The sequence below is a fragment of the Sus scrofa genome, chromosome 8 (assembly GCF_054392235.1).
Source record: "Sus scrofa isolate SSC_HxYL_T2T_F1_AM1 chromosome 8, Sscrofa_HxYL_maternal_Yorkshire_Landrace_v2.0, whole genome shotgun sequence".
Taxonomy (NCBI): Eukaryota; Metazoa; Chordata; class Mammalia; order Artiodactyla; family Suidae; genus Sus; species Sus scrofa.
Genome location: NC_139390.1, coordinates 73,625,231 through 73,697,319, shown reverse-complemented (window position 1 = coordinate 73,697,319; position 72,089 = coordinate 73,625,231). Strand labels below are relative to the sequence as shown.

General features: G+C 39.3%; 2 protein-coding genes and 2 pseudogenes across 2 annotated transcripts; all 4 read right to left on the bottom strand.

Annotated features, from left to right (window-relative positions):
• Positions 1-25,917: 25,917 nt before the first annotated feature.
• MUC7 (mucin 7, secreted) lies at positions 25,918-35,749 on the bottom strand. Its single transcript, XM_084972445.1, has 3 exons — positions 35,696-35,749; positions 29,189-29,651; positions 25,918-26,548 (listed from the first exon to the last, which is right to left on the bottom strand). Exons 1-3 carry the CDS (start codon positions 35,747-35,749, stop codon positions 26,289-26,291), a joined length of 777 nt encoding a protein of 258 aa, XP_084828571.1. The 3' UTR covers positions 25,918-26,288.
• Positions 35,750-44,464: 8,715 nt separating this feature from the next.
• OPRPN (opiorphin prepropeptide) lies at positions 44,465-45,074 on the bottom strand. The gene is given in 3 exon segments (XM_084973776.1): positions 44,465-44,739; positions 44,742-44,786; positions 44,789-45,074. Coding segments are annotated over 3 exon segments (606 nt in total).
• A 451-nt stretch (positions 45,075-45,525) lies between these two features.
• On the bottom strand, positions 45,526-47,726 carry LOC146400853 (uncharacterized; annotated as a pseudogene).
• A 2-nt stretch (positions 47,727-47,728) lies between these two features.
• LOC146400852 (uncharacterized) lies at positions 47,729-57,899 on the bottom strand (annotated as a pseudogene).
• Between the last annotated feature and the right edge of the window lie 14,190 nt (positions 57,900-72,089).

The window sequence follows — 72,089 nt, the reverse complement described above, 5'->3', positions numbered from 1 at the left end:
TTTTTTTTTATTGCTATTTCCCCAAAACAATTTTTTTCTACTGCACAGCATGGTGACCCAGTTACACATACATGTATACATTCTTTTTTCTCATATTGCATGCTCCATCATAAGTGACTAGACAGAGTTCCCAGTGCTACACAGCAGGATCTCATTGCTAATCCATTCCAAAGGCAGTAGTTTGCATCTATTAACCCCAAGCTCCCAATCCCTCTCCCTCCCTCCCCCTCCCCCTGGCAACCACAAGTCTATTCTCCAAGTCCATGATTTTCTTTCTGTGGAAAAGTTCATTTGTGCTGTATATTAGATTCCTTATAAGTGATATCATATGGTATTTGTCTTTCTCTTTCTTACTTACTTCACTCAGTATATTCTTTTTCTCACATTATCCTCCATCATGTTCCATCACAAGTGACTAGATATAGTTCCCTGTGCTATATGGAAGGATCTCATTGCTAATCCATTCCAAACGAACAACAGGATATTCTTTTAAAGGATTTATTATGTAGAGAATAATTAAAACAAAGATTTGTACAGCTGTCAGAGGTGTTTACGGAAAAGAATGACTAAACATTTCACAATAACATTGTCTTTGCCTTAGCAGTGGAAGAGTACATTTATTCTTCAAAGATATATAATTTAAGGTTGGCTTTTTGGAGGATTAATGACAAACTGAAATTTTAAAAGAGCAATTTTTAGATTAATGAGGATTTGCGAGAAAGAGTGTATAAAAGCATTTTGTTACTAAAGCCACATGCTTCTGAGAATAGAAATTTCTATTACTTGACATTTAAATTTTGTAGGTAGAATCTGTTATTAATTGAAACATTGCTTCATGGCATCATGTAAACACTCCATTGAAATTTACATGCTAATATTTTTTAGCATAACCAATATCAACAATTTTTGTAAAAAATACATGATTAAAATCTGATTTGTGATTAATGAAGCTTGGTCTGTGAACATATGTCTCTTAGTTTTTTTCTAGCTTCTTCTATAATTAAGATGTCATGAAGCTACTTATTGGAAGATTTCCATTTCTTTCTATAGGCATGTTCCATTTTTTAATCATAATGGAACATTCCAAACTTACTAACAGATTGATAAATGTTTTTGTTATTATCATTGAATTTATAGAAAAATAAAAAATGAAAATACTGAAGAGAGAATTCAATAATTTTTTTTTTGTCTTTTTAGGGCAGCACCCACAGCATATGGAGGTTCCCAGGCTAGGTGTTAAATTGGAGCTACAGCTGCCAGCCTATACCACAGCCACAGCAATACAGGATCCAAGCTGTGTCTGCAACCTACATTGCCAGCAACACTGGATCCTTAACCCATTGAGCAAGGCCAGGGATTGAACCTGCGTCCTCATGGATACTAGTCAGATTTGTTTCCGCTGAGCCACGTCGGGAACTCCTTCAATAATATGTTTAATGGTCTTCAAGCTGTATGGATTGTTCTGGAAATTAGAAAGGCAGAGGAGTTTCTTTCAGAATGGCTCCTTGGGTTTGGTGTCACCCATATTCATAAGTAGTGACTCATAACTGTAGATTTTATTTTTGAAATTCAACTCAATAGCTTTCCACCATGGGACTTGTTTGGCTTTCTGGAAAGAAGTTTTTCAACTGTGGTTATAGATAATATAGTTTGGCTGTATAGTAACTGTAGCAGGTAAATAAGAGAAATATTCTAAGTTGCATGTAATTTTTGTTTTAGTAATCATGATAGATGGACAGTTAACCTTCGTAATTGGTTATAATAGAAACAGTAGAAATTATAGTTTGCTGTTGTACTTGTATATCATTTCTATTAAAAGCTCAAAACACTTTACAGCTACCTATTTAATATGGAGGGTGTAACAGTAATGTTTCAAATTGGGAAAAAGAATAGATTTTGAAAGATGAAGTTCCTCAGTTAAAGTGTGTTCTTGTCTGTAGGACTGACTGAAGAAGTGATAGACATGGTGGAAGCAGTCGTAACTGGAGATGTATTTGTGGAAGTGGAAGGAAATGTCATGAGAAAAGTGAAATAGAGAAATAGAGGGTTAGCTCTATTGCGGTTGAGGAGATTATAATTTGGGGAGTAGATTTTTCAGATCCAGTGCCGGTCATTTCCAGTTTAACAGTAGGGGCTGGAACTCTTGTGTGCTCCAGACTGTTGATAGGGTGATTTCAGGTACATTGGTATGCTCTGGGGTGATTAAAGTACAACAGTGATCATTGGGGTGCTTTCAAGTTCAGTGATTATAAATGGCATTTGTTAAAGGTTTGGGGTTCAGTGGTGGTATCAAGGGTGTTTTAATACTCAGTAGAGATTTCTTAAGAGGAAAGAACAAAAGGAGAAGTTGGAAGAAATTCAGAAGAAAAGAACCTGTTGGTCAAATTCCAGAGGGGCAAAACTGGTGCATCTCTTGCTGATGTAATGGCCAAGAGGAATCAGAAAGCTGAAGTTTGGAAGGCTCAATGAGAACAAGCTATTGGGGTGCCAAGGAAGGAAAAAAAGGCTAAGCAAGAATCTAAAAAGATAGCTATGGCTGCTGCAAAATGCCCCACAGTGGCACTAATGGAAGAAAAGATTGTGAAGCTTGTGAAATTTCTGCTTCATGAGTTCATAGACAATACTAAGTTGGAAGATCATATTTTTAATAAAGATGTTTATATTGAAAAAAACTAACTGGATTCATCAGAGTTTTCTAGGGAGGTTTGGAGTTTGGTGGTAGTTTTAGGGATGGTTTCAGGTATAGCAATGGTTTCTGGGGTGGTTTGTCAATTTGCTAGGGGAAAGTGGGCTGATTCCATATTAAGATGAGTTTTCTGCTGAGGTTTCACGTCGAGCATGATTTTCTGGAACAGTTCTGGATGTAGCAGTAATTCTGGGGTATTTTCAAATTTAGAAGTGGTCTTTGGGAAGATTACTAATTGAATGGTGATCTGAGGGTAGTTTCAGGGTCACTGATAACTTCTTTAGTGAATTCAACTTGATAAGTAATTTCTGGAATGGTTACTACTTTAGCAATAGTTACTGAAACAGGTGTGATATCAGATTCAGCAAAGTTTTGAAGAAGATTCAAGTATAGTACAGGTCATTGGGGTAGTAATAGGTCAGTGTGTCAAGTGAAATATTTATATCAACTGCATGTTACTAGAGTGGTTTCAAACATAGAAATAATCTCATGGATAAGGACAAAATATAGGGAGGTGAAGGGAAAATTGGGATAGGCATTGATTTCTGATATATTTGCCGTAATGAGTGGTAATAAGAGTGGTAAAAGATCATCGGTGATGTCAGGACAGCGTCTGGGGTCGGGCAGTGGCCTTTTGACTGGTTCCAGGTCTCGCTGGTGTCTCTAGGGTAGCTCCCAGGCTCTCCCAGAGTGCTTGGGGCTCAGCAATGGCTTGTGACATGGCCTCGGTTTCAGATGTGGCTCCCTGGGTGGCTGTGAGCCAGGAGGGCGTCCCATAGGCTAGGCTGTGTTCCTTGGAGATGCCTAGAATGGTCATCCACCTTGGGATATTCCTTTGAGTGGTGTCAGGCTCCATGGTGGTCTGTGAGGGCGTCTCAGGTGGGGCCAGGGTGTGTGGTATGGTTTGTGTCTGGGATGGCCACTAGGGTGGCCAGGGGGACCATGGAACTACCTGGGATGGTCTCCCTTTCAACAGGGCTCTGAGGAGCACCTGTGGGCAGAACAGTGGTTCTGCAGGTGGATACCACCTCCAGGATGGTCACTGCAGTGCCTCTATGTGGAAGGTTGCCATGCCCAGGTGACATCTGGGTTTTAGCAGTGACTTCTTGAGTGGTTCCAGGACTGGTGGGCATCTCTGGGGTGGCTCCTGGTTTTGCTGGAGTACTTGGGTCACTTGAGGCCCAGTAGTGGCTTGTCATGGGGGTGGCTCCTGGAATGCTATGGGCCTGGAGGGGGTCCCTGAGGCTGTGCTACAGTCTATGGAGAGGTCTTGGTTTGTCATCCGACTCAGGTCTTTCCTTTGAGTGGCCTGCAGCTCCCAGGTGGTCTGTGAGGGCATCTGGGTTTGGGCTGGGGTGTGTGGTGTGGATTCCGTGCCTGGGATGGTTGATGGGGTGGCCGCAGGAGTGGTGGCACCTCCCAGCATTGTCTCTCCTTCAGCAGGGCTGCCAGGAGTGCCTGTGGGCAGAGTGGTGCTTCTTGAGGTGGTCACCTCCAGGATGGTCACTCCAGTGGCTCCAGGTGGCAGGGTGCTGGGCTTGGGTGGCTTCTGGGTTTGGGCAGTGGCCCTTTGAGTGGTTCCAGGACCAGTGGGTATCTCTGGTGTGGCTTCAGTCTCCACCAGAATTTCTGAGGCCCAGTAGTGGGCTTGTCATGGGGGTGGCTCCTGGAATGGCTATGGGCCTGGAGGGGGTCCCTGGGGCAGTGCCGTGTTCTGTAGTGATGTTTAGTATTGTTGTCCACTTTGAGACAATGCTTTGAGTGGCCTCCATCTCCTCAGTGGTCTGGGAGTAGGTCTGGGTTTGGCATGGGGAGTGTGGTGTGGTTTCTGTGCCTGGTATGGCTGCTGGTGTGGCCATGGGCACCGTTTTAACACCTGAGGTGGTCACTCCTTCAGCAGGGCTGCTAGGAGTGCCCCCATGCTGATTGGTCATTCTTGGGTTGGTCTACACCTCCAGGAATGTCACTGGAGTGCCTCCAGGTGGCAGGGTGCTGGACCTGGGTGGCTTCTGGGTTTGGGCAGTGGCCTCATAAACAGTTCCAGGACTAGCAGTCACCACTGGGGTGGCCCTAGGCTCTGATATAGTTCCTGGGGTGGCTCAAGGCCCAGTAGAGGCCTGTGGCATGGGCTTGGTTTCACACCTGGTTCCTGTGGCCTCTATGGGCCTGGAAGCAGTTCCTGAGGCTGGGCCATGTTCTGTGGAGATGTCTAGGTTGGTCTTTCTCCTTGTGACATTTATTTGAGTGGCTTCAGGCTCCTTGGTGGTCTCTGAGTGTGTCTGGGGTTGGGCCTGGGTGTGTCATGTGGTTCCATGTCTGGGATGGCTGCTGGGATGACCAGGGGCATGGTGGCACCCCCTGGCACTGTCTGTACTTCAGCAGGGCTGCCAGGAGTGCCTGCAGGCAGATTTGTGGTTCTTGAGATGGTTTCTACCTTTAGGACGGTCACAGGGTTGCCTCCTGGTAGCAGGGTGCCATGCCCGGGTGTCTTGGGTCAGGTGGTGGTCTCCTGAGCTGTTTCAGGTCCAGTGGGTGTCTCTGGAGTGGTCCATGCTCTGCTGGAGTTCCTGGAGTGGCTTAAAGCCTAATAGTGGCTTGTGTCTTGGGCATGGTTTCTGTTGTGGCATTTGAAATGGTTGTGAGTTTTATGGGTTTACCTCTAGTCATTTTTGGTTTAGTAGTTGGTTCTGTATTTAAAATACATTCATTTTTTTTTTGTTTTGTGGGCTTTGTGGCCTTCAGTGCTATCCTTGTTTTTATTGTGTTCATCAACAGTTTTTTTTTTTTTTTTTTGGTCTTTTTGCCTTTTCTTGGGCCGCTCCTGCGGCATATGGAGGTTCCCAGGCTAGGGGTCGAATTAGAGCTGTAGCCACCGGCCTACGCCAGAGCCACAGCAACGCAGGATCCGAGCTGCGTCTGCAACCTACACCACAGCTCACGGCAACGCCAGATTCTTAACCTACTGAGCAAGGGCAGGGATTATTGAACCCGCAACCTCATGGTTCCTAGTCGGATTCGTTAACCACTGCGCCACGACGGGAACTCTCATCAACAGTTTTTAAGGTTGATTTTATTTTGTAGGTATTTGAAATATCTATAGTAGGGTTATGTGAATTGATATTGTGGGAGATTCATTTAGAGTGCTAATAGCAATTTGCTTTGGATGAGAGGAAGAGGTATGTAATTTCAAAGGAATTTTTGAATGGAGTTTTTAAAATTGGTTTTGAGAGACAGAACCATCAAGGCATATTACATGACCTGAAGGAAGTAGTAGATATGGCCTCTTACAATTTTTTTTAGACCCTTCAATCTGTTTTGGATTATTTCCTTTTATCCTCAATGAAGGTTTTTTTCAGATAATTTAGATGTGTTTTGGGTGAGATTATATGAGAGTCAACATTAGTAATTCTACGAACAGACCCATCTGTTGAGGAAGATAAAAAATCTTCTGGGCTAGTTTTCCACTCTAGGGGTACTATGTTTTTCCCTTTACTGTCATTAGCCTGTAAACAAAGAAAAACTATATTTTCATGAATAAGTTAATGATTGAAATTTAGATGAATCAGTAATCATCTAAATTTGGAGGTATTTCATTTTTGTTTTTTGGTTTTGTACAGCATATACATAGAAAATAACATGTAGTTTCATGCATAAGAAGGCGAATAACTACGTAACCACATACAGAAATAGAAATGGAACATGGTCATCAGTAGATCTCTTTGGACTTTTCCTGGTTTCTATTATTATTTCCTACTCAACATGAACTACCATTCTAGCTCTGTCCCTTGTGAAGTTCAGTTTTTGAATTTTGTATAAATAGAATGCAGAATATAGTGATTTTTTTTCTGGCTTATTTTTCTCAACGCTGTGTTTGCCAGATCATCCTTATCATTGTATGTAAGAGTAGTCAATGTTTAAATTCATCATGGAGTAATTGATTTCTTCTATAAATCCCCCACAAATGCATGTATTCTACTATTTGGATCTTTAGGATATTTCCATTGTTAGGCTAATAGAAATGCTGATGCTATGATCTTCCTTGTGCATATATGTTGGATTAGATATGTATATATTTTACTTATTTATTTTTTGTCTTTTTGTCCTTTTTTAGGGCCACACTTGCAACATATGTAGCTTCCTAGGCTAGGGGTCAAATCAGAACTGTAGCTGCCACCCTATGCCACAGCCACAGCAACACAGGATCCAAGCTGTGTCTGTGACCAAAGCTTATGGCAATGCCAGATCCTTAGCCCATTGAGCAAGGCCAGGGTTTGAACCTGTGTCCTCATGAATACTAGTTGGGTTCATTAACCACTGAGCTATGATGGGAACTCCTAGATGTGTACATATTTTCCAGGGAAATATACTAACATCGAATATACCCATTCCTGATAACTCAGTATACATATACCTTCAGCATTATTATGTATGTCCATACAGTTTCCCAAAATGATCTCACTATCTTATAGTCCTAGTGGTAGCGTGTAAGATTCCTGTTGCTCCAGATCTTCACCAACACTGCCGTTGCCAGTCTTTTTAATTTTAATCATTCTGATTAGTGTATAGCAATATCTCATTATGGTTTATAATTACATTCCCCATTACATGTGAGGTAGAATACTTTTATATATTTTAAGAAGGTATTTTATTATCTTCTAGATTCTTTAATTTTTTTTTTAACTTTGTGATCTACAATTTACTAGTGTTTGGAGAAGAGAAAGCAAAGCAGCATGGTATGAGTTTGGGGTCAGGTCTCATTTTTTCCAATTTGGATTCTAATTGATTCAGCAGTTGTTTTGAAGAGTATCCTTTCTCCATTGATCTGCAAAATCACCTTTGTTACAAATTAGGTTTCCAGACAAATTAGGGTCTGATTAGGGGCTTTGGTTTCAGTGGTATCTTTGTTTATCCTTTGCCAAAACCATGCTTCATTATTACTGTTGCATTACATTGTCTTCATGATCAGTAGAGCAGTTCCACGAACATCTTTTTTTCTTTCAAAGGTATTTTGGTTTTGTAAGCCTTTGCATTTCCATATAAGTTTGATGATTGACTTGTCAATTTCCTCAAAAGCTGTCTTGGGCTTTTGATTGAGATTACTTCGAATCTATAAATTAGTTTGGGAAGAATGATATTTTTAGAATAACAAGTCCTCTAAGCCATGGACATTTTAAGAATCTCTACTTAGGTCTTTAACTCTTTCAATAGCATTTTGTAGTTTTTAAATTTTTTTTTATACTGTCTTCCATCATGATCTAATCCAAGAGACCTGGCATAGTTCCCTTGTCTGTACAGTAGGATCCCATTACTTACCCATTCTAAATGTAATAATTTGCATCTACCAACCCCATACTCCCCCTCTGTCCCTTCTCTCCTGGCAAACACAAGTTTAATCTCCATGTCTGTGATCTGTTTCTATTTTGTAGATAGCTCATTTGTGCCATATTTTAGATTCCACATATAAGTGATATCATGCGGTATTTGCATTTTTCTTTTCTGACTTACTTCACTTACTGTGAGAATCTGTAGTTCCATCCATGTTGATGCAAATGGCATTATTTTGTCCTTTTTAATGCTTGAATAGTATTCCATTGTATATATGTACCACTTCTTAATCCATTCATCTGTCAGCAGACATTTGGATTGTTTCCATGTCTTGGCTACTGTGAATAATGATGCAGTGAACATATGGGTGCATGTATCTTTTTGAATGAATTTTTGGTTCGGATAGATGCCCAGGAGTGGGATTGCTGGATTGTGTTAGTTCTACATTTAGTTTTCTGAGGAACTTCCGCACTGATTTCCATAGTGGTTGTACTAATTTAGATTCCCACCCCTTTTCTCCATATCCTCTCCAGCTTTTGTTATTTGTAGACTTAATAATAGTAGCCATTCTGACCTGTGTGAGGTAGTACCTCATAGTAATTTTGATTTGCATTTCTGTAATAATTAGTGATGTTGAGCATTTTTTCATGTTCCTGCTGGCCATCTGTAAGTCTTCTTTGGAGAAATGTCTATCGAGGTCTTCTGCCCATTTTTTGATTGGGTGGTTTGTTTTTTTGTTGCTGAGTTGTATGAACTGTTTGTATATTTTGGAGATTAAGCCTTTGTCAGTTGCATCATTTGCAAAAATTTCCTCCCATTTTGTTTGTTGTCTTCTCTTTTTTTAATTGTTTCCTTCGTTGTGCAAAAGCCTTTTTATTTCTTTCTTTCTTTTTTTTTTTTTTTTAAGGGTATATGGAAGTTCCCAGGCTAGGGGTTGACTTGGAGCTTCAGCTGCTCTCCTACAGCCACATCCACAGCGTCTGGGATCCAAGCAGCCATCTGTGACCTACACCACAGCTCATGGCAATGCTGGATCCCTGACCCACTGAGCAAGGCCAGGGATTGAACCTGCATCCTCATGGATACTAGTCGGATTTGTTTCTGTTGTGTCACAGTGGGAACTCCCACTAATTTTTCTCTCTAATCTTTCGTTGTTAGTATATAGAAATTCAGCCAATTTCTGTGTATTAACTTTGTATCCTACAACTTTGCCAAATTCATTGATGAGCTCTAACAGCTTTCTGGTAGTATCTTTAGGATTGTGTAGTATCACGTCATTTGCAAACAGAGAGAGTTCTTTTCCAATTTGGATTCCTCTTATTTCTTTTTCTTCTATAATTGCCATAGTTATTCAAAACTATGTTATATAACATTGGTACCAAAGCAAGATGAATTTTTTTTCTTGAACATTAAAATCCTTGTTTCTTGAGGAAAGAGAGGGGTCAGGTATATAAAAACTTTACTTAAACAGCAACACTGGACTAAAAGGTGTCAAGTGAATAGCTCAATATATGGATACAATTCAATTCTGTTCAGTGTGATGCCCCAAGTCATAGCATTTGGAAAGTTAAGAGAATACAAATAAGGTTTGGAATTATCACTGTGGATTGGCAAAGATAGTCTGAGTAAAATAAGAAAGAGAAGAATTGCAATTGATGGGACTTATTACCAAGAAGCTGGCAGTCAGAACCAAAAGTCTAAGAATCAGCAACAGTGTTTTCATCCTTTTCTGCTATGCCTTGAAGATGGTCAGATGGTCACCCTCTTAACCACATTTATAGACACATTGGTTAGGCTCAAGTTATTCAACTGGAAAAAATGCAGTTTAAATTTTTATGTATGATCTTTAAGACACATGTCATCTTCTGAATAATGATGATAAAATATTCAGGAATATTATGTAAAGAAATGGAATGTTTTTAAAAAGTGATAAAGCCATTATATAAATAGATACTGGTATCATTTCTTTGAAAAAAAGAAACAGGAATTTTGGTCAATTTATGGTGAGGACATTTTTAATTTTCTTATGTAGTGAACTTACAGTGAAGCATAGTGTTTCCTAGGAACTTATGCATGAATAAAAGAAAATCATTACCCTTTTTTTCAGGTGATGTAAGAACTTCTTTATTTTTGTATTATTATTAATATATATATATATATATTTTTGCTTTTTTTAGGGCCTTGCTCGTGGCACATGGAGGTTCCCAGGCTAGGGGTCTGATTGAATCTACAGCTTCTGGCGTATGCCACAGCCACAGCAATGCCACATCTGAGCCATGTCTGCGGCCTACACCAACAGCTCACGGCAATGCCAGATCCTTAACCCACTGAGAAAGGCCAGGGATCGAACCTGCAACCTCATGGTTCTTAGTTGGATTTGTTTCCACTGTGCCATGATGGGAACTACCCAGGACTTCTTTAAAAAAAATTGTTTAGTATCTCTTGAAAACAATTTCTTAATCCACAAGAGTCTTACAAATTAAGAATTTAAAAAATATTTTATTTTTAATGATTTTTATTTTTTTCCGTTATAGCTGGTTTACAATGTTCTGTCAATTTTCTACTCTACAGCAAGGGGACCCAGTCACATGCACACACACACACACACACACACACACACACACACACACACACACACACACACACACACATATTCCTCTTTCTCACATTTTCATGCTCCATCATTAGTAACTAGACATAGTTCCCATGCTATACAGCAGGATCTCATTGTTTATCCATCCCAAGGCAATACTCTGCATCTATTAACCCCAAATTCCCAGTCCATCCCACTCTCTCCCCCTCCCCCTTGGCAACCACAAGTCTGTTCTCCAAATCCATGAGTTTCTTTTCTGTGTAAAAGTTCATTTGTGCCATATATTAAATTCCAGATATAAGTGATATGGTATTTGTCTTTCTATTTCTGACTTATTTCACTTAGTATGAGAGTCTCTAGTTCCATCCATGTTGCTGCAAGTGGCATTATTTCATTCTTTTTTATGGCTGAGTAGTATTCTATTGTGTATGTGTACCACATCTTCTTTTTTATATATAATGATTTTTACTTTTTTACAGTATAGCTGGTTTAAAGTGTTCTGTCAATTTTCTACTGCACAGCATGGTGACTCAATTACACATACATGTATACATTCTTTTTTCTCACATTATCATGCTCCATCATAGTGACCAGACATAGTTCCCAGTGCTACACAGCAGGATCTCATTGCTAATCCATTCCAAAGGCAATAGTCTGCATCTATTAACCCCAAATTCCCAGACCATCCCACTCTCTCCCCCTCCCCCTTGGCAACCACAAGTCTGTTCTCCAAGTCTGTGATTTTCTTTCCTGTGGAAAGGTTCATTTGTGCCATATATTAGATTCCAGATTTAAGTGATATCATATGGTATTTGTCTTTGTCTTTCTGACTTCCTTCACTCAGTATGAGAGTCTCTAGTTCCATCCATGTTGCTGCAAATGGCATTATTTCATTCTTTTTTATGGCTGAGTAGTGTTCCATTGTGTATATATACCTCATCTTCCTAATCCAATCATCTGTCGATGGACATTTGGGTTGTTTCCATGTCTTGGCTATTGTGACTAGTGCTGCAATGAACATGCGGGTGCACGTGTCTTTTTAAAGGAACGTTTTGTCTGGATATATGCCCAAGAGTGGGGTTGCTGGGTCATATGGTAGTTCTATGTATAGTTTTCTAAGGTATCTCCTTACTGTTCTCCCTAGTGGTTGTGCCAGCTTACATTGCCATCAACAGTGCAGGAGGGTTCCCTTTTTTCCACACCCCCTCCAGCATTTGCTATTTGTAGCCTTATTAATGATGGCCATTTTGACTGGTTTGAGGTGGTATCTTGTGGTGGTTTTGATTTGCATTTATCTAATAATCAGTGATGTTGAGCATTTTGTCATGTGCTTGTAGGCCATCTGTACATCTTCCTTGAAGAAATGTTTATTCAGGTCTTTTGCCCATTTTTCAATTGGGGTGTTGGCTTTTTTGCTGTTGAGTTGTGTAGAGATTAAGTTGTATTAGAGATTAAGCCCTTGTCAGTTGCATCATTGAAACTATTTTCTCCCATTCTGTACGTTGTCTTTTTGTTTTCTTTCTGGTTTCCTTTGCTGTGCACAAGCTTGTCAGTTTGATGAGGTCCCACTGGTTTATTTTTGCTTTTATTTCTGTTAATTTGGGAGACTGGCCTGAGAAAACATTTGTACAGTTGATGTCAGAGAATGTTTTGCCTATGTTCTCTCCAGGAGTTTGATGGTGTCTTATCTTATATTTAAGTCTTTAAGCCATTTTGAGTTTATTTTCATGCATGGTGTGAGGGTGTGTTCCAGTTTCATTGATTCACATGTGGCTTTCCAGTTTTCCCAGCACCCCTTGCTGAAGAGATTGTCTTTTCCCCATTTTATATTCTTGCCTCCTGTATTGAAGATTAATTGACCATAAGTTTCTGGGTTTATTTCTGGATTCTCTCTTCTATTCCATTGGTCTGTGTGTCTGTTTTGGTACCAGTACCACACTGTCTTGATGACTTTGGCTTTGTAGTATTGCTTGAAGTCTGGAAGAGTTATGCCTCCTGCTTGGCTTTTGTTCTTCAGAATTGCTTTGGCAGTTCTGGGTTTTTATGGTTCCATATACATTTTTGGATTGTTTGTTCTAGTCCTGTGAAAAATGTCATGGGTAATTTGATAGGTATTGCGTTGAATCTATAGATTGCTTTGAGTAGTATGGCCATTGTTACAATATTAGTTTTTCCAACCTATGAGCATAGAATATCTTTCCATTTCTTTGAATCCTCTTTAATTTCCTTGATTAATGTTTTATAATTCTCAGCATATAAGTCTACACCTCCTTGGTCAGGTTTATTCCCAGGTATTTGATTTTTTTGGGTGCAGTTTCAAAAGGTATTATATTTTTGTATTCCTTTTCTAATATTTCATTGTTAGTATACAGAAATATGTCTGATTTCTGAATGTTATTTTTGTATCCTGCCACTTTGCTGAATTTTTTTATCAGTTCAAATAGTTTTTGCGTTGAGTCCTTAAGGTTTTCTTTCCTTTTTTTTTTTTTTTTTTTGTCTTTTTGCCATTTCTTGGGCCGCTCCCACGGCATATGGAGGTTCCCAGGCTAGGGGTCGAATCGGAGCTGTATCTGCTGGCCTACGCCAGATTCACAGCAACGCGGGATTCGAGCCACATCTGCGACCTACACTGCAGCTCATGGCAATGCCGGATCCTTAACCCACTGAGCAAGGGCAGGGATGGAACCTGCAACCTCATGGTTCCTAGTCGGATTGTTAACCACTGCACCATGATGGGAACTCCATTGTTTTCTTATATAGTCTCCTGTCATCTACATACAGTGACAATTTTTCCTCTTCTCTTCCAATTTGGATGCCTTTTATTTCTTTTGTGTGTCTGATTGCTGTGGCTAGGACTTCCAGTACTATGTTGAATAACAGTGATGGGAGCGGACATCCTTGTCTTGTTCCTGATTTTAGTGGAAAGGCTTTCAGCTTTTCTCCATTGAGTATTATATTTGCTGTGGGTTTGTCATAAATGGCTTTGATTATGTTAAGGAATATTCCCTCTATTCCTACTTTGGTAAGAGTTTTAATCATGAATGGATGTTGGACTTTGTCAAATGCTATCTCTGTATCTATTGAGATGATCTTGTGGTTTTTGACTTTTGTTAATGTGGTGTGTGACATTGATTGATTTGCCTATGTTGAACCATCCTGTGCACCTGGGATGAATCCCACCTGGTCGTGGTGTATGATCTTTTTCATATGTTTTTGGATTCGGTTGGCTAAAATTTTGTTGAGAATTTTTGTGTCTATATTCATCAAAGATATTGGCCGATAGTTCTCTTTTTTTGGTGGTATCTTTGTCTGGTTTTGGAATTAAGGTGATGGTGGCATCATAGAATGTCTTTGGGAGTGCTCCTTCTTCTTCAGCCTTTTGAAAAAGTTTAAGGAGAATGGGTATAAGTTCCTTTTTGTATGTTTGGTAGAATTCACCTGTGAAGCCATTTGGTCCTGGGCTTTTATTTGTAGGAAGTGTTTTTATGACATATTCAATTTCATTTCTAGTTATTGGTCTGTTTAGTTCATCTATTTCTTCTTGATTCAGTTTTGACAGGCTGTAAGTCTCTAGAAAGTTGTCCATTTCTCCCAAATTTGTTAGCATACAATTGTTCATAGCATTCTCTCATGGTTTTTTGTATTTCTGTAGTATCCATTGTGACTTCTTTTTCATTCCTGATTTTGTTTAATTGGGTTTTTTCTCTCCTCTTCTGGGTGAGTCTAGCCAGAAGTTTGTCAATTTTGTTTACCTTTTTGAAGAACCAGCTCTTGGTTTTATTGATTTTTTCTATTTTTTTAATCTCTATTTTATTGATTTCCTCTTTGATCTTTATGATTTCCTTCCTTCTGCTGACTTTAGGTTTTGTTTGTTCTTCTTTTTCTAATTCATTAGGTGTGGGGTTAAACTGTTGATTTGAGATTTCCTTCTTTTTTGAGGAAGGCCTGTATTGCTACGAATTTTCTTCTGAGCACTGCTTTTGTGGCATCCCATAGATTTTGTGTGGATGTGTCTTCATTATCATTTGTCTCGAGGTATTTTTTAATTTCCTTCTTGATTTCCTCATTGACCCATTGGTTTTTTAGTAGCATGTTGTTTAGTCTCCATGTAGTAAGTTTTTTCTCATTTCTTTTCCTGTGGTTGATTTCTAGGTTTCATGCCATTGTGGTCAGAGAAGTTACGTGAAATAATTTCTATATTCTTAAATTTGTGGAGGTTATCTTTGTACCCCAGTATGTGATCAATTCTTGAGAATATTCCATGTGCTCCTGAGAAGAACGTATATTCTGATTTTTTTGGATGTAACGTCTTGAAAATGTCGATTAAGTCTAACTTTTCTATTGTGTCCTTCAGGATCTCTGTTGCTTTGTTGATTTTCTAGAGGATCTGTCCATTGTTGTGAGTGGCGTATTAAAATCTCCTACTATGGTTGTATTCCCATCGATTTCTCCTTTTATGTCTGTTAGTATTTGTTGTAGGTATCTGGGTGCTCCTCGATTAGGGGCATATATATTGACGATTGTAATATCCTCTTCTTGAATGGATCCTTTAACCATTAAATAATGTCCTTCTTTGTCTTTCTTTATGGCCTTCGTTTTAAAGTCTCTTTTGTCTGATATGAGTATTGCAACTCCTGCTTTCCTGTCTTGTCCATTGGCATGAAATAGCTTTTCCCATCCCCTCACTTTCTTTTTTCTTTGCCATTTCTAGGGCTGCTCCTGCAGCATGTGGAAGTTCCCAGGCTAGGGGTCTAATTGGAGCTGTAGCCACCAGCCTATGCCAGAGCCACAGCAACTCGGGATCTGAGCCACGTCTACAACCCACACCACAGCTCACAGCAAGACCAGATCCTTAACCCACTGAGCAAGGCCAGGGATCGAACCCGCAATCTCATGGTTCCTAGTCGGATTCGTTAACCACTGAGCTATGATGGGAACTCCCCCATCCCCTCACTTTCAATCGATATGTGTCCTTTGCTCTAAGGTGAGTTTCTTGTAGGCAGCAGATTGAAGGTTTTTGCTTTCTTATCCAATCTGCCACTCTGTGTCTTTTGACTGGAGCATTTAGTCCATTGATATTTAAGGTGATTATTAATAGATATGTATTTATTGCCATTTTAAACCTTGTTTTCCAGTTGATTCTATGTTTCTCTCTTCTTCTTTTTTGGGTTGGATGGTTTCCATTTATTTTATGCTTGAGTACTTTTCAGTTTTTGTGAATGTAATGCTTGGTTTTGATTTGTGGTTGCCCTGTCTTTTAAGTATGTTAACCTCTTCCTGTATCTGCTTGCTTTTGCCTGATAGTCGTATAGGCTCAAACACATCATTAAAACAAAAAAAGAATCTATATTTTCTTACTTTCCTTCTCCACATTGAATGATTTTGATATATACATATTTTTAAATCATCTTCATGTTTAGATCTGTATGCTGGCTTATTTAAGTGATTGCTTTCCAATTGTGGTTTCCTCCATCCTAATTCTTCTTTTTCTCTCTTTTTTAATTTAGAGATGCTCTTTCAATATTTCTTTTAGAATGGGTTTATATTGCTGTACTCTTTAAGCGTTTGTTTGTTGGAGAAATTCTTTATTTCCCCTTCCAATTTAAATGATATTCTTGCTGGATAGAGTATTCTAGGTTGCAAATTTTTTCCTTTTAGGACTTTAAATATATCTTGCCACTCCCTTCTGGCCTGTAGTGTTTCTGTAGAGAAATCAGCTGATAGCCTTATGGGGGTTCCCTTATAATTAATGCTTTGCTTTTCTCTTGCTGCCTTTAGAATCCTCTCTTTATCTTTAAATTTTGCCATTTTTATTATAATGTCTTGGTGTGGGCCTGTTTGGGTTCAGCTTGTTTGGGGCCCTCTGTGCTTCCTGTATCTTGATACCAGTATGCTTTAGATTTGGAAATGTGTCAGCCATAATTTCTTCAATACCTCCCTTTTGAACTCAATGTCTGTCAGACTGCAGAGGTCTGTTTCATTGTTGTCTGCTTTAGGTGAATTCTCCTGTTCCTTTAACTGGGAATGGTTTCTGTGCTTCTTCATCTTACTTGTGTTTTTCTTTTTCTGTGAGTTTGGGGAAGCCAAACTGTAGTCTTGTAAGGCTACTTCTATGCAAGAATACCTCTTTGTATTTTTGGGAGGTTACTATTTATTTTTGGTGTGGGAGTTTGAATATTTGCTGTCTCTTTCTTCGGTGTGAGCAGGCTGTTGTTCCTAGGATGCTCAGTGTGTTTTCAGGGAGAAGGAGGCAATGGGTAGAGCCAGCAGACAGTGCCTGTTTGCTGGAATCTCAACAGCAGAAAGGACCTGTAGGAAGCTGACACAGGCTACTCCTAGTTGCAGGGCCCTGGGAAGTGGTAATAAGCTCTAGGCAGATCTTCAAGGTGACCAGAGCATTTGGCAGTAGAAACAGCAGGGCGCATGAGTTCCCAGGGGAATGAGAGCAACAACAGCTTGTGTTTGATTGCAATGCCCTCCTCTGAGGTGATTGGAACCACAGGTGGTGCCTGTTCAGGACCTGTATTGGGAGCAGGCCATGACCGTCTCTAGAGTTAGTGATAACTGTATTGGTTTGCCCCTGCCACCTGTGGACCATGCGTGAAGAATCCCATCTTACTTAGCCCACATATGAGTTGTTGTAAAGGGTGCTCCTAGTTGCAGGATCCTGGGAAGTGACAGAGATCAGGCGTGTGGGTACTTCCCTGAAAATTTGGCAGTGGCAACAACAGGGTGGGTGTGTTCCTGGGGTGCAAGAGCACCAACAGGTGGTGTTTGGTCACAACGTCCTCCTCTGTGGTGTCCTTTAAGTGAATGGGTCTGCAAATGATTTTTGTTCAGATATATCCGGTGGTAGTAGGCCATGCCTACCTCTGGAATCAGGGATAACTGCTGTGGTTTGCCTCTGCTGCCTGCAGACCATGCAAGAAGCACCCTGTCCCACTTAGCCCATGCAGGAGGTGCTGCACAAGTTGCTCCTAGTTGTAGGGTCTAGGGAAGGGACAGTGATCCAAGTGTCTGGGGGTCACCCAGAGCTTTTGGCAGTGGCAGCTGCAGGATGGGTGTGTTCCCAGGGGAGTAAGAGCAATAGCATATGGTGGTTGGTTGCAATGCCCTCTTTTTTCCTTTTCTGGCAACCCCTGAGGTTACTGAGGTTGCTGGTGGAGCCCACTCACAGGCCCCCAGTGCTGGCAAGCCACGCCTCCCTCTGGCCCCTGAGACCACCGCCGCAGTCTGTTCCTGCCACCTGTAGATCGTGCAAGAGGCACCACGTTGCACTTAGCCCCCTTATGCTCTTAGCCCACATAATAGGTGCCTGGCCACGGTAGCCTGCACAAGAAGCATTTAATCTCCCATAAAGGAGCAAGAGGCTTCTCAATGACCTTAGCTTCCACAGAGTCGCCCCACCTTCTAAGCCCATGGGTATGCGCAAGCTCCAGCTCAGGGAGTTTCCTACAGTGGTCTTCCCCTCCTCCTCCTCCCTGACCAAAAATGGCGCCCTGCTTCTCCTGTGGGTCTGGACCTTCTCCTGGGTTCCCTCTGCCAAGTGGTGCTCCCCTCCTTAGCTGGTAGCACACTGCTCCTTAGCCCCTCATGCCATCCCCAGTTCTCTCTCAGGGACTGACCTCTGGAGGCTGAGTCTCACCGCTCAGCTCCCGCCCAAGTGTCTCAGGCTGTGGTGTCCGGGCAGGTGGTTCAGATGATCTGTGCTGCTCTCACTCTGCTTTGCTGTTCTCAGTCCTGCTGGTGTGTTTTTCTCTGCTACTTTGAGGTCCCACGGCTCTCACTCTGCTTTGCTGTTCTTGGTCCTGCTGCTGCGTTTTCCTCAGTGACTTTGAGGTCCCACTGACTCAGCTGATCTTTCGTCAGTTAGGTGGCTTCCCAGGAGGTGAGTTCCTTTTCTCCTTCACTGCTCCCTCTCCAGAATGCTAGTCCCAGCCTGATTCCTTCTCTCTCGCTTTTTCTTTTATTCTGCCCAGTTATGTTGAGTTTCTTGCCCTTTTTTGAAGGTTTAAGTTCTTCTGCCAGCATTCAGTTGAAGTTCTGCGCAAGTAGTTTTACATGTAGATATGTTTTTCTTTTTTTTTTGGCTTTTTGCTATTTCTTTGGGCCGCTCCCGCGGCATATGGAGGTTCCCAGGCTAGGGGTCGAATTGGAGCTGTAGCCGCCAGCCTACGCCAGAGCCACAGCAACTCGGGATCCGAGCCGCGTCTGCAACCACACCACAGCTCACGGCAACGCCAGATCCTTAACCCACTGAGCAAGGGCAGGGACCGAACCCGCAACCTCATGGTTCCTAGTCGGATTCGTTAACCACTGTGCCAGGTCGGGAACTCCTAGATGTGTTTTTTTGATGTGTTTATGGGAGAAGGTGTGCACGACCTCTTACTCCTCTGCCATCTTGCTCCGCCTCCTATACCACATCTTAATCTATTCATCTGTTAAAACTTATTTTAAAATGGTTAATACATGTACATGGTTCAAAATGCAAAACTATTTGCAAAGGTATAAATACAGAAGCCTAGTTTCCATGATGCTCCCTCCTAAGCATCTTATCCCTCTTCTAGGTAAGTCTTTCATTAGATTTTTTTAATCCATAGAAGGTTTTAGAAAATATATAAGCAAATATTTGTATGAATATATGTATACATATATTTATTTATTTTTCCACTCTATACACAAAATATTGTGTACTATATATATTATTTTGCAACTTGCTTTTTTTCCCACTTAATTATATATCTTGAATCTTCATGTAGAACATAACAGGATTTCCTCATTCAATTTTTTAGCTATATTGAGGTATAATTGTCAAATAAAATTGTAAGATATTTGAAGTGTACAATGTGGTTACTTGGTATATATATCAAATGTATTTGATACATGTATTAAAAGGATTCTCTCCATCATGTTAGTTAACATAACAATCACCTTGTGTATTTGCTCTTTTTTTGTGTGTGAGAACATAAATTTCAGTTATACAATGCAATGTAATCAGCTATAGTTGCCACATTGTACATTATTAGATCTTCAGACCTTATTATTCCTATAACTGAAAGTTTACCCTTCTACAAATGTTTCTCTATTTCTCCCACCTCCCATTACCTGGCAGTCTTTTCTATTCTGTTGCTATGAGTTTCACTATTTTGTTGTTGTTAAGATTCCACATATAAGCGATACCATGCAGTATTTGTCTTTCTATGTTTGGCTTATTTCAGTTAACAAAATGCCCTCCAAGTTCATCCATGTTGTCGCAAATAACAGGTTTCGTTCTTTTTTTAAGGCTAATATTCCACTTACATAACACATTTTCCTTATCCATTCATCTGTTGATGAAGACTTAGGTTGTTTCCATACCTTGGCTATTGTGAATAATGCTGCAGTGAACATAAGAATACAGATAACTCTTTCTTGATGGTGGTTTTGTTTCCTTTGGGTATATACCTGGAAGTGGGATTGCTGATCTGTGGAGACCAGCTCAGCAGGTGAGGGCTGAAGAAGGGGTGCTGTGAAATGTAAGAAAAAATTGACATAAAACAAGACACAGAGACATTTATCTTAATTAAAGGTGGGAACGGAGGGTGGGTGGGGGGGCACCTCAAGGTCTCAGTTACCAGGATGTTTTTTTTTTGTTATTTTAAAAGTCACATTGGGGTAGCTGGTTAAGCTTTTACTCTGACCTTTAGGTATTTAACAGTCATTAGCATTGAGGAAGCTTGGTGTCAGCTGTCTATGCATAGCATCTAGAGAATCACCATTGTGCTTCTGCAGAAGGCATGCCTATCTGTGGCAACCCTGTGTGCCTAGGTTTGCACCTCATTCTCCTTGCTGATGCATATCCTGCTAACGACCCCTCATAAAACCCTTGGGGCCATAAGGCTCCTCTTTCTCTTATTTTAACAGGACATATCATGCACAGGTCCGGCATGCCTAGATCGATGTGTTATGTCCTAATTCAGCTGACCACATGAATAACTTATGTCTTTTGGTCTTTGTTCTTAAGCTTAAATTATTTCAGCACTGCGACTGTTTTTCAAGCATGAATATAGGGTAAAGGTAAAGCAGGACAAGATGGAGTTTTCAGCAGAGAAAATAGAAACAGAGAGGCTAAGAAAAGATTGTAGAAAAATGTCTCCTGACACTGATCATATATGGTAGTTCTCTATTTAATTTGGCCAAAAGGACGAGACCCGAGTTCAGGCATAAAAGACCTTATTAGCGGGGCATACTGCCAGGCTGACTCACAAGGGGGGGTCAGCAGTCAGCCATTTGAGGAGGGAGGTTATATGTGGGTGCCAACAAGGGGGTTTCTGTGCAGAAGCTGTTTGGCCATTTCTTATGTAAAATAGGGTGAAAAGGAACAGACCAATATGTGTACTTTCAACAAACTGTGTAAATAGGGTGAAAAAGGAACAGACCAATCAGCTTGGGAGAATTGTTAGTGGGATACGAGCAGAGGTTTAGACACTCTCCTGGGTGAGGTAGTCTTTAAGATTGGGTCACATGATTTCGGGGAAGACTTAGTCATGTCTTATTTATGTTTCTCCAGGAGTGGGTCAAGAGCCTAGAGCTAGGTCTTGTTTTTCCCTGGACGAAGCTAACACTTTCCATATTATTTTCCACGGTGTCTCTACTAATTTAAATTCCTGTTAATAGTGTGCCAGGTTCTCTTTTCTCCACATCCTAACCAGCACATTACCTCTTTTTGACTATAGCCCCCTTAACTGGGGCAAGTGTCATATCTCATTGTGGTTTTGATTTGCATTCGCCTGCTGATTAGTTATGTTGAGCATCCTTTCATGTACCTGATGGCCATTTATGTGTCTCAAAAAATGTCTATTCAGGTATTTTGCTTACTTAAAAATTAGGTTATTTATTTGCTATTGAGTTGTATGAGTTCCTTGTTTATTTTAGATATTAACCCCTTAACAAATATTTACACACACAGGAGATCTTGTCATTTATGACAGCATGGATGAAACTGGAGGGCATAATGCTCCCTGAAGTAAACCAGGCAGAGAAAGACAAATACTGCATGGAATCATTAATGTGTGGATTCTTAATGGCAACAATGACAACAAAAAGCCAAACTCATAGAAACAGAGTACAACGGTGGTTATTAGGGGTTGGTGGGGGAGATAGGGAGATATTGGTAGAAGGGTACAAACTTTTAGTTGTAAGAACAATAAGGCCTAAGGATCTAATGTAAAATGTGGATAATACTGTATTGTATAATTAAAATTTGCTATGGGAGTGGAACTTAAGTGTTCTCACCAAAAAAAAAAAAAAAATAAATAAATAAATAAAAGAGGAAGGTAAATATATGAAGTGATTTTTTTTTTTTTTCCTTTTTAAGGCTGCACTTGTGGCGTATGGAAGTTCCCGGGCTAGGGGTCGAACTGGAGCTGTACTTGCCAGCCTACACCACAGCCCACAGTGACACCAGATCCCAGTTATGTCTGCAACCCACACCACACCTCATGGCAATGCCAGATCCTTAACCCAGTGAGGGAGGCCAGGGATTGAACCGGAACCCCGTATCTTCATGGGTACTAGTCAGGTTCATTAGCACTGAGCCACAAAGGGAACTACTGTGAGGTGATAGTTTTGTTAATTAACTTGGTGAAGGGAAGTCTTTCACATTGTATCTGCTTATCAAATCATCACATTTTATAATTTAAAAATCTTACAATTCTATTTGTCTCAATAAAGCTGAAAAAATAAAAAACAGCATTGAGGCAGGAATTTTTAATTATAAGTAAATATCTTTCTAAGAATGAAAATACATATACAAGTTTAATTTATATTGACCCATTTTGTCAATTTTGTAAAAATATTTTATTTTATTTGTCTTTTGTCTCTTTTTAGGGCCGCACTCAGAGCATATGGAGGTTCCCAGGCTAGGAGTCTAATCAGAGCTGTTGCTGCTGGCCTATGCCAGAGCCACAGCAACATGGGATCTGAGCCGCATCTTCGACCTACACCACAGCTCACAGCAACTCTGGATCCTTAACCCACTGAGCAAGGCCAGGGATGGAACCTGAAACCTCATGGTTCCCAGTTGAATTCGCTTCTGCTGAGCCATGACGGGAACTCCAATTTTGTAAAAATATTTAAAATGCTCAGGTGTGAGGTAAATTTAAACAATACAACTAATCCTTCATAAAGAAGTCATCTTGTCACACGTTATATATCTGGTATACATTGAAAGAGTCATATATCTTTATCAAGTCTATCATTCGGTGCAATGGCAAAAATAGCTACTATCCTGTACCGGTACAATGAACAGTGCTTTTACATCTTCTTCTGTACAAGTGTGGTGAGCTAATGCATTGTGATTGATAAAATAATTGCCCCCTGAAGATGTCAAAGTCCAGATCTCCAGATCTGTGAATATATTACCTTAATGACAAAAAGGTCGTTGAAGATTTTAAGAACCATGAGATGGAGAGGTTATCAAAATGTAATCACAAATGTTCTTATAAGGAAGAGAGAGAAAACAGAGTGAGTCAAAAAGACAAAAGCAGAGAGAGATATTAGAAGATGCTGTGCTGCTTGCTTTGAAGATGGAGGATGGGGTCACAAGCCAAGGAACACACGTATCCTTGAGAAACTGGCAAGGAAATGATTTGTCCCTTAGAGCTTCTAGAAGGAACACAGTCCTGTAAACACTTTGACGTTAGGACTTCTGAACTTCAGAACTACGAAAACAACACATTTGTATTGCTTTAAGAAAATTTTCAAATTTAAGCAAAATTACAAATTTGTGGTAATTTGTCACAGAGCAATGGAAAACAAATAAATGTATTATTGATGCCAAAACTTGGCCTCTGCTCACCAGTGCCAAATAAAAATGCAGAGACAGAATTTTGGGTGAAGGAGAAAAAATAGCTTTTATTGCTTTGCCAGGCAAAGTAAGCTGAGGCAGGCTAATGCCTTAAAAACTGTGCCTCCTTTGGAGAAGAATTGCAGGGAGTTTTATAGTCTAAAAGGAGACAAACAGGGTTTCAGATAAGAATCAGTGTTGGGGCAGACATGCCTTCTTTCTTTAGGGAATCTTAGTCATCGAAGCTGGTGTCCCCCAGGCCCTGCTCAGTTTCATTCTCATTAAGAGTTTTTGATTAATTAGCTGATTTGTCTTTAAAAATCATAAAAATATATCCATACACACTAAAAGGAAAATTTTCTCAGTATTTTAACAATCCACTTCCCTCCCCATATTGTGCAACTAAATAAAATAATAAAGTTTTCTTATTAATAGTCATTGAAAGATGAAAAATTTTGCCTAAACTTACAGTTTTCTTTCTTTGAGATATTCAGTAGTTTTATTAAGAAGAATGTCATGCCAGGTTCCAATGTCTCTTTAAATTTACAGGTTTTAAGCTTTCATTTGTAGGACTAGCATTATGAACAATGCATTATGATCTGTCATTTTCACTGAGTTTTACACATTTTCTTTCCTCAGTGGAGCTCAAATTTTGAGGTTTAATTATGAGAGGTAAAATTTTTATCAAAGTTATCACTATTTGTACTGCTAGATCTAGCAACTGAGCTTGAACCATGCCTTGATGTTTTTATTTCTTTCTTTTGGTATTAAAATGAGCTATTGTAAGGGGAGTTTATAAAGATTCAATTAAAATATTATAATTTCCATGAACTTCTAAAATGTTGATCTGTATATTCTCCTTTACAACAAATATAGTGAAATTTCTAGACACTTTTGTCAATAGAACTCTCCATCATTTTGCTTCCTAACTAATCACAGGTTATGTTAGTATAAAGAAACTGTATAAGGTTAACCTTCTCTTTCTCTCACACTGCTCAAGGCAATTGAATATAGTGTTTGTTGTAATGCACACAGTTAATAATGTGATTAACTTTCCATCCTATTCTGTTTGGTTCCATTTCATTCTATTCCATCCTATTCCATACCATTCATCACATTCAAGGTTTTGACCTAAAATTCCAATTCATATAATGAAGTGCGTGTTGATAATGGTAAGATTTTCAACCTCAAGATGACATATCTTGGCCATTCTAAAACCGAGGAGTATTCCCTGGGAAAGGACTAGTTTTTTGTTTGTTTGTTTGTTTGTTTTTTTGGTCTACACCTGTAGCATGTTGTAAGTTCCCTAGCCATTGATTGAGCCCAAGCCACAGCAGTGACAATGCCAAATCCTTAACTGCTAAGTCCCTAGGGAACTCCTAATTGCTCCTCTTTTAAAATAGTTTAAATAGTTTAAAAAAAAAAAAAAAGGTACTGATCTGCTCCAAGATGATAGTGGAAAGAGCAGAGTTAAGTGAAAGGGATAGGGGTCTTTGTCAGTCTGAAAAGCACGGGACAAATACAGAATTTGAAATGAATGAAAACACATATTGATAAGTAAAAGTAAGTCAAGATTAAGTTAATTTAAGTAAATTAACTGCTCTGTTTGAAGGATGAAAAAACCCGACGTTCAGAGACATAGAGTGCTGTATCCAGGTCACTGGCTAATTAGTGGCAGAAATGATGAGAATACAAATCTTTATTTAGGACTCTTCACTCATCTCACAATCTAAGCAGGAACAAAGGTCTTCAAAAACACACAGCATAAATAGGTTGTCATATGAAGTATTTATTATTTGGCAGAATATCTAAATACAATCACCAGAATTCTTAGTAGCAGTGACAGAGAATAAAAATGCCTTCACATCCCCAAATTAACATCATCTCTCTATATTAAGTAGGTAGGTTTAATTCTTTTACAAGTAGAATCAGTGTTTATTTTCAGAGACAACTTTGCAAACTTGACATCAGGGCAGTAGATTAATATGGTTTACTTGGAAACACATTCAAATGTATGGATACAAGTTTTAGAAAATATTACTGTTGAATACATTTCACATTGAATTACTGTGAATTAACCAAATTAGTAGTAAATTGAATTAACTGAATTAATAGTAAAATGTTATGAGCACCATGTAAACATGAAAAAAGTCTCTTTGGTTCACAGAGGCTAGAATTAAGCACACCAGATCTTAACTGTATAATATAATGTCAGTCATGAAACTCTAAATAATTACATGCTTTCAAAAATGTAGTTCCAGAGTCCTGGTTTGTGCTTGGTTGTCAGATTTCATTTTTAATCACTTCAAATCTTCTTTTGATATCAGCTATCCCCTTCTTGGCTCTCATGTTTTGGAATGGAATTTCATTTAAAGTTTTAAGATGATTTAAAGGGTCTTTGTCACTATTCAGTAATACAATGATAAGACTATAGATATTTTGAGGTTTTTGTTCATTTGGATAAACCTAATTTTATCCCTTTATATTTGTGGAATTAGGTGGTTTTTGGACTGGTGGTATATATGAAGGCAACTTCCCCTTACAGTTACCAACATTTGGGGAAGAGTAAATGATTGCTAATCTAAACATTTTTCTCTCTTTACCTAACGGCTTCCTCTTCCCTTAGTGGGCTCTCTGTAGGTTCCACAAAGTCATCTTAAATCATGGTCAGGCACCTGCTTTGTGAGATAGAAGTGGTTTTTCTTGTTAATAGGTCTTGTGAGGTGAAAGATTAGTGATAGTGCTTTAAATTTGAGTAATATTATGCTTTCACTTTGAGATTGGTGATAAAATTAAAATGGTCGTTCTGTACTCACAAGTTGTATATAATGGCAGAACACTTCACAATGTATGATGTACTAGTGCTTTCTTACAACATCCCAGACTTCCCCCCACAGCTCACTAGCAGTTGAGAAGAATTTATAAAATGCTTTTCCAATAGAAGATAAAGCTGGTTCTTCAACAGTAGTAGTTTGTGTAGTGGCTACTGGAGTTTGGGTTGTGGGTATAGCTGTAGATTTGGAAGTTTCAGGTGTCTGAGTGGTTGAAGGATTAAGTGCTGTATTTGGGGCAGCTGTGGTCTCTGGTGGAGCTGTGGAGGGTTGTGGTTCTGGTGCACCTGGGGAAGATGTTGGTGGGGCAGCTGTGGACTCTGGTGGAGCTGTGGAGGGTTGTGGTTCTGGTGCATCTGGGGAAGGTGTCGGTGGGGCAGCTGTGGTCCCTGGAGCTGTGGAGGGTTGTGGTTCTGGTGCACCTGGGGAAGGTGTCGGTGGGGCAGCTGTGGACTCTGGTGGAGATGTGGAGGGTTGTGGTGCTGGTGCATCTGGGGAAGGTGTTGGTGGGGCAGCTGTGGTCCCTGGAGCTGTGGAGGGTTGTGGTTCTGGTGCACCTGGGGAAGATGTTGGTGGGGCAGCTGTGGACTCTGGTGGAGATGTGGAGGGCTGTGGTGCTGGTGCATCTGGGGAAGGTGTCGGTGGGGCAGCTGTGGTCCATGGAGCTGTGGAGGGTTGTGGTTCTGGTGCACCTGGGGAAAATGTTGGTGGGGCAGCTGTGGACTCTGGTGGAGATGTGGAGGGCTGTGGTGCTGGTGCATCTGGGGAAGGTGTCGGTGGGGCAGCTGTGGTCCCTGGAGCTGTGGAGGGTTGTGGTTCTGGTGCACCTGGGGAAGATGTTGGTGGGGCAGCTGTGGACTCTGGTGGAGATGTGGAGGGCTGTGGTGCTGGTGCATCTGGGGAAGGTGTCGGTGGGGCAGCTGTGGTCCCTGGAGCTGTGGAGGGTTGTGGTTCTGGTGCACCTGGGGAAGATGTTGGTGGGGCAGCTGTGGACTCTGGTGGAGATGTGGAGGGCTGTGGTGCTGGTGCATCTGGGGAAGGTGTCGGTGGGGCAGCTGTGGTCTCTGGAGCTGTGGAGGGTTGTGGTGCTGGTGCATCTGGGGAAGGTGTCGGTGGGGCAGCTGTGGTCCCTGGAGCTGTGGAGGGTTGTGGTTCTGGTGCATCTGGGGAAGATGTTGGTGGGGCAGCTGTGGACTCTGGTGGAGCTGTGGAGGGTTGTGGTTCAGGTGCATCTGGGGAAGGTGTCAGTGGGGCAGCTGTGGTCCCTGGAGCTGTGGAGGGTTGTGGTTCTGGTGCATCTGGGGAAGGTGTTGGTGGGGCAGCTGTGGTCCCTGGAGCTGTGGAGGGTTGTGGTTCTGGTGCATCTGGGGAAGATGTTGGTGGGGCAGCTGTGGACTCTGGTGGAGCTGTGGAGGGTTGTGGTTCTGGTGCATCTGGGGAAGGTGTCGGTGGGGCAGCTGTGGTCCCTGGAGCTGTGGAGGGTTGTGGTTCTGGTGCACCTGGGGAAGATGTTGGTGGGGCAGCTGTGGACTCTGGTGGAGATGTGGAGGGCTGTGGTGCTGGTGCATCTGGGGAAGGTGTCGGTGGGGCAGCTGTGGACTCTGGTGGAGCTGTGGAGGGCTGTGGTGCTGGTGCACCTGGGGAAGGTGTCGGTGGGGCAGCTGTGGACTCTGGTGGAGCTGTGGAGGGTTGTGGTTCTGGTGCATCTGGGGAAGGTGTCGGTGGGGCAGCTGTGGACTCTGGTGGAGCTGTGGAGGGCTGTGGTGCTGGTGCACCTGGGGAAGGTGTCGGTGGGGCAGCTGTGGACTCTGGTGGAGCTGTGGAGGGTTGTGGTGCTGGTGCATCTGGGGAAGATGTTGGTGGGGCAGCTGTGGACTCTGGTGGAGCTGTGGAAGGTTGTGGTTCTGGTGCATCTGGGGAAGGTGTCGGTGGGGCAGCTGTGGTCCCTGGAGCTGTGGAGGGTTGTGGTTCTGGTGCACCTGGGGAAGATGTTGGTGGGGCAGCTGTGGACTCTGGTGGAGCTGTGGAAGGTTGTGGTTCTGGTGCATCTGGGGAAGGTGTCGGTGGGGCAGCTGTGGTCCCTGGAGCTGTTCAGGGTTGTGGTTCTGGTGCACCTGGGGAAGGTGTCGGTGGGGCAGCTGTGGACTCTGGTGGAGCTGTGGAGGGCTGTGGTGCTGGTGCACCTGGGGAAGGTGTCGGTGGGGCAGCTGTGGACTCTGGTGGAGCTGTGGAGGGTTGTGGTGCTGGTGCATCTGGGGAAGATGTTGGTGGGGCAGCTGTGGACTCTGGTGGAGCTGTGGAAGGTTGTGGTTCTGGTGCATCTGGGGAAGGTGTCGGTGGGGCAGCTGTGGTCCCTGGAGCTGTGGAGGGTTGTGGTTCTGGTGCACCTGGGGAAGATGTTGGTGGGGCAGCTGTGGACTCTGGTGGAGCTGTGGAAGGTTGTGGTTCTGGTGCATCTGGGGAAGGTGTCGGTGGGGCAGCTGTGGTCCCTGGAGCTGTGGAGGGTTGTGGTTCTGGTGCACCTGGGGAAGGTGTCGGTGGGGCAGCTGTGGACTCTGGTGGAGCTGTGGAGGGCTGTGGTGCTGGTGCATCTGGGGAAGGTGTCGGTGGGGCAGCTGTGGTCCCTGGAGCTGTGGAGGGTTGTGGTTCTGGTGCACCTGGGGAAGGTGTCGGTGGGGCAGCTGTGGACTCTGGTGGAGCTGTGGAGGGCTGTGGTGCTGGTGCATCTGGGGAAGGTATCGGTGGGGCAGCTGTGGTCTCTGGAGCTGTGGAGGGTTGTGGTGCTGGTGCATCTGGGGAAGGTGTCGGTGGGGCAGCTGTGGACTCTGGTGGAGCTGTGGAGGGTTGTGGTTCTGGTGCACCTGGGGAAGATGTTGGTGGGGCAGCTGTGGTCCCTGGAGCTGTGGAGGGTTGTGGTTCTGGTGCACCTGGGGAAGATGTTGGTGGGACAGCTGTGGTCCCTGGAGCTGTGGAGGGTTGTGGTGCTGGTGTAGCTGCAGAAGAGCCTGTGGTGCCATTATTTTCTCTTGCAGATGTGGTGGTAGAATTCTGAGCAGAAGGCACACCTGGAGGGATACTTGTATTGATGGAAGTAGATGTGGGAGTCACAGGCGGGGATTGGGTGGTAGCCTCTGAGGTATTATTGTTAAACACAGCGTTATTTTTAACTGGATAATTGGGTGGCCAGGAAGGTTTTGGCCTTGGGGGGAGTCTCCTCTTTGAATTTAGAATCTTAGATCGTCTATTCTGATCAAAAGATAATGGCTTTTTAATTAATGGATTCCAGTAAGATGGTAATTTGGGATGAGGTGGTGATCCATGGTTTACTTTATATGGTTGGAGATTATTCTCTTTTTGTGTTTTCCGTTGCTTTTTTTGAGCTTCACTGAGCTGTAGAAAAGAAAAAAAGTACAAAAACTGAAAACATCCATTTATTTCTCAACTAGGAGATTGTTGCTGAATGTGGTATCAGTAGCATGTGTGTAGTTTTGGGATTGGAAACCATATTGTAGTGGGTTGAATGAATATCCATCCAATTTCACCACATCTCAATGACAGTTTACTATTAGAGAGTTTCCTTTTGTTAAGTGTTTATTTCCCAGCTAGCTAGGATGGACATAGGCTTGTGGGCTCAAGCCTGGAAAATTAGCTAGGTCTGCCCTTTTGTCCTTGCTGTTTCTCTCTTCTCCTTCTGGTAGGAAATGATCAAGTTACTGCCTGAGGCTTGAGCAAAAGGGCTACCTGTTTGGTGCACTCTGTCAGTGAAACTTAGGTCAGAGACATTCAACTGAGATCAAAGAGTCTTTCGAATCACACCTCTTGTATCCATCATCCTCAAAAAAAAAACCTGAACAAAAGCCCAAAAACAAACCCCACATAACCAGCTTAACAAGCCAATACCTCAGCTTCATATCATCTATGACATAGAAAATCTAATTTTTAGCCTTTGTAAATTGGAGAAAGGACTTTGGTTATTACCTTTTAACTCTATCGTTTAAAAAGTTAAAATTACACAAACTCAAGGGGTTCATGGATCCTATGGTATTGTAGATTTTGCATGTTTATGAATTTTATCTGGATGGAGGACCCATACCCTTCATGATTTCTGAAAGATGTTCACATCTGAAAAGAACATTGATCTAGTCCAACTGGTAATCTGATACTTGATTTTTCCCAATACACTTCATGAGTGACTTTCCAGGCTATGCTTGGCAACTTCTTCTGATTGGACACTTACTACCATATCTTCCATGAGTTCTTTATACAGAATGAAGTGTATTTCTTGAGATTTCCATTCTTAACTGAAAAGAGATTTATTTCTTCAGATATTCATTTTTTCCTTCTCTGCTTTGGCATCATGTAGAAGATCCTGGAGCCCTTCAAAATTGGAAAATACCTACCATGCCTTCTGGGCCTTATATTCTGCAATATTAACATTCTTAGTTCCTTTAGCCGTTGTTGACACTATTTAAGTTAAAGTACCAATTACTGTTTTGGTTTCTTATCTCTAAACATACTGTAATTTATTTATATTCCTCTTTTTTTCTGCATTCCATACATACTAGAATTTAAAATTATCAATAATATTAATTTAAATTAGAGAAAAGAAATATTATCGTAAGGATAAAGGGGACACAGCCTAGAGTTCCAATCAAATTATGTCATATTTTTACTCGTGATAATCTCTGCATAAACCCTCTTTAGACCATCAAATAGATAAATCATTCCAGTCCCACATTGGGAAGCTGTTTTCAGAGACAGAATTTAGTGCAGGTAAAGTGACAACTTCTGAAAGATTAGCAGAGTTGTTTAGCTAAGACAACTTCCTTAGAAGCTAATATACACAGCCTCAAAAATAACTTTGGAAAAGCATTAATCACCTTAAAAAATTACCCAGGGCATTTCAATTCTGAGACTTTTGTAAGTTAAAATAATGGCTTCTGATCCACATGACCTTGATGTTTTTGCATAGATCTTTCTCAAAGGCCACAGAATTCCAGAATCTCTAACTGTGAACCTGGGATGCACCTCCAATCAATGGAATCTCTCAGGAGATCCTCTTCATTAGAGGGCAGTGGTTTTCTAATGAAATAAGCAGGTCACATTATTGAAGCAACTCCTCCCTGCAGATTTAATACATAATCCAGATAATTATAATACTGCTCTGCTTAAAGCAGGATTAGGGGACTTATATTTCACCAGCTCATTCTCCCCCTTTCCAGATGGCTTCTGAAGATGCTTTGAAGAACTTCCAGATCTAAGAGGATCATGTTTGACACTTGTAGCATCAGAGCATCAATGGAGGTTTGTGTCTCTCTAGTGCCATTAAATAGCTAAGTGACTTTGGGGAAATCCCTTAGTTTTACTGAATCTTAGTTTATTCATTTATGAAATGATTCAGATTAAATTAAATTACAGATTCAAAGTCTAATTTTCTGAATTCTATGCTTTGAACTAATTATACTATTCATTCTTTTAATCAAATGATCAGCTTTATGAAGTATTAGGGATTTTGTTTTGTTAATTTTTATATGCCCAATACCTAGAACTATGCATGGCATATAGCAGGCAGCCATTAGATATTTATTGAATGAGCAAATGCATGAAATTGATAATAAAGAAACTAATTTATAATTGAATAAAACCTTAACATTTAAAAAGTGTCTATTAGGATGTCAAAACATTTCAGCTATTTTGATTTAGTGACCAAGATAAATATCTGACATCTTCCTATGAAGGCAAATTAATTAAATTCTATTAATTTTAACGTTGGCTTAGCATAGGACATTCAGCAAATGACCAGTTTGACTAGTTTACATAAACTATATTGACTAATTATTATGACTGGCAGTTATAGATGGCTTTAACAGAATCTGTTGATTGGTATTGGGCTTAGGGAAGCTTGAGAGGGGGGGAGTTGAAAATGCCTCTAAGGGTTTGAGCCTAGATGATTGAAGATTGGAGGTGCAAATAATAAATATAGATAAGCCAAGAAGAGCAGATTAAAGATATCCCCATTTGCCTATTCATATCCATTATTTATGTTCGAAAACATCCTTATGTAACATTTTGTGTCAGGCCTTATTGTAAGTGTTTTTTTACGAATATAATTTTATTAATTCCTTCATGACACTGTAAGGCAGGCATTGTTATTATTCTTACTATAAAAGTGAGAAAACTGAGTCCCAGAGAGGTTAAGTAACTTTTTAGGAGACTGTGTCTCCATATACAAATCACACTTCTGAGGGGAGAGGAGAAAGAGAACAGGTGAGGGGCAAGGGGGGAACGGCCTGGTGACAGAGACAAGGCCGGGGAGGGGCAGAAGGGAGTCAGGGAGGGGGTGGAGGAAAGTGTGCTTGAGGGAGGGGGCGGGGAGGCGAGTGTGGTCAAAGAGGGGGAAGCAGAGAGGGACCAGACACCTGGAACAAGAAAGGAGGGGTCAGGAGTTCCCGTCGTGGCGCAGTGGTTAACGAATCCGACTAGGAACCATGAAGTTGCGGGTTCGATCCCTGCCCTTGCTCAGTGGGTTGGCGATCCGGCGTTGCCGTGAGCTGTGGTGTAGGTTGCAGACGCGGCTCGGATCCTGCGTTGCTGTGGCTCTGGCGTAGGCCGGTGGCTCTGGCGTAGGCCGGTGGCTACAGCTCCGATTCCACCCCTAGCCTGGGAACCTCCATATGCCGTGGGAGCGGCCCAAGTAATAGCAACAATAACAACAACAACAACAAAGACAAAAGACAAAAAAAAAAAAAAAAAAAAAAAAGAAAGGAGGGGTCAGAGGAAGTAAAAGATAACTAAATAACTAGAGGAATGCCAAACAGGCTGTGAATGAAACAGAAAGGCGGAGAACTAGAAGACCGCAAAGTCAAATGGCTCTTTCTTGAAATTAGGAAGCACACTGAAGGTCTTCAATTTTGCCTACTTAGCCTATTTTTATGACTGTTTAAAAACCTGTAATCTTTTTCCAAAGGGAAAATAATGTATTTAAGTAATGTTATATTTAACAGAGTTAAATATAACTCATCCGGCTCCAAAATACATTCTCTCACTCTTTTGGGGGAACGTCTGAATGAGAGCAGCCAGACTCTCTGCTTCTCTAAATCTCTCTGCAAAAGCGGAGTAGGTTGTTGCCAGGACCTTGCACTGGTCTTTTCCAGTGGTGGGTTGGTGCCTGTCTCTGGTACATTCTGTGTTTTCTAAGAACCAGATTAAGGTATTCTTGTGATAACTCTTCATATTCAGGATCTTCTCACTAGAAGTGTTTTGAGAATTGGGCAATTTAAAGAGTTTTCATTTATCCTGAACATGTGGAAGAGATGATTCTTTAGATGCCTGGATGTGTAGGAAGTACCTCCAAGGGCTTCAAAATAACAACCCAGCTTTAGTCATTCCACAACCACACAATGATTTGTATTGATTGGGATGTCATTTCTTTTGACCGAGAGATATTTGGTAACCAGGGGTTTCTTGTTGAAATTTAACCTGCTATAAAGTTAATATCACCATACATATTCAGACCTTAAATCCTTAAAAACTAGTACGTAAATAGAGATTATAACAATCTTATATAACAATTACTACAGTCACAATTTTAACATCTATACTATGCTTTATAATTTATAAATGCATGTGTTCTCATTTCTCTTCAACAGCCTTGTGAGTATATACTGATATTACTATTTTCACACAGGAAAATTGGGACCCTGTAGATAGACTGCACCTCAGGATTCATTTGGATGTTCAGATGATGGGTTAATCCCATATCTTCTGAGCCTAATTTGAATGCACTTTCTGCTACAATCATAGAAGTCAGCACTAAGGTCCACTACCCAACATGATATAAATATATATATATTTTTTTGGCAATGGTAGTGGGTGTGGTGTGGTGTGGTTATTATGTGCTAAGTGAGGAATATGAGAGTATCCAAGAGTAAATTCCATCTTCCTTATCAGTTCTCCTGTCCTCTCTCTCCTCTTTATACTCATAATATTCTAAGGCTATTCAGCCATGCCCAGTAAATCTACATTCCACTTTTTTTTTTTTTTGTCTTTTTGCCATTTTTTGGGCCACTCCTGCAGCATATGGAAGTTCCCAGGCTAGGGGTCTAATTGGAGCAGTAGCTGCTGGCCTATGCCAGAGCCATAGCAATGTGGGATCCGAGCTGCATCTGCAACCTACACCACAGCTCACAGCAACACTGGATTCTTAACCCACTGAGCAAGGGAAGGGATTGAACCCACAACCTCATGGTTCCTAGTCGGATTCATTAACCACTGAGCCACGACAAGAACTCCTACATTCCAATTTTGAATCCTTCCTTCAACTTTGTCAAAATAAAAGTGAACAAACACATAGAGATGTTTAGCCTTAGAGATAAATGTGGTTATTTTTTTATACCATGTATCAACTTGAATCTTTAATTTCCTAGTAGACCATAAATATCTTAAGGGTAGGGTCCATTTTGTCCTTTTCTATTGGTTTTGGAAGCCATGCCTTCCTGTCTTCTTTTGCGGTTCCTCCATTTTCTCTATCCTATATTCAAACTTCATATCTTTTCTAAGTGATTTCATAAGGTATAATGACTTCAAATATATTCTAGATAGACTTTACCCCCTCAAATTTTATCTGAACCCCAGGCAATGTGTATCTAATTGTCTCTTGACATCTCCTTGTAGAAGTCAATGGCCATGTCAAGTTTAACATGTCCAAAACAGAACTCTGTCCATTTATTTCTTTTACCCCATACCCAGTCCAGCTGAAGTTATAGTAGACGTCATCACCAAAATATATTTCAAATCCCACCCTCATGTTTCATTTTAATTGCTGATATTTAGTGCAAGTCAGCATTATATTTTATCTGGACCACTGCCAGAGCTTCCTTTTTTTTTTTTTTTTTACAGCCATGCCCACCATATGTGGAAGTTTCCAGACCAGGGACTGAACCTGTGCCATGGCAGTGACCCAAGCTGCAGGAGTGACAATGCTGGATTCCTAACCATTAGACCACCAGGGAACTCTAGTGCAGCTCCTTAAGTAATCTCTTTACCTCAACTTTTGTCCCTTGCAATCTGTTTTCTCCTTGGAACCTGGAGCCATTACACTTCCCTGTGGACATTCGAATCATTCTGAGGCTTCCTAATACACTGAGAAGGGGGTCCATATTCTACACCAATGAGGTCCTACATAATTTGTCTTTTGCATCGCCATCTGATCTCATCACATCCATGATAAAGTTGGTGCTATGCAAATATGAATTAAATGAACCAAACTGTTTTCTTGTATTTTAAATAATTATTTGTTATGTTTCACAGAAAAAAAAAGATGCCAAGCGTCTTGAAAATAAGAATTGTATGTTGTACTTTTGAAGTCTCCATTTGATATACATGCCGAATGTTACTGATACATAAAACTAAAATTTATTTACGGGGATACTTACTGAGAAGCAAGCACTCAGGGCACAGATGCATACCAATAGTGGCAGAGTTTTCATTTTTTCTCTTGGTTCCTGGAAAAAGCAGAAAAGCGGCTTTTCTGGGAGAAAAGTGGGAGAGGAATGCATTTTGGTAAATGATTTATTTTTGTGATAAAGTACAGTTTAAAAGAGACCGGTAGCTTCTGAAAATTGTGTTTATTTTCACTCCATAGTGGTGAGGCAAAATTGCTTCAGAGTGAAACACATTCTTTCAGAGAGAATGTAATGAAGGAGAATCAAGAATTATTCTTGTTGGAGTTCCCATTGTGGTTTAGCAGGTTAAGAACCGACATAATGTCTGGGAGAATGTGGGTTCAATCCCTGGCCTCGATCAGTGGGTTAAAGATCTGGCATTACCAGGAGCGGTGGTGTAGGTCACATACGTAGCTTGGATCTGACATTGTTATGGCTGCGGCACAGGCCTGCAGCTGCCGCTCTGATTTGACACCTAGCCCAGGAACTTCCATATGTGCAGGTACAGTCGTAAAAAGAAAAACAAAAAAAGGAATAACTCTTGTAACTTGTTAGTAGCATAAGCATTTGCTGCCGACACTAAAGGTTGCCTAGGAAGGGCAGGACCTTAGGAATTTTAGCAATAAGGGAAAGAATTTTCTTCTTATTTCTATTCTCAATCTAGAATTTTCTCTATTTGGTGAACCATCATACAAACTACCATATATTTACCAAACATGGTTTTGTAAATGTTCCATTGATTTTCTTTTAAGCAAAGAAGGTATTCCTTGTTCATTTGTTATAAGGCTGCTACTTAGGACAAAGAACTATATTAAAGGGACTCTTTTCCAAATTTCATTCAACTGAAGATTTTTCAATTTCATCCTCCTTTTCTAAGTTTCTAAAGTATAGGAATTATTATTATTATTATTTGCTTTTTAGGGCCACAACTGTGGCATATGGAAGTTCCCAGGCCAGGGGTTAAATCGGAGCTGTAGCTGCTGGCCTACACCACAGCCACAGCAAGGTGGGATCCGAGCTGCGTCTGTGACCTCCACCACAGCTCATGGTAACTCCAGATCCTTAACCCACTGAGCGGGGCCAGGGATCAAACCTGCATCCACATGGATTCCAGTCAGGTTCATTAGGCGCTGAGCCATGAAGGGAACCCCCAGAATTATGTTTTATTCATTTTATATCATCAGGCTTAACACATAGTATAGATTTAATCAATTAAAAAAAAAACCACTAAAAGATGATTGTACTTTTAGCTTCAGGTTGTAGTATGAAAGAGTAAGGGAGGGACATAGACTTTTATTCTTGTTTTGAATGTATACGATATGTGCATGTCAACCTGACCTTAGCAAACAAAATAAAGGTTAAATCTTTATGTAGACATAGTAGATATTAGGGTAAATAAATTAGTATGCACACATCATGTGGTGTGCCATCAGATCTGACATACTTCATAATATAGCCCTGTGGTTTATCAAACTGGAGGGTATTAGAGTCAGTAATACTTGGTTTAAATCCTTCTCAGCTCCTTACTGCGTGACTCTGAGTGAGTTGCTGTCTTACATTTTAAGACTCTCCTGAGGATTGGCCGGAATAATATATATTACAGATTGTACTGAGGACAGTGTTTGGTCCACGACAAGGGCTCAGTGATGGTTATCATTATAGTACTAGTATACTAAGAATAAAACCTTGTCGCCCAATTGGGTAGAAAGAAATTATTATTATTTTATCAGGTTCCTAATCATGTCAGATTTTCTTCTTTTTTAAGATTAAAAAATTTAAAAAGATTAACAAAATCTTCTCCACTGACAATATTTTCTTCTAGTAACATGTGAGTTGAATCTGTTATCACAAGTTTAGCAGTTCACAAGAACACAGGGAAATAACTGTTAGAACAATTGTGGCTATTTTCGAAAATATGTGTATAACTTGAAAGCTGCTTAGTTAAATTTGAATGTATTAGTCCCTGTTATATCTAAGATATCCATACCTGGCCTGGTGTGATTCTTTCTTCTTAGGATGTTTGATCCGTTGGTTGCCTTCAGTTGATCCTCTTAGGATGGTAACTGGAAGCAAAGGAATGGCTTCAGAGTTGAAAGAGAAACATTATCTTAATGCACAAGAGAGTCTTCCAGTTTTATAGCACTCCAGTTGAGTTTTGTGGAAATAGGAAATTTGTTTGATTTAGGATAAGGTCACTTCTGTCAAGGAATTTGATTTTAAAGACAAAGGAATTATACTTATAATTTGCTGAGGTTGATAGTAGTCCTTTGTGCATCAGTTTCTTCCTGATGAACAAAGTGACTGTAAGAGGTTCTCACTGAATAATTTACCTGATTGGGAAGAAGCATGATAATGATTGATGAAACTTAAGGAGACTTGAACAACCGTGGCCCAGGTCTTCCAAGGAGGAACACATCTTCCACTCTTTCCTGTTGGCCTCTCAGAATAAGCAGAGGGATTGTCCTCTGACAGTTCATGTGGCAGAGCACCAATTTTCCTCCTTCAAGAAATACAGTTTAGTGAAGGGCAGAGGATTAAAGGAAGTAACTTGATGCTAAATACAGCTGACCCTTGAGCAACTCAGGGGTTAGGGGAACTGACCTGTGTAGTTGGAAATCCACGTATAACTTTACAGTGGGCCTCTGCATCCTCAGTTCCACATCCACAGATTGAACCAACCATGGATCATGTAGTACTGTAGCATAGTATTTATTTAAAAAAATTCCTGTAAAAGTGGACCTATGTAGTTTAAATCCATGTTGTTCAAGGGTTAGCTATACTGGTGAAGGACAATGGCTTCAGAGTTGAAAGAGAAACATTGCATTTTAAAACATGAATAATTTAAAAATTTTTGACTTTTTACTTTGAAAAATACTCAAACATACACAAGAGTGAGGAGAGTGGTATAATGCACAACCACACACACATAAATTTCACGGTGGTTAACATTTTGCTATAGATGCTTAATTGATTGTTTTGTTGAAATATTTAGAGGTAAATTACAGAAACAATGATAGCTAATCTATAAATATTTCAGTTTTATCCGTAAAAAAACTTTCATAACCCAACAGAGCAACATATAACAACATTAATATTTCACACATAATCTAAAACTCAGTGATCAAGTTTCGTCAAGAGTATTTTTAGTTATTTTGTTCTAAGCAGGACTCAAATAAGGACCATATGTTTTATCTACTTGCTGTGTTTTGTGTGTGTGTGTGTGTGTGTGTGTGTGTTAAGGCTCTTCTTTCAAAAATTGATCTATTTTCGGGGAGACAGGATTAAGATGGTGGAATAGAAGGACTGGAGCTCAACTTCTCTCATAAAAACAACAAAATTACAACCAAATGCTGAACAACCTTCAACCAAATGGACTGGAAACTTTCAAAAAGATATCCTACTCCAGAATCTACTTGCTATGTTTTTAATTTCTTTTATTTTAGAACATTCTTCTCTTTTACATTCTCCCCAAGATACTGATCTCTTGAATGACTAGACCAATGAATATTTATTTTTAGAAAGAAATTTAAGAATGATTTTTATGAAAGTTTTCCAAATTAGGTATTTCTACTATATAAAATCTTCAAACTGGAATACAGTTTTGAAGCTGTGATTCAATTTCAAGCCAGTCAGTTTGTTCTTTTTCACATACGGCTTCTGAGGGTAGGTTCAGAAGTTGTGTTGTTTCAGTTTAATTCCTTGCTTCTCCACTTAGTAGCAAAGTAATATTTGGCAAGTTATCTAATTTCTCCAAACCTCACCTTTCCTGTCTGCAAAATAGGAGTGATATCTACCTTACCAAGTTGTTGTGAGAATAACATTAGCTAATTTAAAGGGTCCGATACAGTACTTTAAATTGTATGTCCTGAGCTATTGAATTGCCATCAGTGAGAAGTAGGCATAGTTTTTGACATAGTGGTGAGTTAGTGGATATGTGTTATAATATAATTTTTTATTTTCCTCTTTTTGGATAGTAACCAGTGATATGTATTTACAATATGCTGTTGTAGTCAAAAATGACAGTGGAGTAGAATTTTTATTGATATGAAACATGTTTTTCTGAGTGCATGGCTTCATCTGAACAATTCTCATATCACCTTAAGTTGTTGCTCACTTTACTGATAATGATTTGTAGTGACTTAAAAAAATTAATAGGATTTCCAGAAGTGTCTGATTATTTCTAGTCTTGTTTCATAACTGAAGATAACAGATTCAATTTTCTTTAATATTGGGAAAGCATAAAAAGAACTGAACATATTATAACTTAATCTAGTGTCTTTCAGGCTTTATTTTTCAATAAATAATGAATATCATTTATTCTCTTTATGTTCTTGCAGCTTTGGAGCCACTTGACATTTTAGGAACTCATGATCATAAAGCAACATATGTCAATTATACAAAATTTTGGAAATAATTTAAGGAAATTACTAACATACAGTAAATCACCCTTATGCCATATTTTAGATTAGCCCCAGATGTTTCTTTTCTTTTTCCATTGCCCTGTGGCATATGGAGTTTCTGGGCCAGGGATCAGATCTGAGCTGCAGTTGCGACCCAACTGCAGCCGTGGCTACGCCAGATCCCTAACCCATGTGGCAGGCTGGGGATCAAACCTGTGTCCCAGTGCTCCCAAGATACTGCTGATCCAGTTGCACGCCATAGTGGGAACTCCAGCGCTAGATGCTACATGACATGATAATCTCACAGCATTCTGCCCACTGAATTCTGCTCTTGTGAAACGGAAAAGCTACAGCTGATTTTCTGCTCCTCACTACATTCTCACTTCCACTGGGAAATGCTTCCTGTTGGGGTGGGAAATCTTATCAGATTGAATCAGGACCAGATGTTGAAAAGTCTATTAAAGTAGACTTCACAGTAGGAGGTTTGTTTAGCAAACTTCTTTCTACCCTGACCCTCAGCCAATGGACTTTTCAGATTATTTTATACTTTCTATATCCTTTGTTAAACATAATTAGACTATGTAGAACATCAATTATTTCAATCAGTGGATTAAAACAGCTTTTATTGTATCAATATAATTTTAGGATTTGTTTTTGTTTAAAATGTATCTTCTATTTTTGCTAAAATTGACAGTTGACTTTCTTCATAATTTTGAGAAGGTCTTTGCAGGATGGGAGAGTCTGTGGAATCTACATTCAGGTTTAGAGAAATAATCTAGAATTAGGAGCAAAAGAATTTGTTAATGGCATCATGAAAGATTAGCCTGAAAAGTGGTGAAGAGCACGGTCTCAGCTTTGTCTGGTCTTGGCAGGAACTATGTAGTCCAATTTATGTCTGTACGTGCAAGAAAAAAGGAAAGAAAATTATGTGCATCTTCTTTAGTTTTTGATTTTCTACTACTACTTGTTTTATCTATATTATTAGTCCTAATGTCTTAAATGTGCCTAAATCCTTTTTATATTCAAAGTATTTTCATGTAATTCATAATTAGCACTAATCTAGAACAATTATTTGAAGCAAACACAGTGTTCTGCTAATCTGTGGGGGCATTCATTTTGCTTAACAAAACAAAGCCAGTGGACCAACAATGGATAATAGTGCCATTTAAATCTTCTTAATAGTGCTTTCTCTAAGTATGTTTATTAGGGGAAGGTTAGATAAATAGTTTGTACTTTCCAGTAAAATGCTTCATTTGGTTTTTTCCATTTCTCCCACTTAGGTTAGCTTGTCAGTCTTTCTTCATCATGACTCTACCCTTTGTACCAACTAAGTACATCTGGATTCAGTTCTCTAAAACCAACCCTTTTTAGCCTGGAGATCTTTTTTCCTTCTTCTCTGATTGATTTCAGGATTTCATTTTGATTATTTCCTCTTGGTTTGGATTTAGCAAAGCCTAAGCTAAATCATTCCCTTGAATAAGGCTTTTCCTGGTTGAGGGAAATTGCAGCTACTTTTGTGATTCCATGTCTGCCTCTGAAGTTTTTTCTCCAGGAATGGATACTTTAAAGATGGGATTTTGTATTGGAATGTGGGAAAAGACTCAGGGTAAGAAGGCCTTAGACTTAATAGGCAGGAAAAAAACCATGTCATTCTACAGGGGATAGCAGAGTCTGTGGACATTTGTAGCAGAAACAGAGGAGGCGATTCTTGGCATCTGACCATGGTTGGTCCTCCTCATAAAAGAATTGCTTAGGTTGAGTTTTGAAGTGGATTAATAGCCTTTGTACCTTATCATACCAATGCAGATATGTAATAAATAGAAAAGTAGTTGAGGTGGCAATAACTTTTCTGGCATTTTCTGGAATCCTGTGAATTTTTGTAAAGGATAGAATCTCAGTTTCTGAACACAAGAGAGTCAATTGATGTCTATAATGAAAAGGGTTTTTAAAATATGGTACAATCTTCTAAAAAACTTGCTTTAAAATTTTTTTTTTCCTTTAAATATCAATTAATTTTTTTTCTCCAGGAATGGATACAAAACTTAACACAAGTATTAGGAAATACATTAAAATATTTGGGATTTAACTTCTATGTAATAAAATATTACAACACATCTGATCCATTGTCTAAGCAATTGCTGAGATAAAGGTTGTTTTGAAATTCCACCTACTCTAAGAGACAGATTATGTAAACATTACCAAGGAAGGAGAGACTCTCAGAACTGGTTTCCAATTAAAACAGAACAAAACAGAGACATCTAAGTAAAGAGAGAGTCACTGGGAAAGTTGTATGAAAATACAGGAAGTCCATAATTTTTCTTTTCTTTTGTGCTGAAAGGGAGCAAGAGAAGAGTTCTTTTTTTAAAAAAATTTTAAATTATAGTTGATTTGCAATATTGTTCTGTCAATTTCTGCTGTACAGCAAAGTGACCTAGTTGTACATATATATACATATGTGTTATACATATATACATATATGCTCTCATATATGTATATATAGTATATTCACATATATATGTATGTGCACATGTATACATATTGTGTATCTATATACATCTGTTACATTTTCTCCTATTATTTTCCATGCTCCATCACAAGTAATTGGATATAGTTCCCTGTGAGAAGAGTTCTGAATGTGGAGAAATCTTTTCTCTGGTTTGCTGAGCATAACCCAGAAAAGAAGAGGAAAGATATTGGCAAAGGTGAATTTAACTTCGGATGATTTTGAGGCAGTTTCTTGACGTCTTAGAGAGAGGGACCCTGGGAGTTCCCATCTGGTTAGTGGAAATGAATCTGACTAGTATCCATGAGGACGCAGGTTCGATCCCTCGCCTCTCTCAGTGGGTTAAGGATCTGGTGTTGCCATGAGCTGCGGTGTAGGCCGCAGATGCGGCTTGGATCTGGTGTTGCTGTGGTGTAGGCCAGTGACTACAGGTCCAATTCAACCCCTAGCCTGGGAATCACCATATGCCACAAGTGTGGCTCTAAAAAGACAAAGACAACTCCTCCCCCAAAAAAGAAAGAAAGATGACCCTAATATGTCTCAAGAAGGAATCTGTACTCCAAGAGAATGAATAATTAAAAAAAGGTCTAATTGAGTCTATGAAACAAACATAGAATGAAATGTGTGTTATAATTTAGAGTTAGTGAACATGGTAAGCAATTTTCTACTAGAGCAGGGTTTGGGAAACCACAGCATGCAGGCTTAATTTGAGTTTTATATTTTTAAAGGATTGTAAAACCAACCAACCAAACAAAACAAAAAGAACCCACAAAGCTTGACGTATTTATTATCTGGTCCTTTAAAGAAAAGTTTTGCTGATCTCTGTTTTAACTAGAGAAACTTTTTTTTTTTTTTTTTAAAGGGTCACACCTGTGGCATATGGAAGTTTCCATGCTAGGAGTTGAATCAGCTGCAGTTGCCAGCCTACACCACAGCCATAGCAATGCCAGATCTGAGCCACATCCTCAACATACACTGCAGCTCACAGCAATGCCGGATCCTTAACCCAGTGAGCGAGGCCAGGGGTTGAATCTATGTCCTCATGAATACTAGTCGGGTTCATTACTGCTGAGCCATGATGGGAACTCCCCCATAAAACTTTTTAGAAATACATTTGTAAGGTAAAGAATAATATACTCTATGTTAAATGTTGAATTTTTTTGATTCACTTACAAATTGTTATTGTACCTATAGTGGATAAAAGCTCTTAATTTAGGATCTCTTAATGATAATAATAGGTAAATAATAACATATTAACTTTTCTTCATAAGCTGTCTTACTTGCAGTTAACTTTGATTACTTTAGCATTATTCATATTTATTAAGCATTTGTATTTGTGTGTGTGGATGACCCTCAAGTCCAGAATGCAATTAAAGCATTTTCTAAGTGACATGGAGAATTCAGGAAGTTTAGGGAGAGAAAAGGATTCCTTTGGTAAAATATGACTTTGTTCTCTCTGTAATTCATCCACCAAAGCAAACATCATTAACATTTTGACCTAGTTCTTTTTGGGGTTTTTTGGGCTGTACCCACGGCATCCCGGGCAGGGATGGAACCCAAGCCACAGCAGTGACAACACCGAATCCTTAACTGCTGGGCTACCGGGGAATTCTGTTGACTTAATTTTTAAATTTTTCTTTTGACTATAGGTTTTAGAAAAATGTCATTATGATTTGCACTATCTGAAGATAAGCCTCTATAATTTCATAGATAGAAATGATAGTTTTAATTTGTGTACTGAAATAAAATACACTTATGCTCTTTAAATTTCCTTTTGATATTAAGAATAGAGAAAAATTAGCCTGTATGTAAGAAAGAGTAATGGGTGGAAGATTTTGGTCTCAGATTAAGTTTGGTTCAGATGTTCCATCCATGTAAATCATGCTCTATGGTAGTTGGGCTTATAGAAGATGGCTCAGTTTTAGCCTGACTCTCTGTAAAAGCATCTAATGTGGGCTCTGTAAAAGCATCTCATGTGGGCTTAGCTGTGTCCCTCTCAGAGGTACCATCAAATGTAGTGTCCTAAAATGTGCTAGGGCTAAATATTGGAGTGTCATCATCCGTGATGGCAGCATTGGTTGTCACATCAACCGTTGGAGTTGTGGTGTCAAGAGGAGCAGTATCATTAAGCTGGAGGTAACAGATGTGGTAGTGGGCATAGGAATTGTGGGGGTGTCAGAGATGTTTCTTTGGTGGAAGCAGGTGATTTGGATGTGTCAGCTAAAGTGGCGTCAGGTATTGCTGTGGTTGCTGCAGTAGTGGCAGCAGGAGTGGTGGTGGCTGATGAGGTACTCATGAAAGGAGTGGTTGAGGCACAAGATGTGGTAGTCACTGTGGCTGGAGGTGTGGTGCTGGTAATAGCAGACATGGTGATGAGACCAGCCATGGTAGTGGCAGGCTGTGTGTCTACAAACATGTCAGAAGTGTCCATGGAGGCGTATGTGGTAGGATTGCCTGTAGCAGCCATGGTGGTATGAGTGGCACCTCATAGATATTGGGAGAGCCTCTTCCCCAGTAAAGGAGGCCTCAGGAAATGTAGTGACAGCTGATATAGAAAAGAGACTAGTGTGGTGGTGCCCATCTCTGTGGTGACAGTGATGGTTGTAGGAGCAGGTTTGTTAGAAACAAATGTGGCAGCAGAATTTGTAGAGACAGACTGTGTAGTGGTTGAAGAAGACATGGTCCAAGTGGCTAGGGCTGTGCTGGTTGAAGCAGACAAGCTGGTGGAAGGAGCCATGGCAGTGGCACTCTCTGCAGTGCTAGGAGGGGCAGGAGTACTTGTGGTGATGGTGGCAGGTAATGAGGAGACAGCTATGGGGGTGATGGGCTTAGTGGAGGTTAATGAGAAGGTGGCTGTGGGGAGAGTGGCAGAGACACTGTGGTGGTGACAGAGGTGGTGGTTGAGGAAGGAACTATAGTCACAGTGGTGGGGTGGTGCTGGGGCTTGCAGCAAGTGAGATAGAAAGAATGACTGTGTTGGTGACTGGCTGTGAGGAATTGGAAGAGACAAATGTGGTGGCAACAGAGGTGCTGGAGACAGACTGCGTGACTGAGGAAGAACAAATGGTTGATGTGGTTGGGGCTGTGCTGCTGACAGCAGCAGATGAACTGTCAGGAGTTGCTGTGGTAGTGATACTCTCTGTGGTGCTGGGAGGGGTGGAAGTACTTGTGTTATGGTGGCAGGTGATGAGGACACCTGAACTCTGGAGGTGATGGGCTCTGTGGCAATCAGTATGGAGGAAGCTGTGAAGAGAGTGGTATGGACAGTTATGGTGGTGACACAAGTGGTGGTGTCCTTCTGAGTGGTGGTTGAGGAAGAAGATGAGTTCATAGTGGCAGGGGCAGAGCTTTCAGCAGAGGAGATAGAGAAAACAGCTGTGTTGATAGGTGGTTATGTAGAGCTAGAAGAGGCAGATGTGCTTGTGATAATAGCTGTGGTGTTAATGGCGTCAGATAAGGAAGAAAGTTTGGCCGTGGAAGTAGCAGCACTTGTGGTTACAATGGTAGTTGTAGGAGCAGGTGTAGTATGGATAGATGCAGTAGCAGGAGGTATAGAGCAGACTGTGTGGTAGTTGAGGGAGAAGAAATGGTAAAGTTGGCCAGGGCTGTGCTGGTGGCTGCAGCAGATGAGCTGATGAGAAGAGCTGTGGCAGTGGCACCCTGCAGTGCTGGGAGGGGGAGGGGTACTTGTGATGGTGGCAGGTGTTGAGGAGACCTTGGTGGTGGAGGCGATGAGCTCAGATGTGGTCAATGTGGAGGAGGTTGTCTGGAGAGTGGTAGAGGCAGAAATGGTGGTGTCAGCCTGAGTGGTTGAAGGAACAGATGTCACAGTAGTAAATGATGTGCTGTTGGCAGCAGAGGATGTTAAGAAACCAGCTATGGTAGATGCAGCAATAGTGGTTGTGGCAGTAGGTAAGGTGTTAGAGGTGACAGAGGAATTAGAGGTGGAAGCTGTGGTGGAGAAGGGAGCAGATGTTGAGGTAGAAATCAATTTGGGAGCAGCTTTGGTAGGACCTCTTGTGGTCCTGGCAGAGGTGTTGGTGGCCACAGATGTGGCTGGAGGCGCTCAAAGTGTTGTGGAAGAAACTGACATATTAGTAGTCTCAGCTATTGTAATCACAGATAGAGTGGTTGCAGGAGCACCTGTGGTAGTGGCAGAAATTATAGTGACAGATGATGTAGTGAAAGAGGGAGAAGAAATGATTGTGATGGCAGGTGAGATAGAGAGAGCATTGGTGGTAATGCTGGGCTCTGAGGTGGTGGAGAGAGCTGAAGAGGTTGTAGCAGTAAGAGTGGTGGCAGAGGCAGCAGTGGTGGTGTCGAGGTCATAGTCAATAGTAGTATCATCAAATGTACTAGAGCCCTCTACTGTATCATCTATAATGACCACTGTACTTGGAATGATGCCAGTGAACAAATTATGGTGTCTTCCCTGGTAGTGGGGTAGAGAGCAAAAGAGTCAGAGGAAGTACTGGAAATAGGATTCTTGGTGATTTTCAATGGTGGTCACAGTAGATATTGGTAAATTGGAAGAAAGGGATGTGATGGAAGTTGGCAAAGTGCTAGAAGCCATAGAGGAAGCTGACAGAGTGGTGGTGGCAGCAGGGGAAGAGGTACCAATGGTGGAAAGAATAGGAATTGGGGCTGGAGAAGCAGTAGTGCTAGTTTGAGGGGAAGTGTCAAGAAGAGCAGTAGTTATGGTGGCAAGGCAGGTGCTGGTGGCTTCAGTGGATGAAATGGCGAGGATGGGTGCAGCTGTGGCCACCTGTGTGGTGCTAAAAGGAGTAGGCATTGATAGTGGCAGCTTGTGTGGTGACAGAAGCAGCAGAGGAGGAAGTGCCTATGGGAAAAGCTGTGGTGGGGGTCTCGATGGTCATGTCAAGCACGTTAGTGGTAGCAGAGGTGGTATTTGTGTGTGCTGCTGCTTCAAGTGAGGCAGACGAAGCTGACTGACCAGAAACATAGAGATAGCAGTGGCAGGGACTGTATTTGGAACCAAAGCTCTGGAGGTGGCAACTTTAATGTTGCTAGAAGGAGTGGAAGTGGCTGGAGCAAGAGGTGTGGTGGTAACAGTGTCTATGATAGTAGAAGCAGTGGCGGATGTGGGAAGAGCAACAGTGTCTATGATAATAGAAGCAGTGGCAGATGTGGTGGCAGCAGGTGTGGCAGAAGGAACATCTTTGGAGGTGGAGAATTGATAGGAGATATGGTTTTTGTCACAATTGTTGAAAAATTAAAAGCAGATTTTTTTGTGGTGATGAATACTGAGCTGGTAGATTTGGTGACTTTGGTGTTAATAGGAAGGAATTTAGTGGTTCTTGCCTCAGATTTGGTAATATGAGCAGATTTTGTAGTCTTAGGGATGGTGGAAGAGAAATTAGGAGTTTCAATTGGTTTGAGCAATGAAGTGGCAGGTAAACTGGTGTCAGCTACAATAATAACAGTAGTAGTAAGTTTAGTTGTTCCTTCAGGCTTGGTAGAGGTGGTCCATTTTGTGTAGGAATCACAGGTTTTAAAGTTGTGGTGGATTTGGTTGTGATAGCAGTAGGTTTAGAGTTGGTGGTGGAGGTCACAGCCTTGGTTGTGGTAGTAGATGGAGCGAAAGTTATGGCAGGTCTTTTAGTGGTGGAGAATTTGGTATAGGAGCCACTGCTTAGGCATCTGTGGTGATTGGGAGTATTAAACACAGGTTTGGTAGAAACAGTGGATTTTTTTTTGCTGTAGCTATAAGACTAGAAGTTGAGGAAGATTTGGTGACAGAGGCTACCAAGGTGGGCTTTCTGTTAGTTGATATAGATCAAATGGTTGTAGAAGCTTTGGTGGGCACTAAAATTGGTCCTGAGATAATAGTTTTAGAGATTGTAGGGTTAAGATTTGTTGGAAACTTCCCAGGTTGCGTGGGAGGAAGTAACCCTGAACAATGATGCTAAAATCCTGGTTTAGGTTTCAATACTGGCTTTTGAAAAGGTTTGTGTGGATGAAGTGGGTTGACTTCCATACTTTGTGAACCAAGGGGCTGGATAAGTTTATATAAATGGAGATAAAGGGTTTAGGAAATTGTTTTTGTACAGCAAGATACCAGAGCAAAGGCACTTTTGGTCTAGGCATTGGTTGGCCAGGGAGATGATATTGAGGCACTGGTTGGGGACGTCTCCAATAACAGGGTGGGTTTTTTGCCTTTTTTGCTTTTTTGTGGCATGACTGTTTTTGCCTTAGTATTCCTTCGGACAGACTGATTTCTTACTGGTTTCTTTGAATGATGCCCTGATGATATTTGGGAATATATGGACCAGTCTTTGCTGGACTTGTTTGTTGCTTAATGGTTGGATTTTTAAGAGATTTTTCTTGGCTAGATGTTTTCTTTGGATCTGATGGTTGTGGCTTGATTTGACTATGTCCTTTTCTTGGATCATTTAGAATTGAAGGTGGTTTGGATACTTTTGTGTTTTGTTAAAAATTGGTGCCAGAGTAGGGCTAAGGTTCCTTGTTAACCTTTTAGTGGCATTACTTGGCTGATATTTGATTCTAGGTTTTTTAAAGAGCTGATGAAGTCCTATGATTTGGTAGTTGGTTGTGATTTTGTTGCACAGGAGATTTTTAAAGAGAAGTTAATCGGTCAGATGGACGATGTCTATGTACAGGTCTCTGTTGACTAGATTGATTTTTCACTCCTTTTGTTCCGTTTGCAACATTTTTTCTTTCCAGATTGTTTAGTGGTACTTAGATAATTTTTCCTTTGGTTAGTTTTTTTATTTTGTACAGGAGTCTTTGTTGACTGATTTGTTGTTTTTTTGTTGAATTATTAAAATGTTCTGATGGAATGTAAATTTAATGTGAATCTAATGCCTGTGGCTTAGTTGGGTGCAATTTCCCAACTGAAATTGCAGGTCAATTGGGTCTTTTTGAGTTTTGTCAAACTTTGTTTTGTAAAGGGAGGTTTAAGTTTTCTTGGAAATTTGTTAACAGTTTTTTGTTGCTGAGGTTTGGTCTTGTTAGTTTTGTGGGGAGCTGCTGAATTCATGTGATTTGGGAGATAGTTGACATTTTGTGTGTGGTTTTTTTAAAATCAGGCTTGGTTTGACTGGGTTGGTGATGTCTAGGCTCAGTTGAGTCAAGGTTTATATTGACCAATTTTTTGCTTTACCTATTCTCTTCTGTTGTTTTTGTTTGTTAGAGCTTTAGGTTTTGAGTTCATAGTTTGTTTTATTTCAGAAATAGTGAAATGTTGTTTTCTCTGGTGAGTTTGCTTTTTTCCCTGGAATTTTTGTTTGATTGGATTGTTGCCTGATGCTTGTATTTTTATGACATTTTGATTGATCAGCTATTTTTTGTAGTTTAGGCTGGTGTTTAACATATCCTCTACCAGTCGAAGATGCAGATGGAAAATGAGCTGCTACTCTTGTGATTTTGTAGCCTTAAGTCACATCCTGCATGGTCCAAGAAACTTTGAGTTAAGAATTGAGTAATTTCAGAATAGCAGTTTGTCCAGGCATCTAACAGAAGCAAATGTAGATTTATCTTCTAAAGGAGCTCATCTTCATTCCAGGACTCAAAGATCCAGGAGTTCCTGCTGTGGCATAGTGGGTTAAGGATCTGGCATTACCACAGATGTGGCTTGGATTTGATCCCTGGCCTGGGAACTTCCATATGTTGCAGGTGTGTCTGAAAAAACAAACAAGCAAGCAAACGAAAAAACAAAAAAGCATGCAAACAAACAAACAAACCAAAACAAAACTGAGAACAAATTAGTGGTTACCAGTGGGGAGAGGGAGGAGGGGAGAGGCAAAATAGGGGTAATGCGGAAAAAAGGGTTATTAATGGGTTTATATGAAATCATGTGCCTTTTGAAAATTGCAAAGCACTATAGAATTTAAAGAATCTTTCTTTCAATTAAAAAAGATTCACAAAAATGTGTTCCAGATGGACCAAAGTCCAATATATAAAACAAAAACAACAAAAGTGAAAAGTATATAAATATACTACAAGAAAAACAGGAAAAAATACCTCTGTAGCCTTAGAGCAGAGTAGATGTTCTTTAAAAAAATACAACAAGAAAACACAAATACATGATAGAGGATAATGTGAGAAAAAGAATGTGTATATATATATGACTGGGTCGCTTTGCTGTACAGTAGAAATTGAAAGAACACCATAAATCAAATATAATGGAAAAAATAAAAGTCATATAAAAAAAGAAAACAGACAAAAATTGATGTTTGGTTATGGCAAAATAGTATTTCCAAAGATAAAGCTACCACAAAGTCAGCGAATAAGTGGCAAGCTGGTAGAAAACACTATATCATGAAACATAAAAAGAAGGTTAATAAATACCTAAGGGGAAAAAACATATAAACGGTTAAAAATCAGATGGGAAGAATAAGACAGTAGATGCATGGAAAGATCAATTGTGCTTATTTGTAATTGGGAAAATGCAAATTAGGAAAAAACCACAAAAAACCCCAAACTGATTCCACACATAAACAAGGCATATCAAGGAGAATCAGCAGAAACAATGAATACCTGAATTAGACCTACGAAGGACTTAAGATAATGGAATTACCAAACAAAAAATTTGAAGACATAAAATCTTGAAAATATATGCAGACACAAAGCACTATGAAAACAACAAAGTCAATTTTACTCTATTTTTATTTGCTTTTTAGGGCCACACTTGCGGCATATGGAAGTTCCCAGACAAGGGGTTGAATTGAAGCTACAGCTGCTGGCCTACACTACAGCCACAGCAACATGGTATCTGAGCCTCTTCTGCGACCTACACAACAGCTCAGGGTAATGCTGGATCCCTGACCCACTGAGCAAGGCCAAGGATCAAACCCACATTTTCATGCATACTAGTTGGATTCCTTTCCACTGCACTGTGATGGGAACTCTCAACAAAATCCATTTTAAAAGGAGCAAATTATCTTCTAGGAATGAAAAAGCATACTAATTGAACAAAAAAAAATTCAGTGCCTATATTTAAATGCAGATTACGTGCAACTTGAGAGAATGAGGATAAATAAATTATAAATATATATAAAACATAAGTATAAATAAATATAAATAAATATGAATATGAATAAAGTTATCCAGAATGCAACACAGGAGAAAATAAGCGGATAATATAAAAACTATTAAGAGACATGGAAGATAAAGCCTCAAGAATTAGGTTAACATATCATTTTTGGAATCACAGGAAAAAAAATGTAAATGTGATAGAAGCATTATTTGGAAGAATACATTTAATAGAACTGTTAAAAGACATAAACCCTTAGATTTAAGAAGGCTAATACCAAATAAATAAAATGAAATCTCTCTTTATCACATTATAGTGAAACTATAGAATGCCCAAAACTAAAATGGAAATAATAAAAATAGCCTGAAATTCATAAAAGAAAAGAGGTTCCCTTAAGAATGGAGGTGAGGAGTTCCTGTTGCGGCCCAGCAGTTAGTGAACACGACTAGCATCCATGAGGATGTGGGTTTGATCCCTGGCCTTGCTTAGTGGGTAAAGGATCCACTTGCCCATGAGCTGTAGTGTAGGTTGGAGATGTGGCTAAGATCCTGCATTGCTGTGGCTCTGGTGTAGGCCAGCAGCTACAGCTCCAATTCAACCCTTAGCCTGGGAACTTCCATATGCTGTGGATGCAGCCCTAAAGAGACAAAAAAAAAAAGAAGAAGAAGAAAGAATGGAGGCGATTTTCACTTGTTGTTTCCACTAACAACAATAGAAATTGAAAGATGGTGAGATTACATCATCAATGTGCTAAGAGAAAGGTTCATCCTAGAATTTTATGCCTAATGATGATACTGAGCAAAGAAAGGAGTGATCACATGGTAAGTCTAATTAAATACTGGCTATGGGAAGCAAAAATAATAATTTCTTCTGGTGTTTAAAAAGGAAATTTAAGGAGAGAATCAAATGAGAACAGTGACACAAGTTAGGAGGTCACTGAAGGGAGTTAAAGTTTCCTATACCTTTTTTTTTTTTTTTGTCCACAGAAGGGTTAAGTTACTAAATTATTTGGTGGACCGAAAATTGGCACAGCCACTATCAAAAACTATATGGCGATTCCTCAAAAAATTAAAAACAATTACCATATGGCCAAGCAATTCTACATCTGGCAATATATCTGAAGGAAATGAGAACACTATGTCAAAGAGAGAACATGCACCCTATGTTCACAGTAGCATTATTTACAGTTGCCAAGACATGGAAACAACCTAAGTGTCCACTGACAGATGAATGAAGAAGCTGTGGTATATATATGGAATATTAAATAGTCACTAAAACTAAGAACATCCTGTCATTTGTGACAACATGGATGGAATTTGAGGGCATTATGCTAAGTAAAGTAAGACAGAGACAAACAAATACTGTATGATCTTGCTTATACATGGAGTCAAAACAAAAAACCAAAACAATGAAAAAACTCCAAACTTATAGAAAAAAGATATCAGATTTGTGGTTATCAGAGGTGAGAGGTAGGAGTGAGGGAATTGGATGAAGGGGGTCAAAAGGTACAAACTTCTAGTTATAAATAATTACTGAGAATGTAATATACACCGTGATGACTATAGGCAACGCTCCTCTATGGTATATTTGAAAGTTGTTCAGAGAGTAAATCCTAAGAGTTCTAATCACAAGGAAAACATTTTTTTCTTCTTTTCTTTGTATCTTTATGAGATGATGGATGTTAATTAAACTTATGGTAATCACTTTACAATATATGTAAATCAAGTTATGCTCTATATGTTAAACTTACGCAGTGCTATATATCAATTATATCTTAACTGGAAAAAAGATAATGAATAACTTTAGGCTGTGATAAGTTAAGAAGATAGTAATTACTAGGTAATCATAAAAAAACCCACAGCATATCAGGAGTTCCTGTCGTGGCTCAGTGGAAAACGAATCTGACTAGTGTCCATGAGGACGAAGATTCGACCCCTGGCCACGTTTAGTGGGTTAAGGATTTTGCATTGCCTTGAGCTGTGGTATAGGTTGCAGATGCAGCTCGGATCTGGTATTGGTGTGGCTGTGGCATAGGCCAGAGGCTACATCTCCAATTCGACCCCTATCCAGGGAACCTCCATATGCTGTCGACGTGGCCCTAAAAAGACCAAAAACAAAACAAAACAAAAAGACCATATATTTCTGCCAAACCAGGGGAGCAGAAGAAACAAGACAAGAAAAATTACAATAGGGGAGTAATTATAGGGGAGTGCAAAAATAGGGCAGGAGGGAAAGAAAAAGAAACAAGATGGTAGGTATTATTCCAAAGGTATCTGTTACAATAAATGAAAATGGATTAACGACTTCACTTTAAAAGGAATGATTGTCAGTCTGGTTAAAATAAAATTAACCGTATGTGTCTTATGAAAGTCTCATCTAAAGCATAAGGATATATAAGTAAGGAAAGCTGAAAGAGTAGAAAAAGTTATGCCAGATAAATTCTAATTAAAAGATAGCTAGTGTAGCCACACAAATATCAGAATGTACTTTGAATCAAAAAGCATTGCTTAAACTAAAATGGCTTTCTTTATGGCGAAAAAATTTTCATATCACCTGGAATTTAAAATGATTTAAATTTCATACCTAACAACACAGCCTCTGAGTTAGTAAGTAAAGACTGACAGAAATGCAAGAAGGAATAAGCCAATCCAAACTCATAGTAGAAATTTCAGTATATGCTTTCAAGCATTGGTAGATCTCAATGATTTTTACTAAAATTTAATTAAAATTTAGTAAAAATATAGATAATTTTTTTCTAACATAATGATTTTAATTTTTTTCCATTATACTGGTTTACAGCATTCTGTCAATTTTCTACTGTACAGCATGGTGGCAACTTTGAATACAACAATCAAAACTGCACCTTCAGAATAGATATTTTTTCAAATATACACAGACATTTATAAAGCTTGACCATAATCTGAGCCCCAAAACAAGTCTTAACGAAGTTCAAAGGATATAAATTATTTAGTCCATGACTGTTGACCACAATGCAATGTCATCATGAATAAATAGACAAATAATTAAAACCTGGAAATATTGCATATGTTTTAAAATTAGGAAGTAATTTAAAAATAACCCATGTGCCAAAACAAATTTTATTAGAAATTAGAAAGTATTTAGAAATAAATTTATGGGGTACAGCTGAAGAAGTCCTTAGTGGGAATTTTATAGTCTTTCTAAAAAATTGAAGTATAGGAGTTCTCGTCGTGGCTCATTGGTTAACAAATCCGACTAGGAACCATGAGGTTGCGGGTTTGATCCCTGGCCTCGCTCAGTGGGTTAAGGATCCGGTGTTTCTGTGACCTGTGGTGTAGGTTGCAGACGTGGCTCAGATCTGGCATTGCTGTGACTCAGGTGTAGGCCTGTGGCTACAGCTCCGATTAGACCCCTAGCCTGGGACCCTCCATATGCCACAGGTGCGGCCCTAGAAAAAGTCAAAAAGGCAAAAAAAAAAAAAAAAATTGAAGTATAGTTAATTTATAGTGTTGTGTTAGTTTCAGATTAAGCATAGTAACCCAGTATTTTTGGTGATTATATTCTATTGTACATTATTACAAAATAACAGATATAATCCTTGTTGTTTATCTATTTTATACATAGTAGTTTGTATCTGTTAATCCTACACCTGTAGTTTGTCCCTCTGCATTTCTATCTTCCCCAAGTTTGTTTTATATATCTGTGCGTCTGCTTCTGTATGTACATTCATTTTTCATTAATATTTAGATTCTACATGTAAATGATATACAGTATTTGTTTTTCTCTGTCAGACTTATTTCACTAAGCATAGTATTCTCTAAGTCCATCTACATTGCTGCAAGTGGCAGTATTCCATTCTTTTTCATGGCTGAGTAATATTCCCTTGTGTGAGTGCGCGTGTGCACGTGTGTGTGTGTGTGTGTGCCTGCACGTGCGCATGTGCGCACACACACACTCAATCTAATCATCATCTTTGATGGGCATTTGGGTTGCTTCTATGTCTTATCTATGGTAAACAGTGCTGCTGTGAGCATTGGGGTGCATGCATCTTTTTGAATTAGTGTTTTACTTTTTCCAAATGTCTACCCAGGAATGGAGCTCCTGGGTTATCTGGTACTTCTATTTTTAGTTTTTCGAGTAACCTCCAACTATTTTCTATGGTGGCTGCTCTAGTTTATATTCCCACAAACAGTGTATGAGGGTTCCAGGAATTTTATAGGCTTAATACTTTTTGATAAGATGGAAAAAGTCTAAAATTAATAAGCTATCATTTCTTCTTAAGTTAGAAAAATATCAAAATAAATGCAAAAAAATGGAAGAAAAATTTTAAGAGCACAAATTAATGGCATTAAAACCAAACATACAGTAGAAAGGATTGAGATAGCTAAAAAAAGGATAGTTTCTTGAAGAGTCATAGATTCAACAAATCTGTGGTAAAAATGAGGAAGGAAGAGAGAAGACACAACCAATATTAAAAAGAAAAAAGAAACATCATTACAAATATATTAGTCATTGAAAAGATAATAAAAATATATTATAAAAACTTAATGCCAATAATTTTGAAAATTTAGGTAAAGGAATGAATTTCTAGGAAAATATAACATCAAAATAAGGAATATGTAATACCAATAATTCTATAACCATCAAAGAAATGGAATCCAAACTATCAAAGAAATGGAGCAACATAATAACTGTGAGTTGTCCTTTTAAAATGGAAATCAGATGACATTCCTTCTTTGCTATAATGGTTTCCTTTCCCAAAGTTAAATTCAAAATGCTATTCTTACAAACAAGTCATGGTATCATCTGTACCCCTGTGGCACACTGACTAAAACAGTACTTACATGAATGTTCTCTTTATGATACCATTTACTTATGTTTTGTGTATTTTTCTCTGGAATAGTTGTGCTTAATATTCTGTGCCTGTTGTCATTTCCCTGAAACAGTCGTCTTGCCTCTTTTCTTGTGGATTATTAAGGTGTCGGGTTGCTTTATGGTGTGATGCACGTTCCATATGCCCCTCAACACATCTTTCCTTCTTCCATCTTCTGCTTCAAAATTTTCTCAACCTCAGCTCCTGCCCAAATCCTCAGCACCCTTTCTTGATGCTTTGCAATGGCAGATAGTGTTTATGTGTATTTTTTAGCATAAATATTATCTTTATTTTTCTAACTTAAGACCTTGATGTCATTGAATACCAGCTTCTATGAAGTGCAGTTGAGATCAATGCACAGAAAAGCTTACCTGTTAAGGTCTTCAGTACTTTCTCCGAACACTAGAGAAAAACACAGAGCAAAAACTGATGTGGATTACAAACTGAACATCACTTTTAAAGTATTTAACCAAAGGTAAAGTGCAAAAAATTCACTCTCCAGCTAAGGAGCTCCCCAAATGAAAACTGAAGCCAAAAGTCTGTGCATATTGGATTGCCTCAGGGCTCAGACTTGGCATCTCTCCTCTTTTCACTTATACTCACTCCTTCCGTGGGCACTCTATTTCTTTGTCTCTTTCTTCTTATTTCTGCGGCACCGCTGACTTCGGGACCTGGGTTGAGGAACAGTCCTCGTCACCTAGTGCCCTCACTCCTTCGCTTTTCTGTATAATTAATTCCTACCATATTTCTCTCTTAGAATCCCCCAAACTCCTCCCATTCTTACTTTCAGCTGTTAGATAACTTTGTTTCTTCCTATTTTCCTGAGAAAATTGAGGGAATCAGGAGAGAACTTCTTCAGATTCCCACCACAGCATCTACCCACCTGGCAGCACTTGTATCACTACCCCATCTTCCCACCTGTCATCAGAGATATATATCCATTCCTGTCTAAAGCTAACGCACCCCCTTGTGCTCTAGGTCCTACCCCTTATCTCCTGCTCAAGAACATTGCTCCAGCAATCCTCCTGCATCAATATTCTGCTCCCCGAAGAATGTTTCTATCAGTATAAAACTTATCTCTTGATTCACTTTTCCCACCAGCTGTCACCCATTTCTTTGCTCCTTCTTTCAGAACAACACCTGGAAAGGGTTAGTTATTCTCACGCCAAATCTTCCACTCTCTCTTAAAATCATTTACTTGCTCCAGTCAATCTTTTATCCCCACAGTTCATGGAAATTGTTGTTGTCAAAGTTTGCAGTGAGCTTCATGTGGCTACATCTGGTAGGCAATTCTTAACCCTTGTTTTACTTGACATCTTATCAGTATTTGACACAGCTGATTACTCTCTCCTCTTTGGAAACACTCCTCACCCACCCCCTTTTACGTTGGCTTCATGGATACGAACACTCTTAGATTTCCTCATACCTCTCAAGCTATTCATTCTCAGTCTCCTTTGGTGGCTCCCTCTTTCTCCCTGATGTCTTCATTTTGGAGGACCCTGTGGTTCATTTTCTCTGTCTTTATCTACCCTCATTTCTTTGGTGATCTCGTTTATACTCATGCCACTCAAATTTATAACTTCCTCCCAGATCTCGCCGCTGAACTCAGAATCTTCCATTTAACTGTCTTGAAATCTTAAATTGTCTAATAACAATTTTGTACTTACCCATTCCAAACTAGACTTCTGATCTCCTCCAAAACTTCTCCACATGCAATCTTCTCCATCACAGTTGATGATAACTTGTATACTCCAGTTGCTCAGAACAAAACACTGGAGTTAAATTTGACTTCACTCTCTCATACTCCCCCCCACCCCCAGTCCAGTTCATCCTGTTGGTTCCACTTCAAAATATATCCAGGATTTGATTACTTCTCACCATCTCCACTGCTATCACTGTGTTCCAAGCCACCACTATCTTTCACTTAATTACTACTATATCTGTTTAACTAGTCTTCTCATTTCTAATCATATCCTTCTACAGTTAATTCTCAACCCAATAACTAGCATGTTTAAAACATATCAGAACAGTACAAAACATAGGCTATTTTCAACACAGAATCTAGTGTGTTTAAAACATGAGTATAATCATGTTATTCTTTTACTCAAAAACTTCCAGTGGTTACTCACTTCTCTGAGTAAAAGGTAAAGTTTTTACTATCTCTAAGATATACAGTCTAGCTTTCATTACCTTTCTGATATCATCTCATCCATACTTCCCTCTCATTTACTCAACCCCATCATACCGGCCTCCTTGCTGTCTCTGAAAAGCACCAGGCATACTTTCACCTTGGTAGTTTTTCCTACATTATTCCCTCTCCCTGGAACGTTCTTCCTCCCAGGAGCTTCACATTTAGTTCCTTCATTTCCTTCAGTTATTTTCTTAATATGCACCTTTTTGGAGATGTTCCCTGGCTATCCTGTTAAAAAACTTAAGTTGATTGCCATGTGTGTCATCTTTTTTGCTTAAATATTTTCTCATTAGAATTTATCACAACTAACATATAAAACGTAATATTTATTTTAAAAAAATTTTATTGGCGTGTAGTTGACTAACCATGTTGTATTAATTTCAGTTGTACAGTAAAATGAATCAGCTATGTGTATAGAATATCCATTCTTTTTTCCCATATAAGTTATTATAGATTATCGAGTAGACATATTATTGAGTAGATTATTGAGTGCTATACAGTGGGTCCTTATTAATTATTTTATATGCAGTAGTGTGTGTATGTTATTCCCATCCTCCTAATTTATCCCTCCCTCCTACACTTTCCCCTATGGTAACTACATATTTGATTTCAAAATCTATGGGTTTGCTTTTGTTTAATAAATAAGTTCTTTTGTATCACTTTAAAAATTAGATTCCACATATAATTGATATCATAAGATATTTGTCTTTCTCTGTCTGACTTACTTCACTCAATATAATAATCTCTAGGTCCATCCATGTTGTTGCAAATGGACTTACTTCATTCTTTTTTATAGCTGAGTATTATTCCATTATATATATGTACCACATCTTCTTTATCCATTCCTCTGTCAGTGGACATTTAGGGTGCTTACATGTCTTGCCTACAGTGAATACTGGGGTGTCTGTATCTTTTCAAATTATTTTCTTCTCTGGATATATGCCCAGGAGTGGGATTGCTGGATCATATGATAGTTCTATGTTTATGTTTTTTTTTTAATTAATGATTTTTTTCCATTACAGCTAGTTTACAGTGTTCTGGCGATTTTCTACTCTATAGCAAGGTGACCCAGTCACACATACACATATACATTCCCTTTTCTCACATTATCATGGTCCATCATAAGTGACTAGGTATAGTTCACAGTGCTATACAGTAGGATCTCATTGCTTATCCATTTCAGAGGCAATAGTTTGCATCTATTAACCCCCAACTTCCAGTCCATCATACTCCCTTCCCCTCCCCCTTGGCAACCACAAGTCTGTTCTCCACGTCCATGAGTTTCTTTTCTGTGGAAAGATTCATTTGTGCCAATATTAGATTCCAGATGTAAGTGATATCATATGGTATTTGTCTTTCTCTTTATGACTTCACTTAGTATGAGAGTCTCTAGTTTCATCCATGTTGGCTGCAAATGGCATTATTTCATCCTTTTTTATGGCTGAGTAGTATTCCATTGTGTATGTACACCACATCTTATTTTTTTAAAGAACCTCCATACTGTGCTCCATAGTGGTTGCACCAGTTTATATTTCTATCAACAGTGTAGGAGAGTTCCCTCTTCTCCACAATCTCTCTGGCATTTATTGTTTGTAGACTTTTTGATGATAGCCATTCTGACTGGTGTGAGGTGATATCTCATTGTAGTTTTGATTTGCATTACTCTAATAATTAGCGATGTTGAGCATCTTTTCATGTACTTTTTGACCCTCTCTCTGTTTTCTTTGGAAAAATGTCTATTTAGATCTTTTGCCCATTTTTTGATTGGATTTTTTTGATATAAAGCTGCATGAGATATTTGCATATTTTGGAGATTAATCCCTTGTGGGTCACTTAATTTGAAAAGATTTTCTCCCCTTCTCTAGGTTGTCCTTTTGTTGTTTTTATGGTTTCTTTTGCTGTGCAAAAGCTTTTAAGTTTAGTTAGGTCCCATTTGTTTATTTTTGTTTTTATTTTCATTATTCTAGGAGGTGGATCAAAAAAGATATTGCTCCAATATATGTCAAAGTGTGTTCTGCCTATGTTTTCCTCTAGGAGTTTTATAATAACCACTTTATGTTTAGGCCTTTAATCCATTTTGAGTTTGTTTTTGTGTATGGTGTTAGAGAGTATTCTAATTTCATTCTTTTACATGTAGCTGTCCAGTTTTCCCAGCACCACTTATTAAAGAGATTGTCTTTCCTCCATTGTATAGAGATTATTTGTTTGCTTATTACTCTATCCCAGTGTTTAGAATAGTACATGGTACTTGGTAATCACTCAATAATTGTTTGTTGTTGAGTGAATGATTTTTACAAGTAGTTGCTTGGTACATGTAAAAAACCCCTCAAATTACATATTAAGTTGCATACTAATGTCTTAAAACCATAAGTGAAAGCAGACTGGACTCAATGGTGCTTACTGAGAAGCAGGTCATGAATGCCATGAGACCCAGTGTCAAGTGGAGCCCTTTCATTTTTCCCATCTCACCCCCCAAAAAACAAAGATCTCTCAGTCTTTGTTGTCTACACAGCAACGACATATAGAGCACATAATTATTTTATTATCAACACAACTATTTCTTCTAGAGGAAATTATTAAGAGTAATTTGAACTATTTTAAGGAGGTAAAATATAGATTCTAAGACATATTATTTTTATTTTAATACATCTTACATTGAATACCACAGTACATTTGCATTCTTGGAAAATAAGCTATTTTATAATTTAAAATTTTTAAAATGATTACTTGGGTAGAAGAGAAAATAGTAATACTGAATCATTTTGAGTTTTTGGAACATTCATCATTATTCAAATAGTACTACAAACTGCATTTTAGCATTGAATGTAAATATTAATGGATTTATTGAATTTCATATTATTCAAGTTACAACTGCTTTCTCCTACAGTACCAGGAGTTGGTTTTATTTCAGTTTATTGAATATTTATTTTATGAAGTCATAAAATGTAAGAGAAAGGATTTGAGAAATGATGGTGATTTCTGACCAGTTAAGTGCAATATATCATACAGTCTCCAGTCTAGAAAACAGGTCTACCATTTACTAAGTAACTACCATTTACTGAGCTGCTTTAAGGAATGGGCTACATTTCATTTATATTTCTCACTTAATTCTAGCAACAACTCTAGGGAGTAGATAAAATTATTTTTATCTTACAGATAGAAAAATGAAGAAAAATTTTAAGCAACTTGTTAACATCTCAAAGCCCATGAATAACAAAGCTGGGATTTGAAACATGGCTCTGACTCCAAAGCTCCTGTTGTTATCTTTTATGCTATTGTTGGAAATCTAAAAATAATGTATTTTTATCTAAAAATGCCACAAGAAAGAGAAGAAAGCTTTTCTTTTTGGAGCATCTCTTCTTTAATATGGTCTTATTTTTGTTAGTTCTATATCCTTATCTGGGTGATTAAACCATAGAGCTAGAATAATGCAGTAAGAGAGTAATCACACAGTTGAATTTTAAAAAAATTTACTCTTAACCATAACTATAAGAAATAGATGCTGCAGTTACATTTCTGAATAGAAATAAAATGAATCACAATATTCAGCCATTAAGATAGTCAGTTAATTTGAACATGTGGTCAAGTGAGTGAAGGTTATTTGACATGCCAATTTAGAAGGAAGGTTAAGAAATGACTATTAGATGGGTCTGACTTTTAAATTTGGCTTAAAGAATACTTTTCTTTTTCTTTCTTTCTTTTTTTTTTTTTTTTTTTGTCTTTTTGCCATTTCTTGGGCCACTCCTGCGGCATATGGAGGTTCCCAGGCGAGGGGTCGAATCGGAGCTGTAGCCACCAGCCTACGCCAGAGCCACAGCAACGCAGGATCCAAGCCACCGTCTGCAACCACAGCTCACGGCAAGGCCGGATCCTTAGCCCACTGATGGAGGCCAGGTATCGAACCCGCAACCTCATGGTTCCTAGTCGGATTCGTTAACCACTGCGCCATGATGGGAACTCCAAGAATACTTTTCTTTATCGTATTTCCTATCTCATATTTTGCAAATAAATAAGACTTTCACTGATTGCACTTTCATGGAAAGAATAATGGAAGTTCACTCTATTAGAGTGACTGAAAATTTTTCATTAACTGAGAAATTCAAAGTTTAAAGAACTGAGCTTGGGTCTATTTTCAGAGTCTTGGTTGTAAATTATCAGTACCTATCTTTGTGGTGTGCTTCTTTCCCAGTGTGGTTAAATGGATCCTTGTCCGTTACTGTGTTTGAGCATCTTCACAATCCAAGAATAAATAAAGAATTAATGACACAAGAAAGAAGAACAAGAGCCAGAGCAATGGTTTTTATAACCTGCCATTTTTTCCCCTATTCCATTCTTTTTAGAGATAGAAGATATTGTTCTGTAAGAGAAGTTCATGACTGGATTGAAGGTTTCTGAAAGAATAGATGTCATTTACTGTGTTTGGCACTTGTTCTTTGTATTTCTTCCAGAGGATTATGTTGTGATTTACTATGCCAGGTTTTTCTAAGAGCCTGAGTTAAGTTTTCTGGAGGTTTTGTTAACCTATGTGCTACTGTGGTCTCAAAGCACTAAGGTTTCCATACTACTTTAAAATATCTAATGGTTTTAATAAAAAAAATTCCCTTAATAATCATCCCATTTTATCCAAGATATAATGTGCATATTGGAAAAGAATAATAAAACAATTGAAAGCATGACAGTGATATTATAAAATATTAGTGGCACAAGCCTATTTTATTTGTTCTGTAAATCCCATCACATTGTCTTAATGTGTACCAACCTCAGTAGGTCTTTTATTACAGTAATGTGTGTGTCTGACTTGCCCACTTAGTTAGGGACATGTTTGCTGTCTTGTTCTCCTTTGTATGGGCCAGAGCTTCCAGTATAGAATATTGTGTAAATCAGGCACTTAAATATCTGCTTGCTGAACCTGATTTTATTATACTTTACAGAAGATATAATTTATCTTAGAAATGGAAACTCTAACTTCAGGCAGTGTTAACTTGGTCACATTTCATCCTCCTAATCATGTAGAAAAAAGCTTGCAATCTAGACTTACAATTAAAATAGGAATTATTCTTAACTTGTATGCATATCATTTACTTCACTCTTGGGTTCTGTCACTTTTTTTACTCCTGCTTCTCATTTAATATTTAGCTACTTATCCATCAAAACAAGGCATCTCAAATTCTATTCTTTATGAAGCCATCCTTGGTGAGATTATCAACATTGTAAATTTTTTCTCTTTCTCATTTTTTCTGAGCTTTGATTATTGTCTAATATTCCCCATTTAGTCCTCTGTCATACCTTGCTGTGTTTCTCTTTTTCTTTTTTTCTTGCAGCTGGCCATTCATGGTTTGTAATCTATGTGTCTTGAGTATTACCTTCAGAGCAGTGGAGGATCCAGTGTGATATTTTCTCTTCTGTTTTTATGAGAGCTTTATAGTTACCAAAAAAAGGGTACCATAGCTTTAATTTGGGAAATTTTTGTGTTTTGGAGTCTGTGAACTCTGGCTTTATACTTATGAAATTTGTTAGTTTAGAATTCATATTTGCCTTGTTTTAGTGATGTTAATATTTATTAATCCAAGATTATTAGCCAATTAGCTAAAGTCCAAATTTTTACATTAGGACAGCTAGTTGATACATGTGATCGGCAGTAAATGTTATTTGACATTAGAATTTTAGGAAAAGGTATGAGAGATGCATGTTAAACAATGTTATGGGTTAGACTGTGGCCCCTAAAAGATATGTTGAAGTCCTAACCCTCAGTTCCGCGGAGAGAGGTCTTGTTTGGAAATAGGTCATTGCAGGTATAATCAGTTAAGATGAGGCCATACTGGAGTAGGATCCATTATGACTGGTGTCCTTCCAAGAAAATGGCCAAATAAAGACATGGGGGAGTTCCCTTGTGGTGTAGCAGAAATGAATCTGACTAGGAACCATGAGGTTGTGGGTTCAATCCCTGGCCTCTCTCAGTGGGTTAAGGATCCAGTGTTGCTGCAAGCTGTGGTGTAGGTCGCAGACGTGGCTTGGATCCCACGTTGCTGTGGCTCTGGTGTAGGCTGGCAGCAACAACTCCAATTAGACCCCTAGCCTGAGAACCTCCATATGCCAGGGGTGCGGCCCTAAAAAGGGACAAAAGACAAAAGACAAAAAACCAAAAAAGCCAAAAAAACAAAAACCAAAAAACAAAACTACAGGGAAAATATCATGTGAGGATAGGCAGATATTGGAATTATGCTGCCACCAGCCAGGGCATGGTTGGAGCTACCAGAGGCTGGAGGAGGCAAGGTGGGATCCTTCACATACAGGTTTCAGAGGGAGTATGGCCATGCTCACAGCTTGATTTTTTTGGGCTTCGTGCTTCCAGAACTGTGAGGATATAAATTATAAATTTTTGTTGTTTTAAGCCATATACTGTATGAAGCATTTTTCAGGCAGCTCCAGGAAACTAATACAAATGGAGACAGAGTTTCTTAAGGTTTTAAAAGCCTTTTTCTTAGGTGCTTTTCTCTTTCATACTGCTATGCATGTTGGTCTGACTACCTGTCCTTATAGTTTAAGCTGCCCAGATTCATGCCCTTGTGAAGCCATCCATCTCTAGGGTATTCCTTCTAGTTCCTCATCCTCTTTTTTGCATGAACTTATGCTTTGTTTAGTGAATAAACAGTATTTGCCTCTGTTTTCCTTTACCGCATTTTGTTTCTGGCACTGTTATCATGTGTCACAGACATCTTTCTCAATCTAGAGGTGTGTCTGTATGAAAGGTTTTCTTTTTCTTCCAAAAGTAATCCAGTTTGCCAAAACTTGAGTACAGAAACTTTGCAGAGTTAGCAAATTGATTTGGAATTTCTTTTTACTTCTTAATTATGAAACATTATCTACTAGTTAAAATCATGTTAATAAAAAGATTTTTTTTTTTGTCTTTTTAGGGCCACACCTGTGGCATATGGAGATTCCCAGGCTAGGGGTCAAATCAGAGCTACAGCTGCTGGCCTACTCCAGAGCCACAACAATGCCAGATCCAAGCCATGTCTTCAACCTACACCACAGCTCATGGTCATGCCAGATCCTTAACCTACTGAGGGGGACCAGGGATTGAATCCACATCCTCATGAATCCTAGTCTGGTTCTTTAACCACTGAGCCATGAAGGGAACTCCCCAGGTTAATATTCTTAAGAAGTACATCAGAAGATAGAGAAACAATTTGTACTTAGCAGTGAAATGCTCATTTGCTATTCCAGTTCTTTCTCTTCCAGTTAACCTACTGGACAGTTGACATCACCTGTGTCCATAAGAGGTGAGAATCTGAATTGCCATGTTTCAAGGATGAATTGGGCAATCATTTTTTGCTTTCTAGAATGCTATCTTCTTTGGGACATGACATTTGAAATTATTTACTGGTTTCTTTCAGCATGACTTTTGCACACTGATCTTTAAGGCTCATAGAATACTGTCACTCAGTTGGAGCAGTTTCCTGTTTTAGCATAGAGACTTGTGAGCTGAAGCCTTGGTTGTGTTCTATGTCTGGAAATTGCTTGTTTTACAGCTGAGGGACAGAAAGCCTTTCAGGTTGCTCCCTACCTTTTGAACCTTTTCAACGTATTCACTCTGTTTGAATATTCAATGTGTTTTTTTTTTTTTCTAGACTTTAGATTAATCACTAAGTATTTTGGAGAAGGACCTATACATTTCATCTTTCACTGTGTGTCCTGCCAGTTGTTTATGGTGGCTGAATCATGAATATTAGTTCCTAGTCCCCAGACCTCTGAAAATCTAAGACTGGGGCTTGGGAAAAGCAGAGGAGAGTACGTGACAGCAGTGGTCTCAACTATGGATCAGGCAGGGGCATTGGATGTTTAAAAGAATGCATTTTTTTCTTATCAGAGCACTCATAAACAAAGGTAGACCTAGGTATGTCCTCTGTCTCTGTCAGTTTAGGCTGAGGTTAGCTGTCATTTCTCTCTCATTATGGGTAGACTGCATCATAATGTAGCCAAGCACTAAAGATTTCTAAGTGTGACTGCCACTGCTGTTCTCTGTACTAGTGAAAAAACATGTAAACAAAAATAAACTGGTCTTATTTATCTCATGGCTATTTGTGGGAGGTATGTGAGTTGCTGAGAGAGAGAGAAAGAGAGAATATGAGTTAATGTGAGACATTCAACTTAATTATTTGGTCTGGGATTAATAATATAGAAAGTGGGCATTTCACAGTTTTAATATCCATAAATTTATGGCCTACCAAAAGTTTACACAAGATGTGCGAGTGCTTGGGTTCAAATCATGGCTCTGATGCTTTTAGGCTATATACTATATAATGGGGGATAATAATAGTTTTGAGGATTAAATGAATTATATTTATAAAGTTCTTACTGTTTGGCATGCCATGCACATTTTAAATGAAGCAAATTGTGCCCATGGCAGCTTACATGGATTTTCTCTGTCTCATGTGTTCACTGGGTTCAGTTCAATGGCACCAAGTTGTCTCTGTTAGGTAAGACTCTCAGATTTCTTTTCTTTTTTTTAATGATTTTATTTTTTTTCCATTATTGTTGGTTTACAGTGTCCTGTTAATTTTCTACTGTATAGCAAATTGACTCAGTTTTATATATATATTCTTTTTCTCATATTATCCTCCATCATGTTCCATCATAAGTGAATAGATATAGTTCACTGTGCTATACAGAAGGATCTGGTAGCTTATCCACTCTAAATGTAATAGTTTGCATCTATTAACATCAGACTCCCAGTCCATCCCACTCACTCCCCCTCTCCCTTGGCAACCACAAATCTGTTCTCCAAGTCCATGAGTTTCTTTTCTGTGGAAAGATTCATTTGAGCCATATATTAGATTCCAGATATAGGTAATATAATATTGTGCTTTTCTTTCTCTTTCTGACTTACTTCACTTAGTATGAGAGTCTCTAGTTCCATCCATGTTGGCTGCAAATGGCATTATTTTGTTCTTTTTTATCGCTGAGTAGTATTCCATTGTCTTTATATACCACATCTTAATCCATTCATCTGTCTTTGGACATACAGGTTGTTTCCATGTCTTGGCTATTGTGAATGATGCAGGGAACATACAGGTACATGTATCTTTTTCAATGAAAGCTTTGTCTGAATGTATACCCAAGAGTGGGATTGCTGGGTCATATGGTAGTTCTATATTTAGTTTTCTGAGGAAACTCCATACTGTTTTCCATAGCGGTTGTACCAATTTATATTCCCACTAATAGTGGAGGAGGGCTCCCTTTTCTCCACACCCTCTCTAGCATTTGTTATTTGTTGGCTTATTAATGATGGCGATTCTGACTGGTATGAGGTGGTACCTCATAGTAGTTTTGATTTGCATTTCTCTAATAGTGATGTTGAGCATTTTTTCATGTGTCTGTTGGCCATCCACATATCTTCCTTGGAGAAATGTCTGTTCAGGTCTTTTAAGGCTCTCAGATTTCCAAGGCTAAATGATGCATACTGAGCCTTTTTTTTTTCCATTTTGTCATTTTTAATTACTGATTTTAATAGGTACCCTGTGACTAAAATGAATTAAATTAATTTTAATTTGTTCCCCTGTGACTATAAGGGGAAAAAAACTACTGCTGTTCCACCCCTTCGCATCCCAGTCCTGCTCTCCAGAGGCAAATCCTTCCAACTCCTTTAGCTGCTGCTTCTAGTATTTACCTCGTGTCTTAAAACCCACAAGCTTAACAGCTTTTTTTAAAATTGTTGGCCTTTTTAAGGAGGCATAACGTGCTTCCCGTAAAATGTGCATGTCTTAACCTTTACATGTTACACCTTGAATGTTTACACATGTTACCTATGCATACACTTGTGTCCCGAGAGCCTAGATCAACACAGAAAAGAGTGCTTGCTCCTCAAGGGTTCCATTTGCTCTCTTGTAGCCAGAACCTTTCCAGATAACTCATCTGTCAACTCAGATCAAGGATTTTCAACCTCATACTCTGCTGACATTTGTGGAGACTATCCTGTGCACTGTAGGATATTTAACAGCATCTGGGTCATTTACCCATTTGTTTAGGAAGAATAATACCCAAGTCACACACCCCCGCCCCCAACCCCAGATGTCTATCCAGGCCTTAATCTCTAAAACCTTAAACTCTTAAACCACCCAGGCCTAAAACTCTAAGGCCTTAAATCTCTAAAAATATTCACTATTTTTGTTATATGGTGAGGGGAGAGGGCAGAAGTTAAGGTTGCTCAGGAGGCATGAGTGACAGGGAAGAGGGTTTTGGGAGAACTCTGTCTTGATTAGAAGCTGTTTCTAACAGAGATGTGGGAAATAGAAGACTGAGAGGAAGTTGAATAGTAGAGAAAGTGTGGAGTTCCCGTTGTGGCTCAGTGGGTTATAACCCGACTAGTACCCATGAGGATTTGGGGTTTTATCCCCAGCCTTCCTCACAGCCTTAAGTGGGTTAAAATCTGGTGTTGCTGCAAGCTGCATTGTAGCTCACAGATGTGGCTTGGATCTGGCATTGCCATGAGCTGTGGTGTAGGTCTCAGACATGGCTTGGATCCCATGTTGATGTGGCTATGGTGTAGGCCAGCAGCTGCAGCTCTGATTTGACCCCTAGCCTGGGAACTTCCATATGCTGTGGGTTTTGCCAAAAACAAACAAACAAACAAAAACAAACAAACAAATACATAAGTAATAGAGAAAGGGTATGCTGAATGTGAAATGAAGTTAATGGCAGACTCAAAATGAATGAGCCCTTATGTTCTATTGGAGTGTCAGTGTGATATGACTCAACAAAGTCATTTTACCAAGAGCTCATGGGAGAGAGGGGAAAAATGGGCAAATATTCTTCCTTGTTAAAACTGTCCCTCCAAGTGGCCAGCCTAGCCTGTTGACTGAAATAGGGCTTGTGGCAGAAATAACAAAGATAATCTTCATTAAAAAGTTTGTGGAGAGATGAGATAATGGATGCTGAAACTCAAAGGGATAAAAAAACTCCTTGATGGTGAGAAATGTTTTTGACTATGCTTGCAACAGGTCACAATAAACTACCTAATAGAATCTGTCTACCAAATGAAGGTCAAATTGAGGATTAAGCCGGAGTTGGCATGAATCTGTTTAGTTGTTGCTAGCAGGAGCAAGTGAGGCAGCAGAAAGTTGACAATGCAGAAACTCCAATGGCATAGAGGTTTAGAAGCCAGACTATGGTAATGACAACTGACAAGGAGATTGGGGAAATCTGGCAGTAGTAGTGCCATAAGGTAGGAATCCAAAGCTATTCTTAAAAGGCCAAATACATATAGATGCAAATACATATACTCCCAGACTTTTTACACATTCATAAAGAGTTGATGTAATCTTTTGTATAAAACAATTTTTAATTTATTTTCCAGAAACAAATAAAAATTTGAAATGACAGCAATATAACTGATATTGTTAGGCTGGTTGGGCGCCACAACTGTATCTGTAACTATATTTGCTGGTTGCACCTCTGAAAAGTAATTTCCTGCTATAATCGAGTTTCATTTTAGTTCAATTTCTTTTTTTTTGGTCTTTTTGCTATTTTTTTGGGCCACTTCCGCGGCATATGGAGGTTCCCAAGCTAGGGGTCTAATCGGAGCTGTAGCTGCCAGCCTACGCCAGAGCCACAGCAATGTGGGATCCGAGCCGCGTCTGCAGCCTACACCACAGCTCATGGCAATGCCGGATCCTTAACCCACTGAGCAAGGGCAGGGGCTGAACCCCCAACCTCATGGTTCCTAGTCAGATTCGTTAACCACTGCGCCACGACGGGAACTCCTTTAGTTCTATTTTTAATAAAATAAATAAAATTCTGCCTCATGTTCCATTTATACATTTAGACTTGCTAGAATAGATAGAATGGACTTTTCAATCCAAAATCAATGCCATCATTATAAAAAATGATTACGTAATTTGAGAGCTACTTTGGGGGAGGTGAAATGATCAATTTATTAGGATATTGTTTCATGTTTTATATTCATCACTTGTGCTGCTATACTCAAGAGAGCATTTTAAAATTAAAAAATATACTTCATATTTATATTGGTATATTTATGCATATATTGCTTCCATTTAAATTTTGTTATTTTACATTTCTTTTTAAAACTTCATGTTGTATTACTTATGTTTTTACTACCTAGTCATCCCTATATATAGGTGCATTTCCAGGAGAAAGGCCATAAAAAGTGGACATAATTTTATAGTTTATCTTATTGTTCTCTCTTCTCTTTCTATGTGCAAAGTCAAGAACTCTTATATTTTTTCTTGCCTACTTACTTGGCTTCAAGATGCTGAACCAGGCTACTATGTGCTGATAGTTCCTCAATACCAATTTGCCCTCTACCTGGGAGTAAAACCGTTCAAACTATCACCTGGAATCCCTTGACTGTTAGATTTTGGTTAGAGTCCACTGATGGAAGAAATAGAAGGAAAGAGGTAGGGTTACTGTACTTTTCTCTTCCTGCTGTGGGCAGTAGTTATATACCTTCACATCAGCAGATCCACTGGATGGCCTTCATCCACAGTCCCAACTCTCATTCATACTCTGGTATAGTTATTTGCTCCTTTGCCCCATCAAGCTGAGGCACAGTACAAGCTCTACCATGGCTAGACTTTGTATCTCTCAACACTCCTTGTTGGATCATTTAATCCTGCCTACTCTCTTTTTAAGTAGATTTTTTGTTAAAATTTTTTAAATGCCTTTTTTTTCTCATTAAGGGTCTCTGTTTCTTTCTGGGAAACTGATTTTGTTAGCTGTTGTTAGGAAATGGAAATAGGAAAGGTGGTAGTCATCATGACAGCAATAGGTGCATATTATTGCTCAAATGCTTTCTTTTATTGTTTGGTGTTCTTGTTAGGACAGGGTTGGTTCCACTGAAATAATTGAAGTTCATTTTTCCTAAGAGTCAGAGCAACTTGGAAAATCATTTCTTGCATCTTCAACCAAAATAGAAAATAAATTTAGCTCCCGAACTCTTAAAATTTATACAAGTGGACATAATTTGGGAGTTGTAGCATGGACAGTGGTTCTGGGCAATATGGTGGAGATAGGGATGGTTATAATTTGAGTAGTGCCTGTGGAAGGTACTGTGGAAGTATTTGCTGCTCATTTTATGGTGGTGGGCTCTGTTGCTGAAGAGGTAGGTACTTTTGAAGAGGTATGGCTTCTGTTGTAGTAGTGGTTTCTGTGAAAATGCTGATAATGGTTGCTGTTGTGGTGGTGGATTCCGTGGAAGTGGTGGTGATTGATGTTGTGCTGAGTTTATTATTAGTGATGATGGTTGCTGTGGTAGGGAATTCTGATGAAGTAATAATGGTAGCTGTGTCAATGGCTGCTGTGGAACTTATGGGTGCTGATGTGATGGTAGGTTCTTTGAAAGTGGTAATGGTTGCTGTTGTGGTGGTAGGTTCATTTGAAGTAACAGTAGTTGCTATGGTAG

What these genes read in the sequence shown, in the direction of transcription:
- MUC7 (XM_084972445.1), bottom strand. Translation starts at nt 35,749, where the DNA reads ATGAAAACTCTGCCACTATTGGTATGCATCTGTGCCCTGAGTGCTTGC. An exon ending in CCCTGAGTGCTTGCTTCTCA is followed by an intron (nt 29,652 to 35,695) that starts GTAAGTATCCCC and finishes TCTTTTCTACAG; the next exon opens with CTCAGTGAAGCTCAAAAAAA. An exon ending in CCCACCAACATCTTCCCCAG is followed by an intron (nt 26,549 to 29,188) that starts GTGCACCAGAAC and finishes CATCTTCCCCAG; the next exon opens with GTGCACCAGAACCACAACCC.